Source organism: Platalea leucorodia (assembly GCF_965183815.1).
Source record: "Platalea leucorodia genome assembly, chromosome: 2".
In the NCBI taxonomy this organism is placed as follows: domain Eukaryota; kingdom Metazoa; phylum Chordata; class Aves; order Pelecaniformes; family Threskiornithidae; genus Platalea; species Platalea leucorodia.
Window position 1 is genome coordinate 1,651,718 of NC_138824.1, and position 68,270 is coordinate 1,719,987.

Here is a 68,270-nt window from a genome sequence, read left to right on the forward strand (position 1 = left end):
CTTCCCCACGGCCTGGAGAGCGGCGGTTTGCTAAGGAGCGTGCAGCCAGGAAGCCCTACGCCCTCCCCGGGGTGGTGGAGGGGGCACAGGGCTCCTTCGGGGCCAGGGCTCGCCCACAGGGAGCCCCTCTCCCGCCATGCAGCCCCCGACAGCGGGCCCGGGCTCTCAGAGGCAGCACAACGCACAGAGGCCTCACGGCTACTAAGGGAACCGAGAGGTGGCCCCTCCTTATATAGCCGAGCTCGTGAATATTCAATAAGTAGGCGTGGTCAACGAGGAGGCGTGGCCAACGAGGAGGCGGGGCTCGTGAAGCCTGACGCGCCGCCATGCTCATGAATATGAAGCGAGGGGGCGTGCCCCTTATGAATTATGCGGGATGGGCGGGGCCTCCCGCCCCAATGTTCTGTCCCTTCAAAGTGTGAGAAGATGGCGGCGGCGGCGGGCCCCGGCGGCCGGGCCGCGGTACCGGTGCGGCGGGGTCGGCGGCGGCGGGGTCGGGCCGGGGCGGCGGCGGAGGAGGACGAGGTGGTGCTGGCGGTGGCGGAGTGCCCGGTGTGCCGCCAGGCGCTGGCGGAGGCGGTGACGCCGCCCTGCCGCCACTCCTTTTGCCTCGCCTGCTTCCAGCGTTGCCTGCAGGGCCCGGGCCTCTGCTGCCCGCTCTGCCGCAGCCGTCTCTCCACCTGGGCCCGCCGCCAGCAGGCCCGCACCGAGCCCGCCGCGACGACGGCCGCCGGAGGAGGCGGGGAGCAGCGGCCGCCGGACCAAGGTGCGGCGGCGGCGGCGGCGGCGGCGGCGGCGGCGGGCCCCTGCCCCTCCCCCTCCCCCCGGTCCCAACCGGCGGCGGGGGGGCGGGGGGGGGGGGTTGGGCCCCGAGGGGGCGGGGCCGGCGAGCGGGAGGTGCGATGAGCCGGCGGGGGCTCAGCCCCGAGGGGGGCGGGGCCTGCCAGGAGGGTGAGCTGAGTTTGCGGGGGCTCAGCGCCGTCCTGCGGGGCTGAGCTGGGGAAAGGGGGTGGGGGGCGGCGGGGCTGAGCCCCCCCTCCTTTGCAGTGGAGGGAGATGGGCCTTGGCCGGGCAGCCCCGGGGACAGGGGGGACGTTTCCCCACCTCGCCATGCCCAGATCAAACACCTCCTCCGTGCACTGAGCGCAGCCGGGCTCAGCCGTCGGGCCGACAGCATCAGCGGTGGGGAACGGCGGGGGCAGCGGGATGGTGCCCCCCTCCCCAGAGCGCCGGGGAGGTGCCAAGGGGCAGCGGGCTGCCGGCAGCGTCTCGCCCCCTTCTCAACCCCACGCTCACCCATGGGTTTTCACAAAACAGGGGCAGTTCTGGCCTCTCCGAGCGCCTGCTTGAACCCCGAAATGGCAAACGGCCAATTATTTTTTATAATAACGTTGCCCAAAAAGCGAAGGGTTACGGCAGTGCTGCCCGTCGGAAGGGCTGGTAAAAGTCGGGCGGGTTTCTGCCGCGTCGGGAGAGGAAAGCTTTTGCGCCGTGGGAAGTCCCGCTCCCTTGTTGACATAAGAAAAAGTCCATCATTTTTGAGTTCATGGCTTTTTGTCACGAGTTTCCTCCCCGTCTCAAAAGCCGGCAGCCTTCCTCAACTCCTAGAAAACCGCTCCCTGCCTTTCATTTAAAATAAATCCTTGGTTGAGCCGGCGGCGTTGCTCTTTCCCGGTGGGAGCCGAGGCGCTGCGGAAGATGCCCACCTTGCTGCTGTCAAAACTGCCGGTGCGCCGGGGTCGCCGGCCGGCGCCGCGGTGCGTGTTGGTCGGAGAGGTGATGCGGCAGCGCTGGCAGCGATCGGTTGCCTACGCTGCACCTACACGAGCGCTTCACCGGTGTAGCAGCGCCGGTGGGAGCCCTGTGGAGCAGGGAAGGCTTTAAGCTACGGATAAATGTCCTCTTAGCCGTCCAGCTGTGCCCTGACCGTTTCTTTTTGAGCCTGTTACTGGTCTCCCGGTTCGTGCTTGTGTCAGCACCCTCTTAATTTGCTGCGGGAAAAATTGGCAGGATGAGCTTAAACAGCTTAAATTGGTGGTTTGAACTAACCCCGCTAACCTTTGCTGGAAGCGAACTGGGAAGCCTTGGCGCAGAAGGATTTGCTGAATCAATGAACAGACGGGCTGGTCCGGAGGGAGCCGAGCCAGGCGGCTGGGAGCGGTTCCTCCCTGGCCCAGCCGGAGGAGGGACAGCAGAAGCTCCCCGAGCCGATCTCCGCTCCAAGGCAGTGCTGTCGGTCATGCTTAAATATACTCGGCTTGGTCCGATCTAGCTTGAATGAGAATATCCAGCCACGCTGCAGGAATGCTTATGTGGTGCCTTGACTGTTGGTTTTGGTTTTTTTTTTAATTAATTTTAATTCTCTGCTTGTCTTGAATTGTCTAAGATGTATATATTTTGCAGCAAGGCACGCGGTCATCACGTTGGTTGTCATTTTCTGCCTGCCCGAATTTCCTAAAGCTCTGGAAGTGTCTTGGAGAGAATCATGGAGGGTCTTAGCACTGAGAAATGTGGGGTGTGCCCCCCAAACGCGGACGGACACCTGCACCTGAGCGTCACCTTGTACACCCGGAGTATGGCTTTGTCACGGGCACTCTAAATTGGGCCAGACTAACCCCTGCTCGCGCTGTACTCTGCGTTTCATAGCGTAGACCTCGCCACCGTAAAATTGCACTGAAAGCTGTAGAGCGGTTGAGTTAACAGCTGATGAGGTGAGCTAAAATGAGCTGTAATCTTGAACGGCATTACTGCTGCATTTCCAGCCTAGGCTCAAGCTTGTCCTTAAGCAGCGCCAGACGGCGGCGGCGGGCTAAAAGCTGTGAAGGTAATTGGCCTCTTATGTTGTAAGTTGGGATAATAGTGTGGAAATCAAAGGTAGTTGATCCATTACAAATGGTAACCTACTACATACACATACTGAACATGAGCCGGCAGTGTGCCCAGGTGGCCAAGAGGGCCACTGGCACCCTGGCTTGTGTCAGGACCGGTGTGGCCAGCAGGAGCAGGGCAGGGATGGTCCCCCTGCGCTGGGCACTGGTGAGGCCGCCCCTCGAATGCTGTGCTCAGCGCTGGGCCCCGCACCCCAAGGCGGCCATGGAGGGGCTGGAGCGTGGCCAGAGCAGGGCAGCGAGGCTGGGGCAGGGGCTGGAGCACAAGGCTGGGGAGGAGCGGCTGGGGGAGCTGGGGGGGCTCAGCCTGGAGAAGAGGAGGCTGAGGGGAGCCCTCCTCGCTCTCTGCAACGGCCTGAAAGGAGGCTGGAGCCGGGGGGGTCGGTCTCTGCTCCCCAGGAACAAGCGCTGGGACGAGAGGGAACGGCCTCAAGCTGCGCCAGGGCAGGGTTGGGTTGGGTATGGGGAAAAACTTCTTCCCCCAAAGGGCTGTCAGGGCCTGGCCCAGGCTGCCCAGGGCAGGGGCTGAGTCCCCATCCCTGGGGGGATTTAAAAGCCGGGGAGATGTGGTGCTTGGGGCCATGGTTTAGTGGTGGCCTTGGCAGTGCTGGGTTAACGGTTGGACTCGATGGTCTTAAGGGTCTTTTTCAACCTTAACGATTCTGTGATTCTATGATCCTACATGCAGAGAGAGAGAGCGAGCAGTGGATGTGGTTTATCTTGACATTAGTGAGGCTTCTCAGAGAATCACAGCATGGCTGAGGTTGGCAGGGACCTCTGAAGCCCCAACCCCTGCTCAAAGCAGGGTCACCAGCAGAAGATTGCAGGTTGCCCAGGAGTGTGTCTAGTTGGGTTTTGACCGTCTCCAAGGTTGGAGACTCTGCAGCTTCTCTGGGCAACCTGTGTCAGGGCTTGACCACCCTGACGGTAAAAAAGTGTTTTCCTATGTTAAATGGAATTTCTTGTATTTCAGTTTGTGCCCATTTCCTCTTGTCCTGTCTCTGGGCACCACTGAGAAGAGCCTGGCTCTGTCTTCTCTACTGTCTTCCACCAGGTATTTAAACACATTGGTAAGATCCCCCCGAGCCTTGTCTTCTCCAGGCTGAACAGTCCCAGCTCTCTCAGCCTCCTCTTGTACGTCAGATACTCCGATCGCTTGATGATCTTCATGGCCCTTGATTGGTCCAGATAAATAACATCCACGGCTCTCCACTCATCCACTGAGCCAGTCATCTCATCATGGAAGACCACTACTTTGGTTAAGCATGCTTTCCTTTTTTTAAATCCAAGCTGACTACCTCCCGAACACCTCCTTGTCCTTGTCTAGAAGTGGTTTCCAGGAATAGCTGCTCCATCACCTTCCCAGGGATCGAAGTGGGGCTGGTCCTGTCATTTCTCCTCCTTGCCATTTTTGAAGGGAGGAGTGGCATTTGCTTTCTTCCAGGCCTCACGAACTTCTCCCGATCACCATGGCCTTTCAAAGATAACCAAGAGTGGCCTCACAGTGACGTTGGCCGGCTCCCTCAGCACTCGTGGGTGCAACCCGTTAGGTCCCATGGACATGCATATGTCTAGTTTGTTTAAAAGTTCCCTAACCTGATCCTTCCTCCAAGGAGGGTGCGTCTTCCTTGCTCCAGACTTTCCCCCTGGTCTCATGGGCATGGGATTCCTGAAGCTGGTCTTAGAATCACAGAAGGGTTTGGGTTGGAAGGGACCTTCAAAGGTCATCGAGTCCAGCCCCCTGCCATGGGCAGGGACATCTTCCACTAGATCAGCCTCACCTTGAGCGCTTCCAATGATGGGGCATCCACAACCTCTCTGGGCAACCTGTGCCGGTGTCTCACTTCCCTCATCGTAAAACATCTCTTCCTTATATCTAGTCTGAAGACTAATCTCCCCTCTTTCAGTTTAAAACCATCACCCCTTGTCCTATCGCAGCAGGCCCTGCTAAAAAGCCTGTCCCCCCCTTTCTCACAAGCCCCCGTTAAGCACGGCAAGGCCGCAATCAGCTCTGCCCGCAGCCTCCTCCTCCCCAGGCTGAACCCCCCCAGCTCTCAGCCTGTCCCCACAGCAGAGCTGTGCCACCCTCGGACCATCGCTGTGGCCTCCTCTGGACCCGCTCTAGCCGTAAAGACTAAGGAAAGGAGGCATTGAACATCTCAGCCTTTTCCGTGTCCTTTAGCATCAGGTCCCCTGCCCCACCCAGCAGCAGACCCACATTTGCCTTTTGCTGCTGATGTGCTTGTAGAAGCCTTTCTTTTTGCCCATCGTGTCCATTTGCTTTTCGCCCTTTTGACTCTTCTCTCCCGTAAGATCCGCACTGATGCCGGTGGAGACCTGGGGAGACCTTATCAGTGTAAGGTCCTCAGATCCCTGAGAGGAGGCCGTAAAGGCAGCAGAGCCAGGCTCTTCTCAGTGGTTCCCAGTGACGGGACAGGAGGCCACAGGCACAAACTGAAACACAAAAGTAAGTTTCACTTGCCATGAGAAAAAAAACCCTTTTACTGTGAGGGTGGCCAAGCACTGGCACAGGTTGCCCAGGGAGGTTGTGGAGACTCCATCCTTGGAGGTAGTCAAAACCCAACTGGACATGGACCTGAGTGGGTTACCGAGCAGAGGGGTTTGGGCTCCAGAGCTCTTTGCCAACCTCAGCTATTCTGCGATTCTGTTGTCAAACACTGAATAAGCTGATGTATTTAATTAAATCACTTAAAATCTGCAAAATCTTAAAAACCACTTGGTATGACCTCTTGACGTACCTGGATTATTCCAGCTTAAATTGGCCAATTAATCGCGGTTTCAAGTCTCGATTTTTGTCATTCAGTTTGGGATTCGTACATAGCAGTGGACTTAAAGAGCTCACTCTCTCTGCTGCCTTCAGCCTGGCCTCCAGCTGCTGCTCCAGAAGGGTGCGGGTGGCCCATAGGTCCCACGTCCTCTCCGCCTGCTCTGTGGGCATCTCTTAAGTACCATAAAACACCTGGAAAGGCACCCTAGATGCTGGCGTAAAACCAAATTTTGAGCTAAAGATGCAGTACTGGCTGTAATACCTTGCTAAGTAAGGTTTCTTATATTAAAACAGTTGCCTGGTGAAAGTCTTGGAAGGCAGATAGGTGCAGCAGATGGGAGGCTTGGAGACTGCGGGTACGTGTTTGAGGATTCAGCTAGCCAAGAAGAAGAAAGAACATAACATGTTCACGGCGAGGTGCTCAGCCTGATTTGTGAGAAAATAAGTACGGTCACATTTCTCCCAAGGAAGAGGGAATACCCTGTGAATCCAGACAAAAGAAAAGGATCTTGTGAAAAAGGACAAGCAGATGAGATGGTGGCTGTATCTTCTCAGACAGCAGGCACGAGGCTCACCTTCGGTATCAGATACTCACCCCCATTGATAGATTTTTGCCTATCAATCCTGACATTACCGTCCCAGATTATAGATGACTTCAGGGAGCTTGGAAAATTGCTGAAGGACAAGTGTTCCCCCATGAACTGAGAAACAGAAATTCAGTTTTCCAAGGAAAGGCCTTGTTAAGCCGGTCAAGAGCTTTAAACTCCTAACGTGAAAGTGGTCTGAGAGGGAGAGAATAAATGGCTGCTTTTGGAAGGGACAGGGGAAGTCTGCTCCCCTACGCCGAGGTAGGATTGAGTGTACCTAAAGCATTCCTCGTAGACGTCCGAGTCGTCCGTTCGTACACAGATGGCCGAAGGGGATCCCACGGCCGCCTTTGTTTCAGCCTCTGAACGCTTGGAAAATTTTGCCTAATATCGAATCAAAATCTCCTTTGTTATAAACGCAGCTGATTTCTTTTGTTTCTCTTCTGCCCGGTAGCTATGCAGAAAAATTAATAACCGATGCTTTTATAAGAGGGGTGGGGTGTTTTTGCCAGACTTCTAACATGACTTCCCCCTCCTTCCTCCGAGTCTTTTTTTGGCTGTGGTTTCCCTCTTTCCCCGCCGGACCAGTCCAGTCTAGTTCTTGAGCATTTCCTGGTGATTCCTTAATTTCCTGTCATTTCTGCTCTTCTGTAGCCTGTCGCCAGTCTTTTTGTCTCAAGACCACAGTGCTAAGAGTTTAGAAACGATGAAGCCTTTCCCTGCTGCGTGAAAAGCGGTGATTTACTCCCCACGCCAACCTGATTAAAGTCGACACCACCTCTTTTCTCCTCCTTGTCGCAGCATTGGTGGTGTACGGCTGTTCGATGGGAAGGGTTAAATTTAAGATTGCCCAGGAAAAGAAATAAGGTAGGGGTGCGGTAACAACTGCGCCATGAGACTGTTGGAGTGCTCGCACCTCCGTCTCCTCCCTCGCTGTCCTCTCTCCGATCATCCACGATACTGAAATTATTTTTAATCTGCCATTCAAGCCATTAATGAAGAGAATGATTAGGACCAGACCCAGAGCTAGCCCCAGTGGCCAATGCGAGAGGCTGTCCTGGCATGGCAGTGGATCATTAATTCTTGGAAAATAATTTTTCAGCTAGTTGTGCATCTATCTGAATAGTGGTTATACCTCAACTAGCTTTTTTTTTTCTCACTGTGCTTCTAAGAATGTTTTTTTTTATGTGCTTCCAAATGAAAAAGACAAAATATTTTTGGCATACTGTTACTCAGGGTGCTGAGGACGCGGTTATCCTGCGAAACAGGGCTATATCCAGATAATACGGGAACTAGAGGGTGAGCTGGGAGTCGGCATGCAAGGAAACCTCATGGAATGAGCCTGCGTCTGCTGGAATTTCAGCTCCGCCTGGGGACCAGCCCTGCTGTACCCAACCTGGCAGCTCCGCGGGGCTGCATGTGCGTCTCCGGCAGCTCCCGGAGAGCACGCCAGCTTTCGTGTTTGTGCAGTGCCTGCGCCTGAGCTGAAACGGTCTCCATGAGCCCAAAGGGTCTCGGCACTAAACCCTGTCCAGCAAAATTTCTTAACCTGTTTTCATGAGGTGGAGAGCTATCGCTCCGTGCCCCACTCCCACTCCTGAAAGCTTCTCCATCTGGGACTCAGCTTCTTCCCTCCAGTGCTTTCATACCACACTCCTACCTCCCCAGCCGGCTCTTCTCCCTTCCCCACAGCCGCATAAGGGCAGGATTTTGAGTTCCTTTGCAGTGGCTCCTACTCTCGTATTTTCTTTCCTTATGCATTTCTGTCCAGAGCAAGTTTTGGACAGTGCAGGAGGACAGGTCCTGCATGGGCTGCTCAAAAATACGTGGGTGACCCCTAACCCAGCACATCCTGCTAGTCCTTAACTTTCTCTGTAAAGAAAAATTGTGGCTATCTTGGTCTCTACAGCAGGTAAAATACCCTCTCACCCCCAAGAGATGAACTCCTATTACTTGTTTCCCCCTCATCCCCTAATTATCCCATCAAAGAAGGAGATTGGATTGAATTAATGCGAGTTGTTCGTACAGAGTTGGTGTTAGTTTGTCGGCTGCCTGTTACCTTCTAGATACTTGCTAATGAACTGACGATCGGTAGTAGTACCCGTGCGCGTATTGAAACTAAGCCTGCTCTTTTACAGTTTTCAAGTAGCTGCTTCCCCTATCGTTCCCCTACTTCTCCATGACCTTAAAGAAAAGCCTTTTGCTCCAAGAAGCCTCAAAAGTAACCACAAACAGTTCAGAACTTACCGAGGGGGATTTCACCAGCTTCCTAAAGCCACCTCTTCTCTCTCTCCCTCTCGCATCCCCAGACAGCCTCTCCATCTTCCATCTTTATTCAAAGCCTCTTCCCGGGGGTTGCTACCAGCAGGAACACATCTTTTGGATTTATACCCAATATGGCTCGAACAACCCCCGTCTTCGCCGAGACTGGCTCTCCGCACACCATGCGGCGGCATCGACCAATTCTTGGCCACGTCCCTGGAGAGGTCTTTCCATTTGCAGTCTATTGTATTCTTGAACTGGGTACATTCCTTTTAGCTTTAATGGCCGTTCATCTATTTATGCCGCTGTATGACTCAGAAATTTTATAAATCCTATCATAAGACCTATTTACTGTACGTGCATCGGGTGAAACCAGCTGCCTTGCATTCACTGTTAGCTGTCCATAGAAACCAGGCAAGACAGACCCTTCGTATGGATGAGAAACAGTAGTCAGGAGAGTTCTTCCAAAATACCTTTCCTTTGCGCTTTTTGTGCCATCTTTATTCTTGTTTCTGCACTCCTGTTTCTTGAAGTACCTGATCACAGTTCATTTTTGGTAAGCACCAAAGCATCACTCGTCTGAACACTTAAGCTTTCACTGTGTCAAGTATTTCTCTGCCCTCTTCCCATTAACTGGTGGACTTTGTTGTTTTCTGTCTTGCTTTTAATGCATGCCTAGGTCCACTTTTTGGTGGCTTGGTGCACCTTTTCCCAGCTCCCCAAGCCAAGCTTTTGAAAATGAAGAAACGGAATGAGAGGTGCAGGGGAAAGCAATGCTTTCTGTGCCCCGGCATCAGTGCTGGGGGAGGCGGGTCGCTCTGTTTGGAACATAAATTAAGGAAAATTAGGTGATTCTGCCCCTCTGCCCCGCTCTGGGGAGACCCCCCTGGAGCCCCGCGTCCAGCTCGGGGGTCCTCAGCATGGGAAGGACATGGAGCTGTGGGAGCGGGGCCAGGGGAGGCCCCAGCGATGGTCCGAGGGTGGCCCAGCTCTGCTGTGAGGCCAGGCTGAGAGCTGGGGGGGTTCAGCCTGGGGAGGAGGGGGCTGCGGGCAGAGCTGATTGCGGCCTTTTTACCAAGACCTGTAGTGACACGGGGCAATGGCTTCAAACTGAAGGAGAGTGGGTTTAGATTGGACATAAGGAGGAAAGTCTTTACGCTGAGGGTGGTGAGGCACTGGCACAAGTTTCCCAGAGAAGTTGTGGATGCCCCATCCCTGGAAGTGATCAAGGTCAGGTTGGATGGGGCTCTGAGCAACCCGATCCAGTGGAAGGTCATAGAATCATGGAATCATTTAGGTTGGAAAAGACCTTTGAGATCATCAAGTCCAACCATAAACCTAACGCTGCCAAGTCCAACACTAAATGTCCCTGCCCATGGCAGGGGGGTTGGACTGGATGATCTTCAAAGGTCCTTCCGACCCAAACCATTCTGTGATTCTATGAAAATCTGTTGGGAAGGCTTGGGGTGATTGCTGAAATTATTGGTACTAGCCCATTTAGGATGTAGCAAATGATGGAGAAATGACAATATGTTAATAGCTATCAACCACATTAACGTTTTTCTAGTGTCATCTCCTGCTTCAGCTGGAACTCCAGGCTGAGAACGAGATTAGATCTTTTTTTGTCCCATTTGGCTGTGCGTGAGAACTGGTCTGGAGCCTGTTGTGGTACAGGAGCTGCTTTGGGGTGAAAAAACTTTTTTGGAGGGTTGCATTTTTTTTTTTTTTTAGCAGATTGGTCTTAGCTTGACTAAGGGTGGTGAGGCACTGGCACAGGTTGCCCAGAGGAGTTGTGGATGCCCCATCCCTGGAAGTGCTCAAGGTGAGGTTGGACGGGGCTTTGAGCACCCTGATCTGGTGGAAGGTGTCCCTGCCCGTGGCAGGGGGTTGGAACCAGGTGATCTATGATGTCCCTTCCAACCCAAACCCTTCTGTGATTCTATGATTCTATGACTCCGTTTCTGTCTCCGCTTTGCCGTGACAACGGATGCCCGTGGCAGGGCAGGAGAAGTGGGCTGGCGATGCCGCGCGTTGTCCCACCGGTATGTGACAGCCCTAAGTCCTACAGCCCCAACCTTACCGAGTCTTCCACTTACGAAAAAGTTGCAGATTTGTGGCCAAAATGTACCGAGTTTTAATTTCTTGTTTCCAAATATGTCCCGATCCACTGCTGTCGAAGTATATATGTGTATATATGAAGTACACCATTCGTATATCTTCACGTAATTTAGTTAACATCCTTTTAAAAGAACTAGAGTAACTATTCTTGTTGGAAAACTGTTTCCAAACCTCTCCGTAGTCAGAAAATTTCTAACTTCTTGTTTTGTGTTTTGAAAACATTAAGATCTCATCCTCATCTGCAAGTATAAACACTAACTGCTGGAAGTTAAAAGGAAAAACAGTGAAAACCTCAAGGTTTTGGTTATCCCTGCCAGGAATAAAGGGAAGCTACAAAGTCTGCTGAAAGTTTCCATGGAAGCTGGGGGTGAGAAGGCTTCGCTGCCACGGATGGCAGAGCTTTGACTTGCCGGATGGCATCGGTTTGGCAAAACCCAGAAGCCTCTGAACGACAGACAGGGAACCGAAGAGTTTCTGAATTGAGTTCAACTTATTTTTATTCAGCCCGTGTTGCTGAATTCACCAGATGGATGTTTCTAAATCGCCAGTAAATGTAAAATCTGCTGGTCAGGAGCGTGGATTAACGGCGACGGTGTGTAATGCGCACTTCTGTGTGCTAACGTTGGTAGGATGGAGTCATTCGAGGGGATTGCGGCTACAAGTCAGATGCCTCTTATGAAGAAAACCAGCGTTAAATAGTTTGAAAATCTTTTGTCCTCTCAAATAGTGCAGAAATCAATCGTTTTTTCCAAGATTGAGCACAATAGGATGAAACTCTTGTCTGCCAGCATGAAAGAGCCGGGTGCCGGGTTTGACCCTGCCGCTGCGACTGTTTCGGTGCTATCACCCTGCTTGGAAGGAGCATCCCAGTGCCAGCCTTCCCAACGGCCCTTCCAAGCCAGCTTCATTCAGAAACCATTTCTGTTGACCCCACAGCTCACTCGAGAGGAAGAGCAAGCAGGAGCTTTGCTGCAAAATCAAGCAAAAGGCCGTTTCTTCCATCATCTTACCCATTCGCGTCGTTCTCCTAGGCCATAGCACACATCGAAACAGCTGAGCAGCCTTGTCCTGGACCTGAACAGGCAGAATTAGCCCGCGGAGGCGGGCCGGAGGAATATGCATGATGCTCTGATCATCTTGCCTTCCTCCCCAGCTGCATCCCGGTGCGAGGACGGGTCTGGTTCGATTCGCAGCGGTTCTGCGCCGATGGGAGCAGCCTTGGCTGGGGGCAGCCACCGTGCAGCATCGCTCTCACCCAGAAACTGTAATCGGGTGTTGTAAATGTAGATACGCAGTTGTGCGTGCGTTTTTGTTTTCGTCTCTTCTACGCAGAGTTAGAGATTTGGGGTCTCTCGCTTTTGACCCATCTGTAAAATATACAAGTTGGTCCATAAAGATGCTATAGATAAAATTGCCTCCACCTGGTGCTGGACCACTTTAGCTAACCCGGCACAACTTTATAGATAAATGTCGTTCCATTATTTAAAATCTCTTCTGGCTTGCTGAACCCCTGTAAGCAACAAAACAGTTTATGTGGCTTGCAGCGTGTTTCCCTTGGGTTAGCTCGTACGCTTTTATTGCCCCGGAGGGAAAAAATACACCTTTTTAGCTATGAAGATAAGGTCTGAGACAAGCCTTAAACATTCAGAAGTAATTGAAGGTTGCTGCGGGCGCGTTAGAGATTGCTGCTGCTCTTGGGACTGTCTCCGTGGAAGTTCAGCTTGATAAAATTCACAAAGAACTGGAACTGCTCAAGGACACAATTGAAAAAACATTTTGAGAAGCCAGTGGAAGGTTTCCAGCGCGGCCGATTGCAGGCGCAGAAGCAGGAGCGAGGAATGCAGCCCGGCCTCCCCAGCATCGCCACCGCTCGGGATTTTTATCACACATGTTGGGACATTTTGGATGTTTTCCTTTAAAAACAAGCCCAGCTCGCGCAGGCGTGTGAGTAAGAGGGAATAGCAGCTCTTTTTTTTTAAAAATAATCTGTATGCTTGATTACAAGAGGGTTTTTTCCCCCCTTTTAACGCAAACATTAAAGAAATACTTTGTGATTTGCTCAGCTCTGGCGTTGGCGGCGTTCCCTCTCCGGAGCTCCTCGAGCGGGAAGCTCCGGAGTTTGCCGGTGGGGACGGACCGAAGTTACGGGGCTTTCCTCTAAGAACTTGAAAAGCAAACTGGTGGAAGGCAGGACAGGTGAAAACAGGATTTAGTCGGTCTTTCAGCGGCATGTTTCGGCACCAGGGCTGTGACCTGCCCCAGGGAGGAGGCAAATGCGGCTGTGAACCGGAGGACGCCTGCCGGGGCCGTCGGCCGCCGGGTGTTTGATTTACCTGCCCCACCATCGACTTTTCATTTCGGGCCAATGCGTTTGAGGAATAAAAAAGCTTCCTAAACAAAACACGCAGTGGAGCTGCTGGTTTATATACCTTAATTTTAGCGAGCTGGGAAAGGGAAATACCACTGATGGTTCCTCCTTGCTCGTACCCGTTTCATCCCGAGCATAGCACGTCGGGATGATGAGCTGTGCTGCACCCTGCCTGGAGTACTGATACGAGCTGAGCCAGGACGGTTGTTCAGGGGTTGTTGTTTTATTCCGGTTGTTCCCTTTTCCATCCAAGCTCCTCCGACTGCAGTGCAACTTGCCCAGACTTGTGTTGTACAGACGCAGGAGGGAGCTTTGAGGCCGACATAAAGGGAGTCATTTGGGGAGTAACAGGCTCCAGGGACGGAGGTTAAACTATAACCCCGTGCCAATATGCTTTTGGTTTCTGAATTCCCGAGGGGGAAGGGAGGAAGCGGGAGCAGGATGGGGAATTCCTGCCGGACGGAGCAGCCCGACCGCCCAGCTTTGAAATATTGACCTCAGGGAGCACATTGCAAGCGGAATAAAAGCCGTGCTTGCTCCGGACTGGCGGGACCGCAAACGGCTGCGAAGGTGAAGGGGACGTGGAGGAGTAAAAACACCGTTTATGTAGAAAACAGAGAAATAGAGAGCGTTCTCAGTGTGTTTCGTTGAAATGGCCGAAGGGCACGGGTGTGAATTCGGGGCGTTGCGCTGCTGCTGTCAGCCTGTGTTTCTTGGGCGTCTGGCTGGAGCAGACGCTTAAAGCCTGGTTTTATTTCTAGGACTCAGATTCCCTGTGACATCTCAGGGCTGGTATTTAACCTCTGTGTTTACGTCCTCCTAATACTCGCCCGACAGCTTAACTGCTTGTCAAGAACTCTTGAGAATCTCAAAAGAAACTATAGAAGTGCAAAACGGCATTGCTTGGCCATCCTCCTCTGAGTTTCTGTCTGTTAAACAGAGCTTTGATAGCGGCGTTGTAATATAAACATACGTGCTTGAAAAACTGCTGCAGAGCCTCTTGTGCAGTCCCCGGAGAGCTTACCCTTTTTGGGAAATAATGGACAACCCCAATCATCGTACACTAAAAAGTGTTTCCTTTTTTCTCTTTCTCTTTCCAGACTTTATATTCAGAGCACCCATTAAATTAAGCAAACCAGGGGAACTCCGAGAAGAATATGAAAGCCAGCTAAGGAAGGTACGGTATTCCGTGTAATTGTGGTTTTCCTTCGAGAATAACCGGGATTTCCTGCAGGAATGCCATCCTACCTATAAGGCAACTTGAAGGGCTTTTTATTCCTGCTCTGTAACAAAGGTCAGTTATTCCCTTTATGTTCGGCCAGTTCAGGAAAACGTTGGCAGTGACTGAGCATGTAGAAGCCAGATTTTGCTGTCTTAGGCTGCCTGCCAGAACATGGAAATGCACCTTGGTGGACCTCGAGCGACTGGTCGGTGGTGCAGGGTTTATCAGCGCATCGGTATTTGTGGATGTAATTCCATAAAGGCTTTTGCAGCATGAGGCATCTCCTGCAGTAACATCCTCCTCAGAAGCAATCTATTCCAAACGAGTCCTTTCTGCCTGGTTTTAGGCAAGAAAAAAATGTCATTTAAAGACAAAAAACTGAGAAGGGAAGAAAAGCTTTTCAGCTGTTTTGGAGTTAAAGTCTGGGAAAATATTTTCTACGTTTAAAAAGGGATTTTTTTTTTTTTAATCTGAATCATTGAAACTTCTCCCGTGGCTGGTGATTTGTGGAAATTGGCTGCTTTTTAAGCGAGAAATATTACAGTGAAAGCAATGACTGCTGTAGCCGAGCGGATAAGGATTTTCATTGCAACCCCTCTCGTGAGAGTTGCCCGTAACGTGCTGAAACATTCGCGCTGCCGCTCATGGCTGCTGCGGCTGGCGGCCCTCCCTCCGCCCGGACCGGCGCGCCGGCCGGCCGAGACGGCGCGGACTCTGCCCCGCCGCTGGTGTCCCTGTCAATAGATTTAATCTCTGTCCTGGGGCCTTGATCTCTGTGGTGGTGTTCTGCTTTGAGATGGGTCCAGCCTCTCGTTGCTTAGTTTACCTGCTGGGGAAAAGGAGCAGGGGTTTAGAAGAATTTTCTTTGGGTTTTCCCTTCTTTGGGTTTTCCCTTGAAGATCTCAACAACCGTAGAAGTGGCTGGGAAGCTGACGTTTAGTTAGAAAAATTGCCTTATCCGCTAGGTGATGGTAGGGAAATAGTGCTTAGATGATATTTAAGGTAAATAACTCGTCTGGGAAATGCCTATATGTGAGGAGACAATTAAAAATGCAGAAGGATCTTCTCTCCTGCTTCTGCGTGTGTGGAATTAGCAGCGACGCTGATGGGCAGCGGCAGTACAGGTTATTCGGATAACTTTGGCCGTCTCTGACCGTTCGTTAAGTGATCTTCAGAAATGCAGACTTCTCTGGTGCGGGCGACTTTTGCTGGGTAGGCAAGCGTGCTTCGTGCCTAAAGTCTTGTGGCATTTTTAGCCATGGTGAGATACTTCGTTGAGAAGCAGTTGGTTTGGGCAGCAGCATTAAGACTTAAGTGCACAGAAATCGTATTCATATAAAAATCTAGTTTATTAATCAACTTAAATGCGCGTCACTGGCAATTTAATTTTTTTTCACGGTAACCTTCAGGATGAGCATACTCAGGCTATCTTTGGCTTAAAGAAGAAATAAAGCTTGATGCATATCTGGATCTTCTGGAAGGATTAAACCATCTTCTCTCCCGTGGTCCGTAAAACTTTTATAGGAGCATTGCATCCGTGCAGCACAAAGCGGGTACTTTGTCACTGCTTGTTGATCTTGATCACTCCATTACCGACTTTAAATATTATATATAAAGTTATATCTAAAGGACGCACATTTGAAGCGTAGTCGGACTGCAGCTGGAGAGGTTTTTGCATCTACCGCTTGACTTCAGCAAAAAGATACCACGTGCAGCCCAGTGCCAACACTTTTCACTTCCCCACCAGTCACAAGGAAATACTTTTAACATGTTTCTGGCATTTTGGGCATGTTCTCGTCTCGTTCCTGTTCAGCCTGCTGGCTTCCCCTTTTTGCTCACTGGCGGATGGGAGAGAGGTTTCTTTCCCCTGCCGACTTCAACTCACTTTTTATGAACCTCGTCTGAAAGAGCCTGGTGTGTGGGGGAGATGCTCTGAATCATCATCTAGGAGGAAAGGGCAATGTAATTTTGCTGACAAAATGGCAACCGATGATGCATTCGCGCTTTTTCCTTTTTCCGGGCAAAATTGTGACTGTTGCCACTTAGCGAGAGTTTCTTGGGGTCTCCGACCTTCTGAATTAGGCAGGAGGAGACGAGAACACAGGTTTGGGAATCGAACCTTGTGGAGGACTGGGCTTCCCTCTGTGTCTCGAGGCAAGAGATTTCATCTCGGCCTCCCTGCCCGTGCAACGGGGATAACCCGTGCAACGGGGATAACCCGGGCTGCCTTTCCTCCCGAGGAAGGGAGAGGAGCACTCAGAAGCTTTTACATCTCCCAGATGTGAGTTGTTTTATAAATCCTAGCTCTCGACCTGCTTCCCAGCCTTTTGCAGTTGAAAACAACGTAGTTACCATAATTACGTACTGAAGAATTTTTATTTGAAGTGGGTAATCTCGTCGTGTAATTTTCTCAGCTGACTTTCAGAATGGGATGAAATGTTTGCTGTCTGTGCAGGACAGCGAGATTTTTTTTTCCTCTTTCACACAGCGCACTTGGTGCTCTCGTATTTTATATTTTGCCAAAGGAGGATATCGTTTCTGTATACTAAAAACCTAACTCATCCTGTTAAGCTGTCTTTCTATCACAAGCAGTCTTGCTTGTAATCGCACGCAATCAGGAGGGAAACTCCTACCTGAGGCATGTGCTGACATGCAGCTTTCCAGCGGCATGGGTAGACGGAGCAGGCTCGGGGAGCGAGCAAGCAAACCCGGACAGTTTATGGAGTGAAGAGAAGATGTCAAACGTGAGTTTACCAAACTTTTGGAAATTAACGTTAGCATCAAGAACGATGTTCCTGAAATTCTCATTTCTCGAGCAGTTCTGGAGCAAAAAATTAGCGATTGCTTGTACGCTATTTTTTCCTGCAGTTTCAAACGGGATATCCAAAAGGGCTGCAGACAGGTTAAAATGCATTTTTTGATAATCGTACTGCTAATAGCCGTATTTCAAAGATGCTACTCGCATAACATCACACATTCTCCCTGGGTAGATGTTCCCCACCAGCTCGTTTCAGTTTCTACTCCTCACGTCCCAGCACGGTATTGCCACGTTTGTAAGTAAATTCTCTGGGAGATAACTTACGTTAGGCTACTTAAAATGATTTTTTTTAATTAGTACAGGTCTTATCGTTGGAGTTTGCTTTTGTTTGCAACCTGAATTCTGGACTGAAATTCCTTTTTGTATCCCATTAATTAGGATTAGGATCCTGTTGTTGCTTTTTTTCACTGTTCAGTGTCAGCAGAGCTTGTGCTTGCACCTCCCATTAACTGTGCCATGGGTTGGCCTAAAATCCGTAAATATCCCTGGGTGTTGTTACATATGCTTGTGGCTTTAGATCTGGGAATTAAGTATAATTTTATAAGTTAGACAAAAAAAATAAAGATTTCCATGTAGCTTTCTTCCATGTGAGAAGTACAGAAGGGACACAAGTGTTGGGTAGTGTTTCAGCTGGCCAAAAAGAGTCATCTTTCTGATAAATCTTGATGCAAACTTGTTTTTCAGATACTGAAAAAAGGCTCCTTAAAGTGCAGAAACGCTGTTCCTGAAATGCACAGCAGACTATTCATCATGTCTGCAGCATGTGACCGCAATCTATATTAGTCAGACACTGTGTTGTAGTTATTGCTTGAGATTATTAATAGATCAGGAATTTAAAGATACATCTTAAAACAACTCTAAACAAGAAGTCAAACCAGGCTTTGAAAACATTTGCTGAACACCCACCATCAGCCAAACAGCGGGGGGGGGGGGTCCCGTTTTCTACCTTCTCTCCTCCTACCTCTCTCTTCCTCCTCCCTGGGGGTTCGGATTCAGGAGGATTTGGGTCCTTCCCAGTCTGAAAATCATGCTCTCCTTTTCGTGTAATGCATGGTGAACTCTTTCTTTGTCATCCGCATGTCCAGGCTTTTTTTCCCCCCGCCCTGCGGCAGGGAAGAAAAAGACTAAATATTTTGGGAAGACCGAGGAGTTGTTGCGACGTCGCCCACTGCCTTTACGTGCGGTGCTGCAGGATCAGCGCTCGAGCTGCCCGGGGATGCCTTGAGCGTTACCGGAGGGCACCAGGTCCCACAGCACTGCTCTCCCGGGAGGCGAGGGGGGAATTGCAGCGGTGAAGATAGGAGGGAACGTAACAGGGCAGCTTCTTAACCATCTGAGATGTCTACGTTCACATGTGAGGAATAAACAGAAGTATTTCATTTCCTAATACTTAGCCATAGCTGTGATTCATCAGCATGATGGAGACCTGTCAGTCAAAGGCCAGGCTTGTTGTCCCAGGCGAGGATAACTTATGCACAGAGGTTGGCCAGCAGGGTGCCCAGGTGGCCAAGAGGGCCAGTGGCACCCTGGCTTGTATCGGGACTGGTGTGGCCAGCCGGAGCAGGGCAGGGATGGTGCCCCTGTGCTGGGCACTGGTGAGGCCGCCCCTCGAATGCTGTGCTCAGCGCGGGGCCCCGCACCCCAAGGCGGCCATGGAGGGGCTGGAGCGTGGCCAGAGCAGGGCAGCGAGGCTGGGGCAGGGGCTGGAGCACAAGGCTGGGGAGGAGCGGCTGGGGGAGCTGGGGGGGCTCAGCCTGGAGAAGAGGAGGCTGAGGGGAGCCCTCATCGCTCTCTGCAACGGCCTGAAAGGAGGCTGGAGCCGGGGGGGTCGGTCTCTGCTCCCCAGGAACAAGCGATGGGACGAGAGGGAACGGCCTCAAGCTGCGCCAGGGCAGGGTTGGGTTGGGTATGGGGAAAAACTTCTTCCCCCAAAGGGCTGTCAGGGCCTGGCCCAGGCTGCCCAGGGCAGGGGCTGAGTCCCCATCCCTGGGGGGATTTAAAAGCCGGGGAGATGTGGTGCTTGGGGACATGGTTTAGTGGTGGCCTTGGCAGCGCTGGGTTAACGGTTGGACTCGATGGTCTTAAGGGTCTTTTCCAACCTAAACGATTCTGTGATTCTGTGATTCTATGAACTAACCAGTTTTAATTTAGGTGATGCTGTCTACGTGTCTGCCAAATTCTCTGTACTGTGTTGCAGTCCATTTGAAGACTAAAACTGAAATGTAGCTTGCATGAAACTAGTTTTGCACATTTTTATTTGTAGTATGATTATCTACAAATAGACAAAAGCTTTTGTCTCTCTGTTTTAGAAAACGGTGTGGCAGAGAAGTCTTTGTCAAACCCTGGACCTAACAGTGCCCTTGCTGTTTCGCAAAGAAGAAAATATCCGTGGTATTTGTGCAGAGTGCATGAACGCGAGAGCATTGTAGAAACAAACCGATCTTCACATTATTGCTAATGTGAAGGTAATAGGGAGGCAGTGGCTCCGCTCTAGATTAGAGAAATGAAGACAGAAAATTAAATTATGTGGCCAGACTCTTGGAAAATCACTTGTTGGCAACCAGCTGTAGAACTTAAGACATTTCAAATATGCTGTCTCTTTTGTCATTATCTCCAGCTGAGAGAAGAAAAACTACAAGAAGAAAAAGCTTCTGAGGATCTGATTCACAAGTTCATTCTAGATGACATGGATGTAGGAAAAAGAAAAATGGAAGAACAGCAGAAAAAAGAGGAATCTTTAGTGCTTAAAGTGAACCAGGAGTGTGTAAGTAAGCTTGTGCTTCTCTTTCCTATCCACATCATAGCCACTGACTGCAGGTAAAATGCTGCTAAGGCTCAGTCCTGGAACAAGAACGAGTTTTTTTAAGACCTTGACTAGTTGAGCGTCTCCTGTTCCTGCCCACTGAAACTGGGAGCTTTCATCCTTTGACATAGGGAGCTTTCCAGGATTACTCGATTGACTTCTTTATAGCCCTTGAAGGCTATGAGCTAACAGGTTATAAAGATCCGTGTTAATGACAACTGTCTTCTAAGGTTTGTTATGACTACAGATGTTCTAGAGGTTTCTGTCCCCCCTTTTACCCCCTTTACTCATGACTGAGGTGCAGCTCTTCCAAACGTATCAGGTAAATCTGTAGTAGAGGTATCCGCTCTGCTTTGTGTGTCCTTGGTCTTCAGGCATGTACGCATTTCCATGAACATTTCTCCATGAATCTTCTGCAGTGTAGGTGTAAAATACTGTAGTCCAACAGATTCTGCATGCCAAGTTTTGCCTGTTTCTCATTTCAGTTGTGAGACTCCGCAGGAAACGCTCTTAAGATTTAAAGACTGATAGGCTGATATGTGGGTACTGAATAACATCCCACAGTACCTTTCTTGTAGGATTTTCTCACATTTCCTGATCAATAAATTAACTTCCTTCAGTGACTGACAGCTATACATAGGAGCTATGTGTTTATTTTTGCGTTATTTATGCTTTTGGGGCCAGCCTCTGAGCTGTTAAAGCTCCAGCGAAGACAGCCGCACGAGCACGCCTGTCTGCTGGCAGGTTGCGTTCGCGGTTCATGTCCTCGAGGTGTAATCAGAACGGGGGCTTTTGGTATCTCTAATATCTTTGCAAGAAAGAGCTTTATTTTCCAAGTGATTCTTTTTGTTGTACGTGTCAGCTAACTCTTCCTTGATTGACTTCAGTTTCCCGAACGTCTCTCGGATTCAGAGAATGAAGAACCATTCCAGGGCAAGCAACCGCATCGGTCGGCTTTTGTTTCCAAGACCAGTGCCTACTCCTTTGCTTTCCTTTCGGGGTAAGATGCTGAGACTTGATTCAAGCTGATGAATGTTCATTGGAGATGTAAATCTCACGTTCTTTTGACTGTTCTAAACATACCCGAGATGCTTTAAATTTAATTTAAATGGCTGTTCCAGTCCAAAAGAAGTAATCATTTCTTCTGCAATATTAGAACAGACTAATTGGTAGAATACAGCGTCTGTCTGATTACCTCCTACCTGTTATAAAATCCTGGAAGTTAGTGTTGATCCCATGAAGCAGAAGAATCATCGCCCGTAGATGTAAATGACAGAAATCGTTAAAGTACCAAATTCTGCGTGATAAACTCGGGAGTGCTGGATCCTTCTCCAGCACAGACATCACGAGATAGCGTCAGCCCCAGGCAGCTTATCAGCGAAAGCTGTTGCAGGAGGCAGTGGAAGCGGCTGAGTAACGAAGTGTGTTTTCACATGAGGAGCACAGAGGTTTCCATAGCGTCATCGTTAGCTCTGACCTCAATTAGCTACAAGCCGTAGGTGGAGGTGGCAGCGTGGTTAGCGTGGAGCCCTTGAACGCAGACCAGGGCCCTGCGGCAGATCCCAAGATTGCCGGATCCCTTTATCCCAAGGGCGTAGGAGGCATCTCTTCCAGCGGGGAGCTGCCAAGGCCGATGCCTCCCCCAGAGCGCGGCTGTCGGGCTGGTTGTTCCTAAGGTCACGAACAATCTCCCGTTTTCACACATCTGCTTTTCAGGAACCTAACCGCCAAGGTGGAAAGGAGTCGGAGCTGCAACGACACCATTCAGGAGAGATCAAAGAGCAGGCAGAGATCAGCCCCAGCCAACAAAACAAAGGTACCGGCTGCGTCTGGAAACACAGGGTTTCTATGTGTAAACGTTCTTATCTGAGGTTACACAGCACCAGTCATCTGGAGATAGAAAATACGGTGTTTGTGGCGCTGCTGGTGCTGTGTTATCGCCATGGGGCCAATCGCTTCCTTGCAGCTCTCAATAAAAACCTGCTAGGTTAGAAATTACTAAGCAGAAAAGTAGACAGCTTACAGAGTTGTTTGTTAGCGTTGGAGGATAATTGGAAGTTGGAAGGGTACTCATCATGCTTTTGTTTCGTAATTAATTTTCGTTTCAAGGCTGAATTCCCAGCCGATTAAAGAAAAATCTTTTAGAAGCTTAGGAAAAAAATCCTCTCTTCCTCCCCCTTTCTCTCCTGTTCTTTCCAAAGCTGTTTAAACAGAGAAAACTCATCACTCTCCTTATGTTAGGATACTTTCTTTTGCACTTCCATGCTATGGGAAGAGGCAGCCCGGTCTTGCTTCCCCTCGCATCCAGCAGACCGAGTGAATTAACCGTATCTGTTACCCTGTGCAACAGGCCTGACTTTTCAGTGCGCCGCAGTGCTTCAAAATGAGCGGCGATCACGAAGCACTGCTGAAAATCCGAGCCGGAGGTTTTTCAGGCTCTTCCAGCAGTAATCGCTGGGTACCTTCCACTCACTGGAGATGCCCTTGACGAACGCCTTTCCTTGCGCCGTGGATAGCAGCACCGCTGACCCCTCTCCGGCCTTGCCAGCAGGTGCAAATTTTGCATGCTCGCGCTCGTACTGATCTGTCTGAGGCCGTACCCTGCCTCCTTTCCGATGCTCCCCTCTGGCCCGTGGGATGCTGGTGGCTGGCAGCAGCAGCTTAATCATAGTCATACAATCATAGAATCGTTTAGGTTGGAAAAGACCCTTAAGATCATCGAGTCCAACCGTTAACCCAGCGCTGCCAAGGCCACCACTAAACCATGTCCCCAAGCACCACATCTCCCCGGCTTTTAAATCCCCCCAGGGATGGGGACTCAGCCCCTGCCCTGGGCAGCCTGGGCCAGGCCCTGACAGCCCTTTGGGGGAAGAAGTTTTTCCCCATACCCAACCCAACCCTGCCCTGGCGCAGCTTGAGGCCGTTCCCTCTCGTCCCAGCGCTTGTTCCTGGGGAGCAGAGACCGACCCCCCCGGCTCCAGCCTCCTTTCAGGCCGTTGCAGAGAGCGATGAGGGCTCCCCTCAGCCTCCTCTTCTCCAGGCTGAGCCCCCCCAGCTCCCCCAGCCGCTCCTCCCCAGCCTTGTGCTCCAGCCCCTGCCCCAGCCTCGCTGCCCTGCTCTGGCCACGCTCCAGCCCCTCAGTGTCCTTGAGGAAGAAAAAATCTCTTAAATCATGAGAGCTGTGAGTTCTCAGCCTGGAACAGCTCCAACGCTGCTCCGCAGGGGCCGCTTGCTAGGACGTTCCACCTCCTCATGCTGACACCCCTCCTTCTTGGGCTCAGTTTTATCCCAGATGGAGAAGGGGAGGGTTCCATAAGGAACAAAAACCTCTGCAATCCTTTGGAAGGTCACTTTGGTTGGTGCATATTGCTTGGAAAATGGTAAAATCCCCGCTGGGCACACTAAGGTGACCCCAGTGATCACCTAGCGACACATCTCTGAGGTTATGGGCATGGCCCGTGGTCCGAGAGTCTGTATTTAAAAACCTGGTCCAGTTCTCGTCTAAGCTGATAGGAGCTGGACTGAGCTCAAAGCAAGGGTCCATAACCGAGCTGCCTCCTCAGGACGCTGGGTTTTTTTCAGTAGCTGGTTTATGGACCTGGCCAATTCCGAGTTGCACTACCAGGGTGTTCCACAAACTTACTTTGACCTCAAAATAAGCCAGTAGAAACACCTCTCTTTCGGGCTAAGGAGGGCAAGGCTATCGTTGCTCAAACTAGCTGCTGGATAAAATCATTTCATCTTAGAGAAGAATAATACCATTTGCAGTTGTGTATGTGCAGCTTTTCTTTCGGGTTTATCTGTGGCTGGATTCTCTCACGTTCCAAATGCAGCAGCATTAAGGGGTGGTTTTGGAGATGACAAGATGATGAGAAATGCTGCTCTTAAGCTCTGCTAGAGGCTGTCTCAGGCAGCGTCTGCTGCGCTGGCCGCGGCGTGGCCTGGGACCACACATCAAGGTTGTTCCACCAGTCTGCCTCAGGCACATACCCGCCTTTTCTCATGACGTTTTGCGGCACGGCGTGTTAAACCTGGGCCGAGTATTTATTCTTTCCCTCCTACGGCTTGGTAGGGAGCAAAAAACCCTTTGGAAATGATTTCCCTTGAAGAACATGGCTTCCTTCAGCCAGGGTGGTGCAGTGCTTCTCCGTTTCTCCATGTCTTGCCTTGTTTCGAGCTTTTTGCCTTCAGAGCGGTTGCCACTCGCCCTATCCCAGCAGCAAGAACAGCTCTTAGACTGAAATAAATTTGAGACCCAGATCGTGCTGAACTCCGGTGTCCACTGCTTATGTTGTAGATCGGCCGTGAAAGGTGCCGCGACCAGCGGAGGCTGCCGCGGCTGGTCCAGAGAGCTCTCCGGCCGGTCTGCTGCGGGAGCTGAGCGTGGTAGCCTCACGTTCGCCTCTTCTCCTCTCGCATGCTTGTCCGTATTCTTCTCAATGACAATCGTTTTGAGCTGTGGTGCCTTGCCTTGCAGGTGCCACCCGTCACCAGCCCGTCGACGCCGCTGGTTGGAGTTTTGTCGTCCACCCAAAACAACCGCTGCCTCTCCGCCCCGGACCTGACGGCAGAGAAACGCCTGGTTCTCAACCCCGTTTCGTCCCTCTCGGCCCTGCACAAGCCAGAGCGATCCATCAGCCCCGAGAGCAACGACAGCATCTCGGAAGAGCTCAACCACTTTAAGCCTATCGTCTGCTCCCCGTGTACTCCTCCAAAGAGGCTTCCTGACGGCAGAGTCCTGAGCCCTCTCATTATCAAGTCCACCCCGAGAAACCTCAACCGGAGCCTGCAGAAGCCGACGACCTACGAGGCCAGCCCTAGGATACTGAAAAAATGGGAGCAGATATTTCAGGAGCGTCAGATCAAAAAGACTCTCTCTAAGGCGACCCTTACGTCCTTGGCTTCGGAGCCCGGGGAAGACGTTATAGTTCCTGACATCACCAACTCCAGCACTTGCGCTAAAGAGCAGCCGCAAGTGCCGGACGATCACCTTCCATCTGGCACGACAGGAGAGCCTCGCCCCGAGCTGGATTTCTTTCCTTCCATCAGTGAAACGAAGCTGGGAAGAGGGAGTGAGAAGAACAGAGCTTCGCAAGCCTTAACAACAGACGACAGCGCCGCCGAACCAGATGTGAGATCAAATGTCACCTCCCTGAACACACGAGTCTCCGAAGTCCCTGACCTAAAAGTGAACACGTTCATGGACAAATCCTGTCTTAGTCTTGGCCCGAAAATGCTGAGCAGAAGACTGATGGGCGTCAGCGCGTCGCTGCCTGACAACAGCACGCTAGGAGTCCCCGTCAAGACGTCGGGAAAAAAGCAGCTGAAATACCTGAACAACAGCGAATTGATCAACGTGCAGAACAGCACCTGCAACTCTGTTGAGAACATCATCGGGGAGCAGCCCCCGTCGCTGAGACGGGGTCGGAAGAGACGCTGCAAAACGAAGCACTTGGAGCACAACGGCTCCGTCAAAAGACTGAGGCACGCGGCGGGGGAGGTGGGCTTGCCGCCGGAGGATCGCTTGGTACGGGAGATGGAGCAGAAGCTCCAGCAAGAGGAGGAGGACAGGAGGTTGGCCCTGCATCTGCAGCGGATTTTCGACAGCGAGAATAGGACAGTGGATAGGCGGAAAGTCAGAGTCGATCGGTATCTGCTGCGGTCGAAGAGCACTCTGGGTGCTAAGTAGCACTGGCGGACGATGTTGCCTTTCTAGAGGACGATGAGGTTTATCAGATTATCTTATAGGAAAACTATTTTTTGTCATACTTCCACCCACAACAATTGTTTTTTTGTTTTGGTGGTAAGACATTTGTAGGTCCAGTTCGGAGAGAAGCCAGAGTCCTTTCAGATTAACACAAAAAAAAAAAAAAAGAGAGAGAGAAAAAAATCCTCCAGCTTTCTGGTCCATTGGTCTGAAAGAAGTGTCCGTCGTCCCCGTGAATACACTGCAACGCCTCTACACGCAGTCGGTGCCGTTTGGGTTCCCCAGCTGGGAGGGTTGTGTGAGGAGCACGCGGGGCACGGGACAAGGACCTCGTCCGTTCCTTGCCTTGCCGCTTCAATACGCCACAAGAAATCAGAGCTCTGCTCGTGGAAAGTAGGCTTTCTCTGTCCTAGGAAGTCTTCTCCTCTCTACCTGCCCCGTTTGCTTCCTTACGCTGCAGCTGGCTGCGGCGGTCGGACTGTTACCGACGCCAGCGTTCGAATGACCTGACTTGGGGGCTGTCGGGGAGGGAGGCTGATCCCCATTTCTGCTAGGAAGCACCAAATAGATCCACCCGTAGCGCTTACAAATGAATGTACCTCACTGTCTGCACAGCAGCACAGATCAGAGGTTACTTTCTTTATGTAGAAAGCCAAATGCAGTGAAGAAAGACACAAAATAAGGATTTTACTGAAAAGCCTTATAGGAACTTGTGCATTCGTGTTAGTGACGCAGCAGAGAGCTCGGGTAGAGCCGCTGGGAGCCGGGCGCTGGGCGCTGGGACCCAGGGAGCAAACGCAGCTTCTCTTCCGAGGCAAGAGGGTTTCACGTTCTTCCCGCTGACATTGAAATCTAGAAAGGGAAACGCGGGCCGGCTGATTTCGGGAAGGACGTTCTCCCTGCTGACACGTACCCTGCAGGTTCTTGCTCAGTTAAGAGAGCTCTCAGCACACCTAAGACCTGTCCTTACGTGTCCAAGAGCGGCCCGAGGAGGCATCCCGAGGCATCTGACGCATCGCCGTCCGCTCCCAGGCGCCCGATGGGTTGGCGGTAGAGTTGGGACAGGAGCCCGGCCCTCCCGGCCGGCGGGTGCTCAGGGTGATGCAAGCCTGCCCTGCCCCTGCTCCGAGCAAGCTCTCTTCAGGTTCAAACCACTAAAAAAGCTCAGGTGAGCGATGCACTAAAAAATTTCCACTTTGAGGCATGAATTCGGGTACGGCGGCCTGGACCTGAGCTCGCTCGGAGCCTGGGCTTGGTGGAGCACTGCTCTGCCCGGAGATGGCCCGCCCTCTGGGCTCTTCGTGTTTCTAACGCTCTTCCCCATCACCCACTAACAGCACAATAATTTTGTTGATTATTTCCAGTAATGGAGCTCAAAACCCATCAGCTCGGCTTGATACGTGAAGGCTGCCTTGCAGGGTATTCACTGGGGAGCCTCGGTGCCCGCAGGGGCCTTCGGCCAGGGCGGAGGCTGCGGCGTTGCCGATCTCGCTGACCCCTGTGCCAGACGACGAGCGGTGTTTTCGGGATGTAACTGAAGGACGTTGCCGGGGCAAACTCCCCGTGGCGTGAGGGGAGGACAGCCAGTGCATGTGAACAGCTGGATCTGATCTAAGAGAACGGTCGTTGCCCGATTTCCTCTATCTCAAAAATGGTTGAATTTCTCCCTCCATCTTAAACAGTTAAAAAAAACGGGAACTGGTTTTCTTTTTCTCTCCTGGCATACTTGCGGAACTGCAAGGACCCTGGCGCCTTTTTCCTAATTGAACTGGATTTTTTTTTTTAAAAAGAAATCTTATATTTTAATGGATAAAATTTATATATTTTAAATACTATATTTCAACAGATTGACACTTTTGTTTTGAGAAATCCTATAGCAATGATTCCGTAATATATATCTCTCTCTCTGTATCTCCTTAACACACAAACTACTGGATGTTTAAAGTCGTACCTGGGGCCGGCTAGACCTGGCCCGCTCCGGCTACCCGCCGCGCCTGGCGGGCCACGGCTCTCCGTGCCCTCTCGCGCGCCGCAGCCTCGTTAGGTGCTGACGGAAGCGGGCGCTTTTGCCCCAAAGCGAATCCTGCTCCTGGACCCGGCTGGGAACGGGAAGGAAATTAAGTAACGAGAGCCTTGACCGGACCTAGAAGAGCAGCACGGAGAGCAGTGGCGACGGCCTGGATCTGCCCTTTGCGGTGAAGTGAGCTCGGGAGGGAAACCCACAGCTTTTACTCAGAATTCACGCCGTTTTTTCCCAACGTTTGGAGCTAAAGCATGCACTTCTCAAGTGCATCTAGGTTTATAATTCTTTTTACAGGCCCCCTTCTCCCTGCCCCTTCCCCATGGTTAATCCCTTGAGCCCGGATCAAACTTCCCTAAACGGTTTCCTTCATTCTCGCGGCGCTTGTGTGGGTTTCATCCAGGCTCGAGCTGCCGGGCGCTCTCTGAGCAAGCCTACACCACAAAAAACTAGATTTACACGCTGAATGTATCCTTTCTTTCCCCTCTTAAAATAGATTTTGCAGTCCAACGCACCAGGCCAGTGTCTTAAAATATCTTCTTTTTAAAAGATTACATAAATATTTAGTTTTTTGTGTGTTAATTTCCTCTTTCTAAATCCGAGCTGGGCGGAAGCGCGGGAGGCAACGCCTGAGCTGGAGCTTGTCCCCAGCCAAAAAAAAAAGCTTAATGGGACCCCTCACGTCCCCGGCTTCCCAAACCTCGCCTTCACCGGGCGGCCGGCTCCCCCCGAAAGAGAGAGCCCGCGTCCCGGCAGCGCTGCTCGGCTCCCCAAGCATCACACACGGTCCCATCGCATCCCCATCGAAGGAGACCTTCGGACGTGGCGTCGCAGTTGCGTGGTGGAAGGGTTGCGGCCGCAGCAGCAGGGTGGGATCGATCTTTTTCCCCACGAGGTTGTGTGCCCACGGGTTTTTAGTCCGATGAAGCTGCTGGCTGCGTTTCTACCTTCGCTTCTCCATCTCGTTGCTTAAGGACCGGGGAAAACACGGGTCGTTGTGCAGCCGGCTCGCCTGGACCCTCTGCCTTCCCCCCGAGAGCGCCACTGCCCTCGGCTGCAATCCACCCGAGCCGGTGTCGGCTTCGAGACTTGAGGCGACGCGAAGCTAGGATGAATGTTTGATTAATTTAACACTCTGTAAGTTTGTGTAAGCTTGCACAAAAAAAAAAAAAATTGTATATAATTACGCTTAAAAGAGCAGGAATTCCCAGCCTCCACCCTTTAGAGGTCAGGTATGATGCTACCTTTGCCACAACTAATGCCAGCCGAGAAGTAAAATACCTCTTGCTGAACGGTGGACGCAGCACAACATCTGCAGAGGCTCTAAGACGAAACCAAGTATTTATTTACATTTATACGAAAGTCATCTCTAACCCTCCTCCTTTCCGCAGCCACCTTCTCTCCGGGACGAAGGCAGTCCTTGCCGGCCGTGGGACAGCGCGGGCGTGCGAGCGTCCTCCCCAAACGTGAAGCGGTCTTCTCTTGCGAGGAAAAAAAAAAAAACCCCACACAGGTCAAGAGATTGCACTGCCGGTAGCGCTGGAGGGGCTGGGGTTGGTTTGACGACAGAAGGACCGTGTCTGCCAAAGATGCCACCGACTCCGGAAAGTTGCTTTCTGACCCTCCGGAGCTCTCTGCCCGGGAAAAAAACCGTACGGAAAGGTCCGTGTTTGGAGTCAGTGAGATCAGATAAATGAAGGAAAAGTGCCAAAAGAAGGGATCATGCCAGATGATTGTATAATGTTGTTCTATATTGTCAGTATTTTTCTTCAAATGCTATTGTACATGCAGTGCACAGTAGTCACGAAGTGTAGCTTGAACAAGCGCTTCTTTGTATTTTCTCAATGAAAGCAAAGGGGGAGGTTGAAGCCTTAAAGACTATCACTGGTTTGAAAAACAAGCCTTTAGCCACGCTCCGAGGACAGACCCCCGGCCTCCGCCCGGACCCTCCAACAGCCCCGCGCCGCCTCCCGGTTGTCCGGCAAAAGGTTGACGAGGAGCTTGTCCCCGTGCACGGCGGGGAAGCCACTGTAAAAACCCGGCCGCTCTCGTCCCTCGGGGGACCCGAGACGAAAACTCAACGACTGTCGGACGCCGCAGTCCGGCGCGGCACCGCGATGGAGAGCCGTGGCCCCGCGGACGGCAGCTGGGACGTGGCGCCGGTCTGAACGACAAGCGGGGAAGCTGGGATGATCCCCACGCGTCGCAGGCCCCAAACCTTTCTCTTCCCCGTGTCTGTAAACCACCGCGAGGCATCAGCTCTAGAATTAGCTCTTCACTATGCAAACAGAAGAACCTGCAGCTGGTTACAAAGGGGCTTTCTGTATGCCTGGTTTCCTTGGTGTTTACTGTCAAACTGTTTAAAACAAATCTCGATGTTGCTACACTTTTTTTTTCCCGATAATGCTTTAAATCGTTGTGCTTTCGTGTTCTCCTCAGCTCGCCAGCGGAGCACCGGGGTGGTAAAAGACTTAGGGTCGTTTTGGGTCTCAGCTGAACCGCCGTGGCTTCACCCGAGCGTTTTAAAAAAGCGATGGAAGTTACTGAAGGACTGTTGACTTGCATGTGTAAAATGTGTGGGTAAAGCGACATGCAGGCGTCTGTCATGTTGTGGCTTCTGTGATTTGGAACAGAGTAAATCCTGCTTGTGAAAAAATTGTCACAAACCAGAAATATGCCAACTGTGTACAAATAACGTGTGCGTTTTAACAGCAACGAGGACTTTAACTGCAGGACAAAGGCCGAGGTTAAAACAGAATAAAACCAGGTTCTGACAGTGAACTAACCTGTTTCTGCTGAAGTTGCTGCGCCTGGAAACAAGCAGGATCCTACTGCTGCCTGTCGCGAGCGGGTTACGGTTGCCCCTGGCTGAATGAGGTTGTTGATTCATGTTTTGCAGGGAAAAAAAAAGGCCGAAGGTGAGTATAATGACATATTTTTCACGGAGGTGAGCAGCCAGTGGGGAGCGAGCGTCCTCCATCGCGCCCCACCGCTTGTCCCAACCCCTCCGGTTGCACCGACGCAGCTGGTTTTAGGGGTGCCACCCCGGGATTTGGGTGTTTAATAACCACTTTGCGCCCAGCTCGGCTCCCTGCGCAGGCTCGGGTCCGGCTGGTCGGGCACGGAGCTGCGGCGGGACGGGGCTCCGTGCTCGGGGCTGCCACGAGCAGCGCCGGCAGCGCCGCCCTGGCGTGAGGTGGGTTTTCCCCAGCACTTGGCTGCGGGACAGACGGGTGCTGGGACGGCGGGCAAGAGCCGAGAGAACCGGGGAGCTCGTGTTAGCTTGCCGCTCCGTTCGCGGCAGCGGTGGTGCTGCTCGCCCACGAGCCCTCCTCCTACGACCCCTCGGTCAGCGCGGGCCGATGGGTTCTCGCGGGCGGTCGCAGCGCGCTCTGCCCTGTTCATTGCTGCCGAAACCCCCCTGCAGTGCCCAGAGGGTGCAGCAGTTTTTCTTCCGAGGTGGTTTTTGCACAGGGATGGGTGAGCACACACCTTATTTTCCAGGAATTGCAGAGCACAACAGCGAGCAGACATGGTTTTCGTGTGCTGTCACGGCAGCGTTGTGGCTCTATCGGTGCTTTCAGGCTGGGTGTCGCTGCCTGAAAGCCTGAGATGAATCTTGTCACCGCACTCAATTTTCCAAACTCGGGAGGGGAAAAAAGACTCCAGACAAGTTACAAGACAACGTACATTTTATCCAAGAGGACCCAGGTGTGGGATGCTTTATTCAACCCCTGGCTATACTGCGGACTAAATTTTGGGCAGCTTCTTGGCCTCTCTCTTTCCCAGCAGCCGTAGCTGTTTGGGGCTCCCCTGCTTGGGTGTTGCCTGTGCGAGAAGGGCTTTTCCCACCTGCGCCTCATCCGATGTCTCGGCCGTTTCCTCGCCGACGGCGGCAGGGGGGATCTCAAACACCTCCCGGAATTCCTCCATCAGCCTCCGTGCCTCCCGGTACACCTCAGGGCTGGATTTCTTCTTTTGCAAAACAGAGGCTGGAAAAGGCCGGGAGGGCGAGCAGAGCGATGGGACGGCTCCTTGGCTGCAGTATTTCATCTTCCCTCCCACGCCTCCGCCTGCCAGCGGCCCCAGCCCTCCCGTCCCCGCAGCACGGGCACGTCACGGGCAGCTGCTGGGATCCAGCTCTGTCCTGGTGCCCACACGAAACACGGGAGCCCCAAAAGCAAAGGCACCAGTGGTCTTCAGTGACTCAGGAGTGAAGACATGCTCTGGGTTCAAGCCTGGGCAGTGGCTCTTACTGTAGGCAGTAGAAAGTGCCTTAATTCCTTGCCTCTCTTCCCCTGCTCTTCCCTGGTCAGCGCAGGGGAAAGAAGCAGCACCGGGGAGTCCTGCTTGCACCAGGATTGTACCACCGTCAGGGCTGCGTGGAGGTAAAACACGGCCGGTGCTCGGAGCCCCGAGTCCTGCTTCATCTCGGGGACAAAACCACTTTTACCGCAAGGCCGTTCTCCCGCCGGCTGGGCCTGGGGTAAGGTTAACCCAGCCGTGGATCCAAGGGACCCCGGCAGCGTCTGTGTTGCGTTTACCCCCCGCTAACCAGTAGGCAGAGCACCGGGGTCCAACCTCGTGGTGGGCTGAGGGCGTTCAGCAGGCGAAGCCCCTGTCCTCCCCGCAGGGACGTGGTGGGAGGCTGCTGCAACGGGGGGGACCCTCCGTTCCCAGCTCAGCCGCGCCCCAGCACCCCGCCAGCTCAGGGACACCTTGGTGTTCACATCCTGCCCCTGCCTCTGCGGTGCTGTCGACAGGAGAGACCGGGAACGCAGGAACATACCCAAGGGGACTTCAGTGACGGTCGAGGTGTTCCTCATGGCCATCAGGATTCCTTCCAGGACCTCTGCTCTTGTCTTGCGGGCAGGAGGGCCCGGCATCCTCCCATGCTGCAAGGAAGAGCAGGAGGCTGCAGCCTGCCGCCCCTCCGCCCTCCAGGCTGATCACAGTCACAGAATCGTTAAGGTTGGAAAAGACCCTTAAGACCATCGAGTCCAACCGTTAACCCAGCGCTGCCAAGGCCACCACTAACCCATGGCCCCAAGCCCCACATCTCCCCGGCTTTTAAATCCCCCCAGGGATGGGGACTCAGCCCCTGCCCTGGGCAGCCTGGGCCAGGCCCTGACAGCCCTTGGGGGGAAGAAGTTTTTCCCCATACCCAACCCAACCCTGCCCTGGCGCAGCTTGAGGCCGTTCCCTCTCGTCCTAAACTAACACGGGCCGTGCTTCTGCGCGAAGGAGGTGAGACGGTCTCTGGTTTTTTTTTTGGACGAAGCTAGTCCAGTTTAGACACCAACTTAAGATTAGTGAGCAACGCTGGATCCGCTTTCCACAACCCCAGAGCAGCGCAGTGGATTCAGGGACTGTAATTCCATTACAACCCCCGCCGCAGCCCCAGCTCGGAGGCCGTTTCCTCCACCTCCCGCGAGGGAGAGAGAACAGCGAGGCACCGGGATCGGGAACTGGGACCGGGAACTGGGACCAAGCCCACGCTCGGGCTCTCAGCATCCACCCAGTTGGACTGATCCAGATACAGACGTAACCATTCTCCCTTCAGAGCTTTGGCTCTTTACCTTTATCCGAGGCAGGTAGGGCTTCTGTACGCTGTCCAGTCGCGGCTTTGTGTCCCGGTAAACCAGGGGGTGTTTCAGGATGTAGTACAGCGCCTGCACGTTCTTCTGTATCCCTGTGAAGCAGAGGGAAAATGGAACAACAAAAGCCTTTGCTGCTTCTTTCTTGGTCAGAGTGGACCACACCGATCATCAACCTGCCAAGGCTTTTCTGAGCAAAAGCCTTCTGCTGTCCTCGCTCACCGACTGGCTCGATAAAATCTGGGTCCGTGTCTCCACCGAGCAGCTCCTCGTAGCCTTCGTATCGCTCTGGAACCGCCTGGGAGCTTCCTTCCCCGCTCTGCTCGCTCTTCTCCACCCTGCCCTCTGCCACGGATCTCGGCAGGGACACATCCTCCACCTCAAAGCAGCAAAATAAAGGAATTCACAGTGGCCCTTTCTTACCAGTCAAGCTGATGGAGTCAGCCAGAGCAGCTCCTGCTGTGGCCAGAGGTCTCTCCCGGTGGCACCGAGCCACGCAGCCACCACCTCATGCCGTCTGCTCAGCGGGACCGGGCACAGAGCAGAGAGGGGACATCCCCATCCCAGCGCAGACTTTTTTCCCTCTGATAATCCCAAGATTTTCAGGGAAATCAAGTAAAAAAGCTGCTCCGGTGAGCTGTAGGAGGGAGTTTTCCAGCAGACGCTGCAGGGGCGATGCTGGCCTGATGAGCTCCTGCAGTTGGGGCTACCCACCAAGCCAGCACAGCCCCGTGCCACCCTGCAAAACAGGCCACCAATTCTTGTTCTTGGTCACAGCGTTGCATTTATGCTTCTTTCTAGTGCTTCCTTCCTTAAATCCCTTGCAATCGGAGGAGGGTTCTGACCACTGGTACCCACAGCACGCGCATGTGGTTCATTCACTTCGGAAATGAAGATCGTTTCTGGACAAGTCCTGAACACTTAGAGCCCGGCCTCACCTGCGTCATGAAGAAGGATGCAACGTCCTCCTCGGCTGAGCCAGGAGGAGGCCTGGGGTCACCTTCCCCTTCCCCCAGCGCCGTCCGCCGGTCGCTGGCTGGGGTCACGGAGCTGACGGGGGGCAGCGGCTGGGCCGGACTGGGAGGTGCAGCGTCTCTCGCAGCCTCCGCCGCAGCTGGGAGCTGTTTCCACGGAAAGGTCTTGACAGTAGCGTTCAGCATCAGCGGCCGCTTCGTCACTTTGGGGAGATGCGACGTGACCTGGGGGGACACAACAGACATCCACGCACGCTGCCATGAGTGTCAGCGTGGGGTCGGGCTGGAGGCTGGTCCTTATGGGACAGGGAGTGCCCGGCTCCAGGGACACCCCGGCAGCAGCTCCATTCCCGCAGGATCCCTCAGCCAAGGGATGATGGGCAGGGCTGAACCCAAAAACCCAGTGACAAACCCTGCCTGGGGCAGCAAGAAGGGGGTGGTTGGACTCCCCAGCCTCACCCTGAGCAAAATACCTCCAATCCTTCCCACCCTTCCTTCCGTCCTTCCAACCCCGCTGGGATCCGTGTGTCCCACCAGCTCTTCCCGTGCTCCCCAGCGAGTCGGTTCCTGGGCAATCCCACCCCAAGTATTGCAGCAAGGGTTTCATCCCTGCCTTAAGCGGGAAAAACACCGTGCTCCCGAGGCACATCCCTCCTTACCTTGCGGCTGGCTTCGAGAGGGATGGAGAAGTGCCACCTCTCCGTGGCTAGGCTCTTCCGTCGGACAAGTTTGATCCCCAGGTTGTGCTGGAGGAGCCGGGTCAGCAGAGGCGGCTGCCCTGGAGGAGCAGAGGTCCAGCTGGGGGAGAGCCCCGGCCCTGCTCCTTCACCGGCCGCGCACTGTGCCAACCAACCCCAGGCTCAGCTCAGGGTCCAGAGCAGAAACCACCCAGTTTCGTAGGGAGGTGTTAGCCCTAAGGACACATGCCAGACTGGGCTACGTGCCACCAAGGTCAGAGGAGCAGTCCTGACCTGTTTTATTTACTAATCTACATGTATAGAATCATAGAATCACAAAAGCGGGAAGGTTGGAAAGGACCTCCGAGATCATCGAGTCCAACCGTTAACCCAGCGCTGCCAAGGCCACCACTAAACCATGGCCCCAAGCCCCACATCTCCCCGGCTTTTAAATCCCCCCAGGGATGGGGACTCAGCCCCTGCCCTGGGCAGCCTGGGCCAGGCCCTGACAGCCCTTTGGGGGAAGAAGTTTTTCCCCATACCCAACCCAACCCTGCCCTTGCGCAGCTTGAGGCCGTTCCCTCTCGTCCCAGCGCTTGTTCCTGGGGAGCAGAGACCGACCCCCCCGGCTCCAGCCTCCTTTCAGGCCGTTGCAGAGAGCGATGAGGGCTCCCCTCAGCCTCCTCTTCTCCAGGCTGAGCCCCCCCAGCTCCCCCAGCCGCTCCTCCCCAGCCTTGGGCTCCAGCCCCTGCCCCAGCCTCACTGCCCGGCTCTGGCCACGCTCGCGCAGTAGCTCGTGCAGGGAGCAGCACCATTGCAACGTCTGATCAGCGTCCTTCTGGCTACCTTCAAACGTTGCCTATCGAGGCCACGGGCACGTTTGGGGCTTATCCCCCCCGCTCAGAAAGCTGCTGCAGGAGGAAACCTGAGCCAGGTTCAGACAAGCCCTTTGTGGGATAAACACCATTTGGGGAGCAAAATTTAGCCTGAGACTGCACTGCTGCACTCACGGATGGGCTGTTAGCGACTTCGATGGGGCCAGAAGCAGCAGCAGGGCATTAACAGCGTTTGCAAGAGCAGTGCTCATCTGTGTTGCTCTTTAGAGGGCAGCAATGATTAAAGGACCTCCCTGGGGGCCCCGGCCAGGGCCAGCGTGGCAGGAGTGTCCGAACACCAAAAGGCACCGCGGTCCCTGTCCCAGAGAGCTGACTGCGAAGGAGGGACAAAGCAGGAGTTGCCCCACGGAGCGGGGTTCATACTGTACCGCTCCGGGTGGTGGTGAGAGGGTTGTTGTGAAACGTCAGCTCCTTCAGGCACGGGAAGAAAGCCACGGGTAAGAGAGCTGTCTCATCCACAATCTGCAAGATAAAATAGTTTACTCTTTGCTCGAAGCACTGAGTCACACCGGAGGCTGTAGAGTTTCATCCCAACCCTCCCACCAAAGCGCGTCCCTCCAGTGCGCGGGGACCCTGGCCCTGGGCAGGTACGTGCAGCGGGGAGGAGGAGGAGGAGATGGCATCCCTTAACCAGTGATGCCTAGCAGCTCTGCTGCAGCAAGAGGACTGGTGCCTCAGAAGGGCTGGAAAGTAGACAGCCCCAGCTGCAGCTCTTCTGAGCAGGAAAAAAGTCCTGCCTCTCCACCCTGCCGTCCAAACCACAGCCTGGCCAGGACACGGCAGCCAGAAATCAGCTCACCGACAAGGCAGCGACCAAAAACAGGGTGATGACATGCGGGGAACGGCAGCAGAGCTCACTGTGCAAGCAAGCGGAGCCGCACCATCACGTCCCAGGGTGCCAAAAGCAGCAGGAAGAGGAGCTTAAATGTTTTTGCGTGTTACTCATCCATTGGGACACACTGAGAACCCGGTGTGGCTCAGCAGACAGGTATGACCTGGCACTAAACCACTAAAACCACTAAACCACTGAGTCCTCGGTTAGACATCACCATCCATCAGGCAGCTCCCTCAGAGGATCAGCCCAGGGGGAGGGCAATCCTTCATATATTCTCTGATGAAATCCCCGAATTTGCAGGGGTTTAGCCAAGCTGGGTGCAATGCTGCTGCCTAAATAGGTGTCCTGTCCCACCCGAGAGATCCTGGGTATCTGACACATCCCCGTGGGCTGGCGGATGGACACAGGAGCTGGGGAGAGCTGTGCCCTTCTGCAGCGGCAGCTAAAGGGTGTCTCTCAGGGAACTAAGGCCGGGCTCAAGCAGCTGAATCATTATTATTTACACTATCCAGAGCCACGGGACCCAAATCACCTTGTTGAAGGCCAGGCTGAGATGCTTCAGTGCAGGAAAGGGAGCACGAACGTCCCTGCGCATGGAGGGAGCCAGCAGAGTCTTCGAGGCAGATGGTTCTCCCTCCCTGGGCACAACCTTAAAGAGAGGAGGAAGAGTGTGAGCAGAGACACCGCTCCAGAGGCTCCGGTGGCAGGAGACACCTCCAGTGGCAGGATACCACCCTCCTGAGCCCAAACACAGCTATCATTTGAAGAGCTTTTGGTTCAGACCCATTTCAGTTGTCTCAGGGCAGCTTGCCGTGGCCTCTGGAGTCACGTCAAATGCACCAAACTCCATCAGCCAGCACTGAAAACGTGCACAGGCCCGGGGGAAAGCAGCTGTGCTCTCGGGGAGTGCGCATGTGCCTTACGCTAGAACATGCGGCGAGTGCTCAGCACCTCTGAAGCTCAGCCCCTTACTCAAGTTCTAATCAAAATGTTTGGCCTCAAATATCTGATTCTGAAGAGCATCGCGTAAATAAATGTGGGGGGAGAAGAGATTACAGTGCTAAAAATGAATGAACTCCCAGCTCCTGAGCTTCAGTCCCCACCTGAGCCGCAGGACACCCTTCCCCACACAGTCACGAGCAAACGGTGACCCAGCTTTCATCTGAAAGTGATAGAAGTTGAAGCTCCAGTGTCCCTTGGTTATGGGCAAATTTGCTCCTGATCTCCCTGATGAGAGACGATACTCACTGCAAGACGTGCAGGCACCCGGAGTCCCGGCTGTACCCACGGGCTGATGGAAATTCAGCTGAGAGGCTTGGGGAAGGGAAGTTTTGGAGCTCACACCCCAAATCACAGATCAGTCAACGGTTCTTACCAGCGCTGGGTGTTCCTGAGAGCCAGAATTAAAAACGACCTCTGCAATGAAACACAAGCAAAGCGAGGGTTTCTACGTGAATCCGAGTGCTGGGTCAGCATCCCTTAAACACAGCGGAAACCCTGCTACCGGCCCCAGGGCAGCCAGGAGCTCCCCACAGGGAGATTTTTGTTTGGCGTCTCACCCATGAGCACAAGGCCAGCATCAGAAGTTGCACCGTTGCCTGCTCCACAAACACCTAACACCAGGGACTGCTGCAGCAAGCCAGGGGACAGGAGAAGTGCTTGGAGGAGCCCCGCCGGCAGCCTCCGTCCCAGCCCGATCCACGCAGGTGACACCAGGCAGCCTCTGGATCCACCCCATGGCGTGGCCCAGCATGGTGTGTGCATCACCCTTCCGTAAGGACGTCCACAGGGAGAGCTGACCCACCCCAGGAATGCAGACCTGTGCATGGGCTACCTACTCACACAACCTTCCTGCCCTCTGCCTGTCCAGGATCCACAGTAATCCACTTCCCAACCTGAGTTTTTACCCTATCTTTGCCAGTTTTCCTCCCAGCCAGCAGGCAGTGTCTCCTTTGGAGCAAGCTACCCTGGAGGAGTCCAGGAGAAAGGGGCACTTCTGTCTGAACCATGGGAGATGTCTGCTTTAGGGTGATTCATGTCCAGTAAGCTCCCGGTAATCATAGAGGGACTGTACAGGTTTGCTGAGATGTCTAAAATGGTCCCACGTATCCCTGCCCCGCTGTTTTAATTTTGTCAGTTGGTGAAGGGTCTGGAGCCCAAGGCTGGGGAGGAGCGGCTGGGGGAGCTGGGGGGGCTCAGCCTGGAGAAGAGGAGGCTGAGGGGAGCCCTCATCGCTCTCTGCAACGGCCTGAAAGGAGGCTGGAGCCGGGGGGGTCGGTCTCTGCTCCCCAGGAACAAGCGCTGGGACGAGAGGGAACGGCCTCAAGCTGCGCCAGGGCAGGGTTGGGTTGGGTTGGGTATGGGGAAAAACTTCTTCCCCCAAAGGGCTGTCAGGGCCTGGCCCAGGCTGCCCAGGGCAGGGGCTGAGTCCCCATCCCTGGGGGGATTTAAAAGCCGGGGAGATGTGGTGCTTGGGGCCATGGTTTAGTGGTGGCCTTGGCAGCGCTGGGTTAACAGTTGGACTCGATGATCTTAAGGGTCTTTCCCAACCTTAACGATTCTATGATTCTATGATTCTAAACATCCAGCAGATCCTCACCCTGACACAACTGAGCCCTCTCCCACTGAAACACCCCGCGGTTTCAGCACGGGCACGGAGATGCAGGCGCTGCTCACCCGTCCTGCCTGGATCCCCGTTGTTCTGTAACACGACATATTCAAGCTGTCCTTTCTTCGCTTCCAGCTCTGCTGGCACCTCCGTGTCCTCCTGCTGCGGCAGCCGGGGCCGCTGCCAGAGGCTGCTCAGGGACTTGTACCACTCTGCCCTGAAGCTGTCGCCGTCCAGCGCGGGGTGGAGGGAGAGCTGCCTGCTCTCTGCTTGGTGCAGGTAGGGGACAGCCGAAATCCCGTTCCTGTCCAGATTCAGCTCCCTCAGGCTATTGGAAGAGAAAATGCATGAGAAACTCCACGATTGCTATCGGTGTATGCAGCCGGCCATCTGTTCGCCCCGGCGCCCGCAGGGCAGGGGGCTGGCCCTCGACCTGCCTCCTCGCTGAGCTCCCCAGCAGCAGGGCGGAGGCATCCGTGACACCCGCATCTCACTGCCCGTTCCCCCTCCTCTCCGAACCCCAACCACAGGCTCAGTTCTTGGCACAGCCCGGCGTTGCCCCTGAAGCCCGTAACTTCGGTCCCCCACACCAGCCCGAGGGTCACCTAGCTCCAAGTTCACCTCTTGATGAGAATTTAACAGACAAGGAGACGTCCTGGCAGTTCATTAAATCACCCAGGCCGCTAACGAGCTGTGGTCCTACTGGGATTCCCTAACAATGTTCCACCTTCCCGTGGAAGTACAACATCAGCCATGCACTTGCCCAAGGCCACAAGACAGCTTAGGGAAGAGCAGAAACCCAAACCTCCGCGCTCCAGCCCTGCAGTTTCTTGCCTAAACCTCGCCCGCTCCCCCTCCTCTCTCACGAACAGTGCGGACAAGGTGCAGTTTCCTCGGGGAATGTCTTGGCAGAGCCAGGGCAACCAGCCAGTCCCAGTTCCCACCTCCAGTTCGCAGCACTGGAAGCACCAGGGGAGCATCAGAAGGTCTCTGCGCTGTCCCCAGACCCAGCCCGGCCCAGCTCAGGTGCATGTGAGCTGTCCCCCTTCCTAGTGACTCCTCTCTAGCTGAATCATGAAAGCCCACATTAAACAGAGGGAGCTGATCCGCAGCCTTTCCTAGTGCTGCTGCTCTGAAATAACAATGAATCTGGGGCGAAGAAGGGAAAATGGAGAAAGCAACTGCCATGTCTCAAATCGGACCTGGAGATCGGCAAACGCCCAGGGCAGGAGCTGAATTACCAGCCACCTGCTGGGTTTGGCCAGCTCGTGCTTTGCAGCAGGCTGTTTGCTTCCGTTCAGTCCCATCTGCAACACCAGAGAGACTGAACAGGGAAGTACCCGAGTGAATCACAAAGATTTTGGTTTTCATTTTAAGCCCGCTACCGTGCAACAGCTGACGGAGGCAGCTGCCAGCCCCCAAAAGCCAGAGCTGTCTGCTGCCAGGTGCTTCCGTACCTGCAGAGATGAGACAGGCTCGCAAAGACGCTCGGGTCTGACAGACGATTGTCATCCAGCGCCAGGACCTCCAGAGACGGAAACCTTAAATGAGCAGAGCTGCAGATACAAAGAGTCTCATTAATAACACGCTCAAGCAAAGACAGGTGAAAAACACATCATTTGCTGTCACTGCGGGAAGATGTATCCGCCGGGAGACCGGACTGGGGCTGTTTTCGTTCTTTTAATAGAAAACTGATATCCAACCTCAAAGCAGCTAAATTGAATCAGTCCCAACGTCCATCTAGCTCAGCGTCTTTTCTCCAACAATGGCAAACCGTGGATACCTCGGCATGGCCACTGCGGCTCAGCTATACGTGAAGGGTCTAATTAACGACGCATAAATAACATCCTGCTCACGTGGCTCGGCCACCCAACAGGGCTGCTGAATCACTGTCCAGAGGTTCCTCTCTAGCTGCTGATGACAGCAGACACCCTGGGTGATCTGCGGCTGAGCTGGGATAACACTTCCCTGCCACCCAGCACCGACCATTAGCTTATTTGATCCTCCAGTTTGCAAGGGAAGAGCTCTGTTGCCTGGTCTGATAAACCCCAGGCCGCCCGCCCTCGCTGCCCACCGCTGCCTTGCCAGCCCCGCCGCTCCATCACCCTGCCTCCCTGCCCGGCGCGGCCCGCCGGGATGCCAGCAGCGCCCCACCAAACCGAAGCATCGCTTGCTGTGCGCGCTTACTCCCACGAGCCTGCCAGGTCCGGAGGCAGAGACCGAAGCCCGTTGGCCGTCAAGCGAAGGACTTGGAGCTGGGACAAATCTCCCAATGTCCAAATGTCTTGGGGGGACAAGTTATTGTAGGAGAGATCCAGCTCCTGAAGGACACAGAAGAAACAATCCCCTGGAGCAAAGAACAATCTCTGTTGGCTTTCCCCAGGTAAATATTAAATATTTACAGGAGGCTTTCAGTCATGCTACCACCCGCCCTAGGGCATCTCTGACTTGCAGGGACTTCACTTGCAGCGGTGGGACTCTGCACCTTGGCAGAAGTGCTCAGGGCTGGTTCCGCACTCACACGTGTGACTCACGGGACAACAGCCAGGAGAAAGCCAGGGAGCAGACCCTGCTGGGAGCGAGGACGAGGGTTTCTAGGACACGTGAACAGGAATAGCTTTGCTGGGGCATTACAATAGGCTGCATTTCCCCAGGAGGAGCTCAAAGCACTTTCTAAATCAATTTAATATGAATTTCCAATCAGCCTTCCCAGGGCTGATTTCTCCAGGCTGTCAGCAAAGAAGATTCCGGACGCTGGTCATGGATGAAGCTGGGATCCAGGGGGGCATGGCAGGAAGGGGAGTTTAGGTGAGCCCCATCCCCACCTTTTGTAGCTGATGCCAGTGACAGGGCTGCTCACACAGAGGCACACAGGGATGGACAGGATCAACCCTGGCCTCGTGAGCCTTGGAAATTTGATTCCCCATCGCCTGGGGACCTCTGGTCACCTGGTGAAGCCCTGGGTGGGTTAGGAACAGTGAAACATGGGAGAGCTTCATGGATCCGGGGACCTTCCAAAGCCCGCAGGCAGGAGGGAGGCCAGGATCTGAGCGTACGGAGCTGACAGCTGAGCCACCAACAATTCTTTGAGTGAGACGAGAAGAAAGAAGCCTTTGAAGACAAAACTTTATATCCAGCAGCAATCAGAAACCGTGTGTACAGTGAGAGAGAGAAATCCAGGCAAGGACAGCTGCTCAAAGAGAGCAAGCCTAGATAAGGTCAGTCCAGCTAAGCCAGAGCCTGAGCTCTCTGTAGCAGAGACCCGCTCCAGGCTGGAAGGAGAGGATGACTAGAGCCATCATCCCAGGAACAGCTGCTTGTTCTTAGGATCCACTTTGTCTCTTTTTTAAATTAAAAAACAAACTGACCCCTTCGCTGTGTTAGAAAGGCAGCCCATAAGTTGGGGAGACTGCAGACACCTATCTGGAGAGGAGGAGGAGAGCAGGACGAGAGAACGACCCTGCAGTTTCAGAGGACTCACACTGCAGGGACACACGTCAATGCTACATGTAGGCTTCAGAGTGACGGTTGGGAGGAGACAAATAAGGTCCCAGATCCCCCTCATCTTACTTCCAAATGCAGGAAGTCTCCAGCGGTGATCTTCAGATCTCTTAGTCCGTTCAAGGAAAGTTCCAGTTCCCGCAGTCCTGGAAACTTCCGAAACGGCTCTGCAAGGGTGGAAAAGGAGATGCTTCAGCGAATGAGGAACAGTAGTAACAGAGCAAGCCGTGGGTCACCCAGCTCTGGAATGGACCAAAACCAGCAAGAACGAGAGCACCGGTGTTCTCAGTGGGCACGTTTGGAAGAAAATGCCGGCTCGGTCCGATGGTTGTCCGTCCGTGATGCCCCACCAGCCTGCTCCTTAGACATCTGGTTTGCTTTCATGCATTTGCTCCCACCTCAAATCGGATTATTGCCTGAAGCCACTGATGGCACGTTTAGCTTATATGTTTTACTAGTTCTAAAGGGATTTCCTTTTTTCTTCTTCAGATTAACTGAGCCCATGACACTGGATTTGGATTCACCTCCCAGCTCTACCATTAACCTCCTGAGCCTTTGGGACAAGTCGTTTCATTATTCCACGCTTCTATATATTAAATGAGGATTTTCTTTGTAAAGAGCTTTGTTTTCTAATAATGAAAAGGATACCATAGCGGCACACAATTCTCGTTACAATAAAGGGAATTAGCGCAAGGATTTCGGTTCAGTAACAGGAAGGAAGCAATTCTGCAAAGTGCTGCATGTGTACCTTAAACCTCTTTGTAAAGCTCTAGACCTGTGTTCAGACAAGCGTAAGCTTCCCTGGGTTGAAAAGCAGCACCTATTTTTTGGTAATGCAATCCCTTACCTAGTGTCAGCAGGTTCTCAGCAGCATTTATAAAAGCAACGCAATCAAATTTCTCAAAATCATCTTCTTTAGCCTGAAGAATACAGGGGGGAAAAAAAAAAAATCATTCCACTCCAGCCCTAAACCGATCTGAAACAACTGGATCTCTCCTTTTCTCAGAATGCCTAAATCATAGCATTTCCCATAATTAGGTCGTCATTTGTTGTTCCGACTATGGAGAGCACCCCTCGGAGTACGCGTTCAATGCACGGCCGCCTCAGTGACCATCATCCACAAGACCTGGATTAGTTGAGCCCCAGAGCAAAGCCCCCTCTGCGTCCTCACCGCTGACCTTGCTCCCCCGCCTGCGTCGCAGGGCTCCTGGGCCATGTCTCGTACCTACGTGTGACCCAGCAAACGTAGCCCTACGACTTCGTACATCCGTCCTTCACAGCGCCGGGGGGGAACCCTAAAAAGACACTAAAAACCTATCAGCACCTCAGCTCTTTTTCTCTTTGCGTTGCAAGCTAGTCACGAACCCAAATAAAAGCCACGTCTCTCCCCAGGGCTCAGTGCTGGGGCCGGTCCTGTTTAATATCTTCATCGCTGATCGGGACGAGGGGATGGGGGGCACCCTCAGCCAGTTTGCAGGGGACACCCAGTCGGGCGGGAGCGTTGATCTGCTGGGGGGCAGGAGGCTCTGCAGAGGGCCCTGGCCAGGCCGGGGCGATGGGCCCAGGCCCCGGGGTGAGGGGCAGCAAGGCTCAGGGCCGGGTCCTGCCCTGGGGGCACAGCAACCCCAGGCACCGCTGCAGGCGTGGGGAGGAGCGGCTGGGAGCTGCCCGGCGGGAAAGGGCCTGGGGGTGCTGGTCGACAGCCGCTGGACATGAGCCAGCAGGGTGCCCAGGTGGCCAAGAGGGCCAGTGGCACCCTGGCTTGTGTCAGGACCGGTGTGGCCAGCAGGAGCAGGGCAGGGATGGTCCCCCTGTGCTGGGCACTGGTGAGGCCGCCCCTCGAATGCTGTGCTCAGCGCTGGGCCCCGCACCCCAAGGCGGCCATGGAGGGGCTGGAGCGTGGCCAGAGCAGGGCAGCGAGGCTGGGGCAGGGGCTGGAGCACAAGGCTGGGGAGGAGCGGCTGGGGGAGCTGGGGGGGCTCAGCCTGGAGAAGAGGAGGCTGAGGGGAGCCCTCCTCGCTCTCTGCAACGGCCTGAAAGGAGGCTGGAGCCGGGGGGGTCGGTCTCTGCTCCCCAGGAACAAGCGCTGGGACGAGAGGGAACGGCCTCAAGCTGCGCCAGGGCAGGGTTGGGTTGGGTATGGGAAAAACTTCTTCCCCCAAAGGGCTGCCAGGCCCTGGCCCAGGCTGCCCAGGGACGTGGTGCAATCACAGTCTCTGGAAGTGTTCAAAACACGTGTGGATGTGGTGCTTAGGGACAGGGTTTAGAGGTGGACTTGGCAGTGCTGGGTTAACGGTTGGACTCGATGATCTCGGAGGTCCTTTCCAACCTTAGCGATTCTGTGATTCTATGATTCTATAAACATCCCTAAAGCTAAAGAACAGCATTTTGCGAGGGGATGTAAGTGGGGAAGGGTCTACAACTGATGAATTTGGTTATGAAGACATGATCCAAAAGTTTGTAGGACAAATCCTCCAAGCCTGTTCCCAGCTGGCTGGCTCACCTTCCTGTGCAGGAAATATGCCTGCTTCTAACATGTGTCTTCCCTGATCTCTGGACACTCCTGTGCTAATGTGGTAAAGTTTTCAACTTTTAAGGCAGTTCCCTAATATTTCTTGAGTCTCTGATACTCACAGAGACCAGATTTTGGCTGCTTATGTTCACAGAGCACAGGTCAGAGGGGTTCTTCAAACAGTGGTGCTTCATCTGGAAATAAAAAACCCCACAAATGGTTAGTTCTACAGCAATCCTGTATGTCGTGTCCTGGGACCCGAGCCCCAAAACCAGTCCTCAGCTGCCCCGGATCGTGGGAAGGGGGGAGAAGATGGGATGGAGACGGGGAGGGAGAGGCAGCTACAGAGTCCATCCACCAGCAGGATCTCCCCAGCTCCACAAAGCGCTATCAGAAAGTTTAGGAATAGCAGAGAAAATCTGCGCTCACCAGAAATGGCTCATCTAGGACATTGTCTTCGTTATTTTCTTCCATGGAGGCAGACTCTGGGGGCTTTCTCCTCTGCTGTGGTGCCTTCCCGGTGGTCCCCTTCTCAGTCCAAGCCCTCAGGGTAGCTCTGCGCCCCAGCACCCAGCGCCCAGACCCTGGCACGACGGTGGACCAAGGCAGAGGAGACGGCAAGGTGAGCACACAACCCTCCAAACGTGCCCTTCTCAGAGTAGCTGCACTCTGCCTGGTGTTTCAGCCCGACACTGAAATCCATCACTTTAAAATCCCCTGTATGGGGAAATACTGAAGTATAAAATGTTCAGTGACCATGAATTTAAGATAGGAACATTAAAGCTACAGCCAGAACCATGGAAGAGGAGAAACATGCTACTTTATAGATGCTAATGGAGCCATAGGTTGCAAGCACGGAGACGTGGGCTGGAAGAGCCTTCTGGAGATCTCCAATCCAACCTCCCGCCCAAAGCAGGACCATCAGCAACGTTCGATCAGTCAGTCGTGGCTTTGTCTAGCGATTCCACCACCTCCCAGGGTAACCTGGCCCAGAGCTGCACCTCCTCCCCGCAAAAAAGTTCCTCCTAACGTCCAACCTAAACCTCCCAAGGTGAAATTTTTGGCTTAGTTATGCCATCTGCCACTGTTTGTGGCTGTCCTTCAGGCAGCTGTAAGCCACCGTCTCCCCCTAAAAAACAAGCTCAGCACCCTCAGCCTCTCCTAGAAGGTCCTGTGCTCCAGACCCCTGACCAGCCTAGTAGACCTCTCCACCGCTTCTCAAATATTAGAAGACATTTCTGCCGTTTCTAAGCATTTCACAGATGTGACTCTGAAAGCCCAGAGCAAAAGGAGAAGCTCTAGCTCCAAACAGCTGCTGGAGAACCACACTGTGCTATCCACGTGCCTGCCTGACGCTTCCCTCCCGCCGTCATGCAGAGACGCCCGCTGGAGCCCTCGTTTAATGGGTGCCCTAGACATCCAGCCTTCTTCATTTCAATGAAGTTTTAAACGATTTTAAGACCTTCTGGGCACTGTTTTAAGTTCTGTTATCAACTGTTATCAGCTGTGATGCTGATACAGGAAACCACCGCTGAATGTACCCTCTATCTGGCCCAACAACAGGGTGGATGCTGGACCTGCCCCTACGGACACGACGTTATTCTGCAGGGAGACTTCGCCAGCAACACTCAAAGCAGTGTCACCTTCTTTACTTGCACGTAAAATGTTCCTGGCAGGGAAGCAGTTAGTTGCATAGTTGCTTCCATCACCCATTTTATACAGTCCTGTTGTAGCCATCTTGACTGCAACGTTCCTGGGGAGAGTGGGAAACAAATAAATGGGTTAAAATTTTCATTGGCTCTAACGTTATTTTGCTTTAAACAGCTCTTCCCAAGGGCAGCCACAAACGAAGCGTCAGCGTGTAGGCAGAGGAACGCTGTCAAGGACACATGAGGAGCATCACCTGAAACAGAGAAGTAAACGAGGTGCCAGGAGTACGCGCGTTATTTTCCAGCTCGAGACAGCAAAACACAGACACGGGGGGGTGTGTGAGTCGGACTGTGTGACGGCGACGCAGGGGATTTCTGCTTTACCCCTTATTCCTCCTTCCCCCGTCTCCTTTCCCTCCTCACTTGTGGAGGCTCCGGGAGAAGAACCACACTGGTCACCGCTCCCCAAACCTCGGAAATAAACTTCAAAGGCACTGCATCGCTCTCCTCCCGTGCGCCTGTAGCAGGAGACGGTCTCCCAGTGCCATCTGATGGTCTCTCCACACTCGGACACAGTTCTGGCATACTATGGCACAGTTGGACTACAGTGCCAGTATTTGGGGTAGCTCTCCCCTGCAACAGGCGCACGCTGTGTGTTCATGCACCGATAGAAGCGGGAGGGCAACTGTGTGTTGGCACCGGCACCGGCCGGGTGAGATGCTGCTTCACCACCACGCAGTGACGCTCAGCGCGAGGTGGATGCTGGCACTGCCGGTACACCGAGATGGCAGCAGGACGGGGTACCGCAGGACACCGGTCAGGTTACACACCTGCACGTGCTGGTACACACGCAGAGCCCAACACGCAGAGCCCAACATCTACACCTGTCCGTACAACCCCTACACACACGCTCCCTGCACATACCCACCCCACTCACACGCACACCCCATCGTGAACACGCACCACCCTCATTCCTGACACCCCCCACACACCTGTTCCCCTACACCGACACATACACCCTCACACGAACGCCTCTACACACAGCACTCGCACACAGCCCCACAGGTACTGGATACACCCCCCCGCATGAGCCCACACACCCACACATCCAACACATACTCCTGTAACTACACCCCCCCAACAGGCACCCATACACCCCAGCTACCCACGAACACCCTCACGCACCCCGCTCCCCCACGCACCCCCGCTCATCCCATCATATAACACCCACAAACACTTGACACACACCCTCCTGACATGCACCCCTACACGCACACCCACACCGTCACCCCAACAGCCGACACACTGCCACACCCCCCCCAAAAACACCCACGAACACCCTCACACACCCCGTTCACACGCACATATACACCCTGTGCACACCCAACACATAAACACCCCCCCACACTCCTCGCTACACCCCAGCACGCGCACAGCCCGCGTCCTTAACACCCCAACACACCGGCACCCGCGCGCACCCCACGCGAACACCCACGCACCCCCTCACGCACCCCACGTACACCGACACACACGCTCCCCACACTAGCAGACACCCGCACCCACGCACCCCCACACGAACACCCTCCCACACCCCCCCCCCACCCACCCCACGCCCTCCCACACCCCACGGACGCTCACCCCTCGCATACACCCCACGCAGACACCCGTGGACACCCTCCCACACCCCCTCGCACACACATACACCCCCGCACACCCACCCACGACACCACAGACCCCCCCACACCCCATCACCGACGACCATAGAGTCGACGGTCCTCCACGGCCCAGAGGGGCCCCGCACCCGTCTCCCCCTCACCCTCCCCGGGCCCCACAGCCCGGCCGGGCGGCGCTGCCCGTCCCTCACCCCGCGGGCCGGGAGCCGCCCCAGCCACTCTCCCGTCCCCGCTCCCGGAGCGGGCCCCGCACCGCGACGGCGACCGCCTCCGCCTCCCCTCCGCGCCTCCCCGCCGCCATAGCAACGGGGAACGCGGGCGGGACGGACTACACTTCCCAGCGTGCAACGCGGCGGAGGGGCGGAGGCTTTTCCGCCCGCCCGCTCCCGTCGGCCCCCGCGCGGGGCCAATCAGGATCGAACAGGTGGTGCGGCGAGGGCGGGGGCGGAGGGCGGCGAGAAGATGGCGGCCAAAGGCGGCAGGAACGGGCTGCTCGACAAGGTACCGTGCTGCCCGGGCCCCGGGGCTCCCCTTCCCGGTGGTGCCGCCGCCTCCCGCCTCAGCGGTGTCCCGAGAGCCGGCCCGGCGCTGGGCCGAGCCGCAGCCGCCCCCATCTCGGCCCTCAGTGCCCTCCCCCCCCGCCTTTGCTGAGGGGCATCCCCCGCCTCAGCCTCGGGCCCCCGGTCATGGCCACCCGCTCCTTGTCGGAGCCGGGCGGTAAATGGTAGAAGAGGCCCTGGAGGGGAGCGGGGAGGGAGGAGACGTCCCACGGGCCGGCCGTGCCAGGGCACCGGGCGAGCACGGCCGGCTGCGAAAGCAGCAGCAGCCGCCTGAGAGACAGCTTCTTTTTTTAAATTATTTACTTATTTATTTTCCCCTGGTTTTAGCCCAGCCATCCTGACAAAATCCCGGCTAACGGTACAGCTGCGCTCCTCCCGGTGGGTGTTGTGCCAGGAAAGTAACGCTGGAAGATGGCAGAGATGTCAGGCGGAGCAGAGCGTGCCGTAAAAGTCTGCTGATAAGCCCAGTCTTGTCTCAGTACTTTAAAGGAACTTGTTTGTAGAGTGGCTTTGATCTCGGCTGGGTTTTAAGCGGTCAGGTATTTGTGTCAGAGCTCTTTGCGGTATTTGGCAGTCTGGTAGCGGAAACTAAAGACCTGGAGGCGTTTTTTTTTTTCGCGAGGAGATGGAAACAGTTGTGGCCGTATCTCTGGGTGCATCTTCAGCGTGATGTATTTGGCATCTTTCATTGAACTTCCAAATACAGATGACAGCAATTGAAAACACTTTGATTTTCGTTGATATATGTATATTCATAATCCCTAAAGAGCGTAGTTTTCTTGCATCTGTTTGAGATGACGTCACCCGCGCCATCCCTAAGAATTCGTTGGTTTTTCTTTAGAACACTAGATTAAGTTGTTGAGTGAATGTTTTCAGGGGAAGGCGTGCTAATGAAATATTTCTGCATATCTTCTGCAAATGCGCTCAGCTTTCGGTTTTGAAATGACGGCGCTTTGTGGTTAAACTTCAAGAATTCTGCAAAGTATCATGCTCTGGAGGCGTTCCCATTCCTCCTGCCGCGTTCTGTGGATGCCGAGGTGCAGTTATTTCAGAAGGAAAAGGAGTTGTTGGTAAGGGAAATACATTGTTAGTGTGGGAGCTGAATCCTTTAGTGAGACACCATTGAGTAGTTTTAGCCCGGCTTCTACCTGAAGTAGGTACACACACTTGATAATGTTGTATCTCCTTTTGTCTACCTCCCCCGTCCTGATCTGCGTACTCTTATTTCCTTCCCCTGGATGACTTAAATGCAATCTGGTCATTTTTGCGAACCGGTGTATGTATTGCTGAGGTGTCATCTGGAGAATTGTGGTCTTAGGTCCATAATTTGCTCAAATATTTCTCAAACAGGAAAATAATGGGTTATCACCGAGGCTTTAAAGTCTTAGGAGAGGTTGCGCGTTTAGCGTATCTTTTCGTACTTTGCTAGTAAGCTAGATCAGGGTGATTTTAGGGAGATTTGCCTGTTAACTATCCCATTTTTTTTGTCCTTCTCATGTTCTTTCAGTGTTTGTGAAAATCAGGTAGCTCCTGCTGACCTCCCCCCACTTAACCAGGACCACCTAAGACTGCACACTCACTGGCTTCAAAATGGCGTGCAGCAGCGGCTGCAGTCTTCTCAAACACCTAGAGATTTCACCCATTTAGCACAAAATGAAGTTATTAACCACACTCTGGCCCTACTAGAGCAAAACCTTCTAAGGTTTTGCAAGCTTCAGGACTAAAACCGCTTCCTGAATACCAACCGCCGCGATTGCCTTCCGCTGCTGGGCCCCAGAAGGAGCTCTCTGGTACCAGGGGACGTTGACTCGGAGTACAGTCGGGCAGCACTGGTATTTTGGGGAGAGTGGGGTCCAGAATTCCTTCCTCCAAGGCAGAGGTGGAGCTAGTCGGAGCTGAGAATGGCCATGCTGACTCCCTGGAGCTGGCTACAACTCTTCCTTCAAGAGGAAGAGGAGGGAACTGATGTGCAGCGAGGTGTCCCTGGCCTCTGCCACTTGCAAATCCTGCTTCTGCCAGGCTCGTGGTGTGCAATGTCACCGTTATTTTAGAATTTACGTTGGGGGGTGGGGACCTGTGGTCTGGGACTCGCTGCTCTGTCAGCTGCAGCCCTGCGTACAGGAAAAGGCTGTCAGCTGCGGCGTCGGCTGCGTGCCTTGAGGGAGTTGATGTGCATCGCCTGCTGAGGCTCTTCCAGCCTCCCTTGGCGTGTCCCGGTTTGAAGAGTTTCTGATTTTAGCGTTTAGGAAGGGGAGGTTACTTTCTTTTCATCCTTGTAATAGAAAACACAGATTAGATGCAGAAACATTATTCCCCTTGAAGAGTTTATATAGTCTACACTGGTGCTCCTCTGGCCGTAGCAACAAATCTTTTTTACTGGATGACTTCATTATTTATGTTTGTAATACCCAAAGTGCGCCATAAACTTCAGAGCAATATTTGAAGAGACAAGCGAGCTACCCAAAAGATGTTGCAGGCTAAAATTGGATGTGATATAAATGAGGCTGATGGTAGCGGCAGAAGGAATAAGGCGGGGGGGAAAAAAGTTAAGTTTGTGCCGTGTCTTTCTTCTGAGAAGTGAACATCTTGAAATTTCTCCTGTAGGATTTTTCCGTGCCTCCTGCTTATGAGGGAGTTTTGTGAAGGGATTTAAACGAAGGTAGGTGATAGCTTGACAAACGAGCCTCGCGAGCGCTCGGATCCTGCGGTGTCTGCTGTGAAAGCAAGCACTTGTTTTGCTGTCCCATTTGGTTTTTTTGGAGCTAACAGCAGCGTGGTCCCCCGCTGCTGTGCTGCCATCCGGCTGCAGGCAGCATCTTGACTTGGGTGTGAACAGCTGGGGCCTTTGTGTGCTTCTGGTGTCAGACTGGTGGTGCAGCTTTCTGAAATTGCATTTCTGATTTTATTCTTGGTTTTTAAGCAAGGTAACCGCTGGCTATGTTTCAGCCTTTGCTCTGAAGCCTTGTTCTTACACGGGTACGCTTTCAGGTACCAGATCCACGTCCTAGCTGCGCCTGGCTGTAGGACACTGTATTTGCTTCCCGTTCACAGCTGGGATGTGTTCAGGACAAGTTTGTTAACCTTCCACTTGGTTTTTAAAACAAAGAAGCCAAATCACACCCAAACTAAAAATTGTTTTGAACTGATTGGGTTTATCTTTTGCTCTGTCAGTCTGGAACCAAACCTGAGCTTTACTTTTGAAGCCTTTGGAGCTCGCACCCGAAGTGCTCAAAATGAGCAGCTGGTTGAAAAATACCATCCACTGGCTGGAGGAGCAGACGTGCCTGCATCTGCCAGGCTCCGCAGGACATCGGTGCAGCTTCACCTTCCCTCCCCAACCTGTGCAGCCCAGGCAGGGCTGTTCTGCAGACCCCAGAGGCAGAGCCTTCCCCCCTGTTTGAGGGTGAGCACTTGGTGGCAGGAGCCAAATCTCTGGCTCTCTTCCAAGCTGAACGTGGGGATGGCCATCAGTCGAAGGTTTTGCCCAGGGTTGCGCTGGTGCATAGACGTCAGTGTACAGATGTGCATACGTTTCTGTGCACATCTGGACACGGGGGTAGCGTGGATGTTGATGGTTTCCTTTGAGCACCTCCTTCTGCTCCTCTTTCACAGCACTGGCACTCCGGGTGCCGGCGCAGCGTCCCAGCCTCTCCCTAGGTCTTTGGTCCCGCAGATCAGCCTGGAAGAATTAAGAGAAGCAGCAGCAGCACTGCGGTGCTGTACCGTGTTAGGAGAAGTAACCTCGTGGGAACACCAAGACCAAGGTAAAGGGAGGGCCAAAGCTTCTCCCTGGCTGGAGTCCCAAACCGCAGATGCGTCCCCGTTACCAGGTCCCTTCTGACATGAACCACGCTGGCATTATCAAGCTGTTACTGTCTTGAAGCAGAACAGCCTCAGTCGCAGCGAAGCCTGAACAAGAACTGCTGGTTCAGCTCGTTGCTTTAGACAATCTAAGATTAGATTTCCCCCACCCCCCCACCAGTAACAGCTTTATTTCAAAAAACCGTGTCATGTGGGCTTTACATCTGCCCCTCAAAGTGCTGGTTCTCTGTCAGAGATCGGTATGGGTTAAATATCACTGATGTTATCTGGCAGTTCCAGTGTCAGGTGGTTCGGGACAGAGAGCAAATCCAGTTCTCCCTCTGTCACGAGCTTCCTGGATATATGTTATTATGGCAGTGCCTCGACTCGTTTTACATACAGATATTCTGCTCTGTGCAAATCCCTTCTGCAAAGGAAGCGTTAGCAGTCCTGGGCCTCCAGGGTGCCTATAAAATAGCTTTAAAATCTTGAGATTTGAAAAAATAGCCTTGGGCTTTATTTGAATTTATTTCTTGATTCCTGAGCTTTTATCATTGGTGTTTTCCAGCTATTCTGTCTTCAAGTATATCTAGAGAGCTGTTGGTTTTATTTGGGAGGAGAAGAGAAGAAATTTTAGCATAAGCCTTGATTCCATCCTCACGGGCTTTAGGAAGAAAAACCAGACATAATAAGATTGATTAAAAACTTGAGCGTTGATGATGGGATAGATGCATTGTGCTTTAATACCAGGTAAGCCATGCTGTTGCCAAAAGCAAAGATTCCGGTATTAAATATTTAATCGTAAAACATATCGCAAAAATATCGCTTGAGTGATACCTGCTCAAGTATCTCGGGATTCTTGCCCTCGCTTAGGAACAAGCTGGAGAACGCTGTCATATTTTATCCGAAGGATTGTCTTGGTTTAGCCCTAGAAATGTGGAAAACTGTTATTCAGAATATATGCTCAGATATATTTTTTACTTCAAAATAATTCCTTTAATGGCCTTTGGGGGGAAAAAAAAAAAATCACAACTGTACTTAAAGGCAGATCTGGCCTGAAGGAAGGCTTCCAGTGGCCTGCTGAGGTTCCTTGTGGTGTTAAACCCTTCTCATTTGCTTTGTTCTTTATTATTTGTAAAAAGCAGCAGGGGGAAGGGTTGACCAGCTGTAAAGACCGAACCTTTTCAGGGAGTTTTATCAATAACAAAAATAAACTCTGGAGGCTGAATGATGCCGTCCCTCCTGGGTGAGGCCTCACGCGAGCTGTACGAGTGCCGTAAAGGACAGCGTATCTCCCCACAGTCCCATCGGGTTCAGCGTTCGGTGACTGGTGGATCCAGTAGCGAGTCCAGCTGTGTGCTGCGTCTTGCACGTGTCTTACTAGTCAATATTTTTGTCTTTAAAATGACAGGACTTTTCTGCACCCTACGAGAATAATTCTGCAGCAGAAGTAGCTGGTGCTCTTTCAGGAAAGTACTCTGGTTTAGGGTTTTGCTAGGCAGAGTACATTTCCACATCGACGGGCTTGTTGGCTTTCCTTCCTCTCCCTCGCCAGAACTGGAGCGGTGAGGCCAAGTCCGAATGGGTTTCGCCAAAGCTTTTTTGATTTATCTGTGGGATAAGGAAAGAGGGATTGGGTGTTGGTGTTATTGCTTCGAGACTTCTGACTTCAATTCACTAATTAGGAAAAAAAAGATGATTTTAGCTAGTCTAGCTCTTGATACTTTAATCTTTGGGAATCCCAAAGGGCAAGAAATGAAACTGTTGTAGATGTTTTCATAAGGAAAAATAAATAGTTGAAAGAATTCTTCTGTATTCTTTCATGGCAAAGGGTTTGGCCTTCAATTGTCGTGTGCGCTAATTAACCTTAGCAAAAACTGGTGGCTACAAAAAAGTAGCCACCTAAAATATTTGGTAACTTACAGTGGTGTGAGAGCTCTTTCCCAGTTATCCGTGGCGTTTAGACGCTTCTGGCTGTTTCTTTTGTCCCTCATAAACCAGCTACGGCACGGTGACGTTAACCGGGCACCTAATAACTCGTACCTGCAGCGCCTGAAGGAGAATCGGGCTTCTCCCTGTGCGATGGCAGGGGAAGTAGGTCAGGTTTTACATCTTATTTTAAAACGGTTTCATTCCTGCTAGGGAAGGGAAATGAGCTCTTCTGACGGGTAGTTAATAAATCCAACGCGTGAGCTTCAGGAGCGGGACATAACACGAGCGAGGTTGAGAATTGCTTCTAATGGCAGCTAAAGTTTGAGCTCAAGTCGCTCAACTGTTTGAAATCGTTGATGGCTTAAAATACACAGGGCTCAAACTCATGTGTCCGACTGGCGGAAAGGAATAGCGTCACCAAAAAATAACATCATTCAGAGGAAAATTAACGCTTTTGAAAAGCTGAGCCCTTGTACCTGAGGTCCGTTATTGATGAAGGAACGGATTATGAGGGAAATCTGAATATACAGGAGCGAGAGAGTCTTTTGGTGTCGTTCTGGAGGATGGTCTGACCGAAACCCCATTTCTTGTTCGTGCCTTTATATTCGTCCCCTCGTACCCAGACTGTTAAGGGCACCTTGATATTTTCCTCCTCTCATCAGCCCCCAAAGGCTCCGTTTCTAACAGCCTGGCTGAAAAGCGTGAACGCCTTCAAAGGCAAGAATTAACTCATAACTGACGCTTTCTGTGGATGGCGGCGGGCGCAGCAAACACAGCGTCAAAATGAGAATAAAACCGATATAAAAAGTCGCTTCACCAAATATCGTCAGTACCCGTGACAAGATGCATAAGCTTAAATCTGCGAGGGTAGCGGGTCCCTCGGTGCGGAGGGGACTTCTGGTGCGATCCCGCTGTGGAACAGCCCCCGGATTCCCCCCGTCTCCGGTCAGGTTTTCCCAAACACGTAGGTGTTTTCTGCCCTGCCTCCGATCTTTGTGCTCACGGCAGGAACAAGCGTATTAAAATGAAAGGCCAACCCCTGCCCAATTCCCTGAACTCCGTGTGGTTTGCGTTGCAGTGGAAGATCGACGACAAGCCGGTAAAAATTGACAAATGGGACGGTTCAGCTGTGAAAAATTCTTTGGACGATTCTGCCAAAAAGGTACGTTCTGCGACTGCCGGTTTCTCCCTCTTGGGAAACACTCTATTTTCTTAGGTTTCTATATTTAGTTTAAAAACTGTAAGCTGTTTTGGTTTGATCGTGAAGTGCCCGTATCCGCGCTGGTTCTGTAGCATCCCGTGTGATTCCCGTGGCTGAAGCAGTGTTTGTGCTTGGAGTATCAGGAATTATTACGGTGTCTGACGCAGACATTAATTCTGTATAAAGTTTCTGTTCAGTTTACCCATATAATCGAGGCGGTTTTATCTAAATCCTTTCCAGAAGCAGTCTAAAATGTACGAAAAGCCCCAAATAAACTCGGCTGCGTGTTTCTCCCGCAGGTTCTCCTGGAGAAGTACAAGTACGTCGAAAATTTCCGTTTGATCGACGGCCGCCTCATCATCTGCACAATCTCTTGTCTCTTCGCGATCGTAGCTTTGATTTGGGATTACCTGCACCCCTTTCCTGAATCCAAACCTGTTCTTGCCTTTTGTGTCGTATCATATCCTTTACAGATGTTGTGTCGTTTATACCAAAAGGATTTTATTTTCCCCATGAAGCACAAAAAAACTCCTTTTCTCCATTCCTATTTTCAGCCTTGTGGGGAATTTTACTTCCCGTGGTGTGGAGATCAGCTGATAATCCAATAGTTTTCATGTGATGGTAAAATTCCTGCCCGGCTGGGTGTGACGCAGCTAAACCGGGGGGGATCTGGGGGTCCGGCCTTCCCCCGCAGCGGCCCCGAAGCCCGGACAACCACGCAGCTCAGGCTCCCGCCTGCCTCGAGGCCATTTCCCAGATCTCGGACACCGATCGCGCAGAGACTCCTCCGCTCTGGCCTCTTCATCTCAAGCTGGAGGCCAGGCCTTGAAAGCGTTGGGGGTTTGGTTTGTGTTTTCGTTAGGTTTTTAGTTCTACCTAGAGCCCGGTACAGGTAGAATTAAAGGCAAGGCATTAATTAAGATACCTACAGCCTCTTTTCCTAACGTGACGGATCAGGTCCCGAGAGCGAAGAGCAGAACGGAGGTAATCCTTGCCAGCACCTCCGCTGAAGAGGAGCAGATTAATTCTGCGGCTCGTTTGGGCTCGCGTTTCCCCGCTATCTCCCAATAGATGTTGCTCCAAAAATTTAGCAAAGTAATCGAAAACAGTGTTTCATCGTGATTGCCGCTTTACTTCGTGGTTTCGTGAGCGAAGCATTTAATGCGGCTGGAGAAATCCCGTTCAGGAAAGCGCGTTGGGGAGTTGCGGCTTCCCCCGCCGCTGCCCGGCGTCGATGACTGCTCTGGTGCAGCGACAAAGGTTTAAGAAAATGTCCCAATTCTTATTTAATTTCTCGTGCTAACGAGGCGTCACCCAAGCATCCCGCTCGGAATGATAACGTGGTTAAACGACGGTGTCTGAGGGGATCCACGCGATTTCCCTGCCTAATTTCAACTTCTTACTTTCCTTAACTTTGGGCTTTTTGCACGTATTTTGTGATGATGGGGATCCTGACCATCTATACCTCGTACAAAGAAAAGAGTATTTTCCTGGTAGCTCACAGAAAAGACCCCGCGGGGATGGACCCCGACGACGTTTGGCAGCTCTCCTCCAGCCTCAAACGGTACCGTTTGCTGCGGCGGTGCCGTACCGGCGCCGCTTCCCTCCGCCTGTTCTGCCTCCGCCTGTAGCTACCGCGGGGCGGAAAAGCTGCGTTTCGGGTACCTGTTGGGATAAATATCGGGGTCTCTGCAGTATCGGGGCCTCGGCACCGGCGCCGTGAGCTTTCCGCCGAGGATCTGTGATCTTTGCGGCTTCCCAGGCAACTCAGTATTAAATAACTTCCCAGTTATTTAAATATTAAATATATTAATATCAATATTAAATAACAAATAAAATCTATTACTATCAATATTAAATTGATTATTATATATAAATATATAGTGATTATATATTTTATTATATATTATTATATATCATATTATCATCAATAGATATTGATTATATATTATATAAATATATTGATTATTAAATATATATAATCAATTATTAAATATATTAATATCGATAGTAAATAACAAAATCTATTACTATCAATATTAAATTGATTATTAAATATATATAAAAATATATTGATTATATTATTATATATTATCAGTATATTGATTATATATTATAAATATATTGATTATTAAATATATAAAAATCTATTATTAAATATATTAATATCAATATTAAATAACAAGATCTATTACTATCAATATTAAATTGATTATTAAATGTATAAATATATATTGATTGTATATTTTATTGTTTTATATTATTATATATTATATTATCATTCATATATATTGGTTATAATCAATATATTTATATATAATATATTAAATCTATATAAAATCAATTATTAAATATATTAATATCAATATTAAATAACAAAATCTATTACTATCAATATTAAATTATTAAATATAAATATATATTGATTATATATTATATATTATTATATATTATCATCAATATATATTGTTTATATATTATAAATATATATTGATATATATTATAAATATATATTGATTCTTAAATATATTTAAAATCAATTATTAAATATATTAATCTCCATGTTAAATATATTCATATCAATATGGGGGCTCCCCGCTAAAGCCGGGGGTCGCTCGTCGCCTTTTCCTTGGCGCTCTCAGCTAAGCCAGGCTTAACAAGCCCTGCCCTGAACTCTCCCTGCCCTTCCCGCAGGTTTGACGACAAGTACACCCTGAAGCTGACCTTCATCAGCGGGAAAACCCAGCAGCAGCGGGAAGCCGAGTTCACCAAATCCATCGCCAAGTTCTTCGATGCCAACGGGACGCTGGTGATGGAGGCCTACGAGCCGGAGGTGTCCAGGCTGCACGACAGCCTGGCCCTGGAGAGGAAAACAAAGTGATTTTGCCGCCGCCTGCCTCCGGGAACGCGCTAAATTAACGCCAATAAAGTACAATCGCAACGAAAGTCAACGACGGCCTCTGTTTTTGTCCTGAAATCCTATTCCGTTTGGAAGAAGCGGGATGGTTTTTTTTAATCTTGGATCCTAAATTTTAATCGAACGATACGATTGAATCCTGCCCCCTCCGGGGCGGACCTTGGCGGGGGGGCTTTCCCCCGGCCCCCGCTTGTGCCCGGGGTCCCTCGGCGCCGGGGGCTGCGCCCCGCACCCCGCACCAGGAATTCAGGACAAAACCCTGCTGTAAAACACCTCTCCGCTCGCCAACGAGTGCTCTTTATTTTTCTATTTATCGAACCGGGGGGGGTAGGGGATGGTTTTATATAAAACCTGCTCTGCGTCGGGGAGGGCGGGAGGCGGGGGGCCCTGCCCGCTCCCCCCAAACCGGCATCTTTTGAAAACCGAGATTTGGGGGTTTTTTTCCAATAAAAGGGCAGAACAGACGTCAGGCGCCTCCCGCAGCGTTTTTGGGGCGTTCCGGGGGGGGGGGGGGTCCCTTTAAACGGCTTCGCTCCGGCCCAGGAAGGGGCGGGCGGGGGCGGGGCGGCGGCGGCGGCCGGCGGAAGCGGGGGGATCCGGTACGGGGGGATCGGGGACCGGGAGGGATCGGGTACGGGGGGATCGGGGACCGCGTACGGGGGTACCGGGGGCGGGGGGATCGGGGTATGGGGGGGGATCGGGTACGGTGAGGGGATCGGGTGCGGGGGGGGATCGGGTACGGGGGGATCGGGGACCGGGTACGGGGGGATCGGGGATCGAGTACAGGGGGACCGGGTACGGGGGGGGGATCGGGTGCGGGGGGGATCGGGTGCGGGGGGGATCGGGGTATGGGGGGGGATCCGGGTACGGGGGGGGATCGGGTGCGGGGGGGATCGGGGTACGGGGGGGGATCGGGTACGGGGTACGGGGGGGGGATCAGGTACCGGGGGATCGAGTGCGGGGGGGATCGGGGTACGGGGGGGATCAGGTGCGGGGGGGATCGGGGTGCGGGGGGGATCAGGTGCGGGGGGGTGGGAAGGGGATGGGGTACGGGGGGGTCGGAGCATGCGGGGGTGGGAGAGGGGGTGCAGGGGGGGTGGGGGGGGCGGTGCGGGGGGGGTGCCCGGGGGGGTTACGGGCATTGGGGGTGCAGGGAGGGTGCGGGGGGATTTATCCGGGGTCCGGGCATGGGGGGGCATGGGGGGCAGTGCATGCAGGGGCGTAGGGGACTCGGGCTATGGGGGTGCAGGGGGATTTATGGGGGGTCCGGGCATGGGGGGTGCAAGGGGGACTCGGTGCATGCAGGGGGTCGGGCTATAGGGGTGCAAGGGGGTGCACACGGGGGGGGGTCGGGCCATTGGGGGTGGATGGGGGGGTGGGTGCGTGCAGGGGTGGGGGGGACAGGACATGAGGGGGGCAGGGGGACGCACGGGGCAGGGGGTCGGCGCGTGCAGGGGTGTAGGGGATTCGGGCTGCGGGGGTGCAGGGCCGTGGGGGGGCGGGGGGGATCCAGGCGGGAGAGGATGCCTGGGGGATTGGGGGTGCGTGGGGAATGGGGGGGCATCGGGGCCTGGGGCGGGCGTGGGCACGGGGAGTCTGGGCTGGGGGCAGCGGGGGTGCGAAAGGGGATGGGGGGGGCACTGGGGGGCACACAGGGTCATGGGCAGTGCGGCAGGACGGAGGGACGCGGGGACACCGCGGCCGGGCAGGACAGCGGGGTGCGACCCCGCCGGGGGCTGCGCTCTCACCCCCCGCCCTTCCACCCCGCTCAGGCCCCAGCGGGGCCCCCGGGGAGGCCACCATGTCCCAGGCCATCCCCTGCCTCAAGGTGAGTCCTTGTCCCTGTCCCCCATCCTGGGGGACACGAGGGCCACCCCCCCTTTTGCAACCATTTAACCCTTTACCGCCTGACCTTCCCACCCTGCCAGCGGCCGGAGGGCGGCAGGGAGAGCCCCCTCCTGCCACCCACGCCGCCGGGATCCCCGGGCGTCTTCCTGCGGGAAACGCTGTTCCGGCAGGCGAGCGGGGTCACCTACCGCATCCCGGCTCTGCTCTACGTCCCCCCCGCCACCACCTTCCTGGCCTTCGCCGAGAAGCGCTCCTCGGCCAGGGACGAGGACGCCAAGTACCTGGTGCTGCGGCGGGGCCGCCAGCACGGCTCCTCGGTCGAGGTAAAAACCAGCCTGGGCTGTAGGAACACGCTGCGACCTCCCCGGGAGTGATGCCAGGCGGTTTCGGGGTGCAGCGAGACCACAGCTGAGCCCCGTTTTCCTCCTCGCCGGCAGTGGGGTCCGGTGGAGGAGCTGTCGGCATTGGTGCTGCCCGGCCATCGCACCATGAACCCCTGTCCCCTCTACGATGCGACGAGCGGCACCGTCTTCCTCTTCTGCATCTGCGTCGAGCAGGGAAAGACGGAGCGATGCCAGATCTGGAGGGGCTGCAGCGCCGCTCGCCTCTGCTACGCCACCAGCGCCGACGGCGGCCGGGGCTGGACCCCGCTGCGGGACGTGACGGACGAAGCCGTCGGTGCCGACCTGTCCCGTTGGGCCACCTTCGCCGTGGGGCCGGGCCACGGGGTACAGCTGGATTCGGGGCGCCTGGTCGTGCCGGCGTACGCCTACTATGTGCACGGGTGCTTGTGCGGGCTTGTGCCGCTGCCTTGCTGCACCCGGCAGCACGCCCTCGTCTTCTACAGTGACGACGGCGGGCGCAGCTGGCATAAGGGTGCCATGGTCGACGGCGGGCAGACGGGCGAGTGCCAGGTAGCCGAAATCGGTGGGAGCGGTGCCCAGCAGTCCTTGCTCTACTGCAACGCCCGAGCGCCGTGGGGTTGCCGGGCCGTGACATTCAGCGCCGACCGCGGGCTGCAGTTCGAGCGCTCGGCGCGGTGCAAGGCGCTGGGCGAACCGCCGCGGGGATGCCAGGGCAGCGTGGTGAGCTTCGCCGCGCCGACCGGCACCGGCGACGCACCCACTTGGTTACTCTACTCCCACCCCACCGACCGGCACCACCGGCGCGATTTGGGCATCTATCTCAACCCCTCGCCGCTGGATGGAGCGGGTTGGCGGCACCCATGGGTGCTGCACCCGGGGCCGTCCGGTTATTCCGACCTGGCCGTCTGCCCCGGCGGTGTTTTCAGCTGCTTGTTTGAGTGCGGCACAACCAGCGCCTGCGAGGAAATCGTCTTCTGCGTCTTCACCCTGGACACCTCCGACTGCAGCAAGCAGGACCCCAAAGCTTTTTAAAATGGACCCATTTTAGGGGGGGGGAATCACTCCTGACCACGGCGGCCGGAGCCGGCGAGCACGGCAACGCTGGGACCTCACTGGGGACATTTCGGATGCGCAGGAGGCTCAGCATCACGTAGCTTTTATTTAATTATAGCTTGGCTTTTTAATCACCCGTCAGACAGATGATGTTGCCAACCTGGGAGGGGTGGAGGAGCTGCTGCGGCTTGGCCGGGGCAGGGGATGCCGGCACAGCACCCAAGATGCCGCTGCTTCACCAAAAATCAGCATTTTTCACCTGCAAAAAAGCAGAGGGTGCCACCGAGAGAAGCCGGTCTCCTGGGGAAAAATAGCCAAAAGTGGTGGTTTAGTTAAAAATGCCAGCGATTTCTGCCTCCCCCCATGTGGCAGAGAGAGAGAATTCCCCTTTTTTACCATTTTTTTATCCCGTTGTCTTCACTTTCCTGGTTCAGGCTGAGTTTCGCCCTGTATTCCCATGGGAAGGAGCACTCAGATCTCGGGGAGCGTTTTATTCTGCTCCATAGGGACACAGGTTGCGGCATCCCGACAGTGACAGCAACCTCACATCCCCGTGCTGCTGCCAAATAAAATCCTCCCAAAACGGGTGAAATCCAGCCAATATTGGGAGAATCCCGAGGGAGATGACCCTGCCGGGGAAGGACACGGGATGGCCCTGAGCAGCGTCACCTCCCGGTCCAGCCCGCTGCTACATTTTGGGCACGCAGCACCTGGAAGAGAGACACCCCCCCCCCCAAGGTTACGGGGTTATTGGGGTTTTTGGGGGGGGGGGGGGTGGTCCCGGCATCCCCGTCTTACCGGTAGCGCCGAGGACAACCGAAATGTCCCCACTGGGTCTCGTGGGCGAAGCAGACGCGGCGGCAGCGGCCGGTGCGCTGGGCACAAGGACGGGCGCTGGCGGGGACGGCATCGCCGGCGGTGGGGTGCCGGGGGCCGGTGGCCAGGAGCAGGGCCAGGAGCAGGGCCAGGCGCGGGACCGGCATGGTGTGGGGACGCCGGTGTCACCTGGGGTTGTATTTATGGGGTTCGGCAGCGGGGAGGTGGGGTTTGGCGGCGGAGGGTTGCTGCTGGATGGGGTTTAGCGACGGGCGACGGCTTGGCCAGCTCTGGCGGCTGCCGGCGGGGACCCAGGGGACCCAGGGGACAGGGAAGGGACCCAGGGGACAGGGAGGGGACCCAGGGGACAGGGAGGGGCCCCGTGTGAAGGGGGGGGGGGGGGTTGTCCGGCTTCTTGGGGTGACTGGCGGGGGGAAAGAATGTGGGGAGGGATGATGCAGGGATGTGTGATATGGCTGAGTGATGGGGACGTGGGACATCGAGTGATGGGGACATGGGGCATGGAGTGATGGGGACGTGGGACACGGCTGAGCAATGGACGTGGGCCACGGCTGAGTGATGGGGACATGGGACATGGGTGAGTGATGGGGACAAGTGACAAAGAGTGATGGGGAAATGGGACCCAGCAGAGTGATGGGGACATGCAACGTGTAATGATGGGGATGTGGGATGGCTGAGTGATGGGGACATGGGACACGGCTGAGCGATGGGGATGTGGGACACGGCTGAGCAATGGGGACGTGGGACATTGAGTGATTGGGACATGGGACACGGCTGAGTGACGGGGACGTGGGACATTGAGTGATTGGGACATGGCTGAGCGATGGGGACGTGCAGCATGGTGGAGTGATGGGGACATGGGACACGGCTGAGCGATGGGATGTTGTGTGACGGACAAGCTCTGCACCATCGTGCTCCTCCGTGACAGGAGTTCAGCCGGTTCTGGCCCGTTTTCCCTGGGAGGCTCCGGGGGGCCGGGGGCACTTGGGGGGGTGGGGGTATTCTGGGGTGCCACCGCGGTGCTGTCCCCGCAGACGGGGCACCTGAGCACCCGCTCCGATGAGGTTTTCTGCAAAAAAAGGGGGGTTTCCAGGGTGAGAAAGTGTCCACGGTGTTGGTGGGAACCCAGCGGGACGTCCCCAACCCACCGCCCTCACCCGCTGGGATGGGATGGGATGGGGACAGGCGGGTTGGGGACAGGCGGGATGGGGACAGGACGGGATGGGGACAGGTGGGTTGGGGACAGGTGAGTTGGGGACAGGCGGGATGGGGACAGGACGGGATGGGGACAGGCGGGATGGGGACAGGCGGGATGGGGACAGGACGGGATGGGGACAGGCGGGTTGGGGACAGGCGGGATGGGGACAGGCAGGTTGGGGACAGGACGGGATGGGGACAGGATGGGATGGGGACAGGCGGGATGGGGACAGGACGGGATGGGGACAGGCAGGTTGGGGACAGGCGGGATGGGGACAGGCAGGTTGGGGACAGGATGGGATGGGGACAGGCAGGTTGGGGACAGGCGGGATGGGGACAGGACGGGATGGGGACAGGCAGGTTGGGGACAGGCGGGATGGGGACAGGACGGGATGGGGACAGGCAGGTTGGGGACAGGCGGGATGGGGACAGGCAGGTTGGGGACAGGCAGGTTGGGGACAGGTGAGCTGGGGACAGGCGGGATGGGGACAGGATGGGATGGGGACAGGCAGGTTGGGGACAGGCAGGATGGGGACAGGATGGGATTATTACAGGACAGAGTGAGGACAGGCAGCAGGGGACACACAGGATGGGGACAGGGCAGGATGGGGACAGACAAGAAGGGGACAGGCAGGATGGGGACAGGACAAGACAGGGCAGGGACGAGCAGGATGAGGCCAAGGCAGGATGGGGCCAGAGAAGAGGGGGACAGGATGGGGACAGGGGACAGAATGGGGACAGACAGGAGGGGGACCGGCAGGATGGGGACCAGCACCAACCCCCCCCAGCCAGCGTGGCGGATCCGGGGCACCCCCCACCCCCCCCCAAACCCTCCCCCACCCCCACCCAAGGCGGGGCCTCCCCGCCCCTCCCCCCCCCCCCCCCCCCCCCCGCCCCGGGCCGCTCCCGGCGGCGGCTGGGGCTGGATGCGGGGCTGGATGCGGGGCTGGATGCGGGGGCTGGGGGCGCTGGGGCTGGGGGCGCTGCTGGCGCTGCTGCCCCCCCCCGCCCCGGCCGAGACCTACACGGCCATGCTGAGCGTCCGGAGGGCTCTGGGCTCCGAGGCCCGGCTGCTCCGCCGCCTCCGCGCCTACCTGCGGGAGGAGAGCGCCCGCCTGCGCCGCCTCGCCAGGTACCGGACCCGCGCGTCCCGGCGCGGCCACGCCGCGGGGCTCCCAGGCAGCGCTGGGAGCATCCCCCCTCCCCAGGCACCCACATCCTCCCCCCCCGGCACCCAGATCCCCCCCCCCGGCACCCACATCCCCCCCCCCGGCACCCACATCCCCCCCCCCAGGCACCCACATCCCACCCCCCGGCACCCAGATTCCCCCCCCCAGGCACCCACATCCTCCACCCCCCGGCACCCAGATCCCACCCCCCGGCACCCACATCCCCCCCCCCCAGGCACCCACATCCCCCCCCAGGCACCCACATCCTCCACCCCCCGGCACCCAGATCCCACCCCCCGGCACCCACATCCCCCCCCCCCAGGCACCCACATCCCACCCCCCGGCACCCAGATCCCCCCCCCGGCACCCACATCCCCCCCCCCGGCACCCAGATTCCCCCCCCAGGCACCCAGATCCTCCCACCCCCCGGCACCCAGATCCCCCCCCCGGCACCCACATCCCCCCCCCCCCGGCACCCAGATTCCCCCCCCAGGCACCCACATCCCACCCCCCGGCACCCAGATTCCCCCCTCCAGGCACCCAGATCCTCCTCCCCCCCGGCATCCACATCCCACCCCAGGCACCCACATCCCCCCCCCCAGGCACCCACATCCCACCCCCCGGCACCCAGATTCCCCCCCCAGGCACCCAGATCCTCCTCCCCCCCGGCACCCACATCCCACCCCAGGCACCCAGATCCTCCCCCCCCGGCACCCAGATCCCACCCCCCGGCACCCACATCCCCCCCCCCCAGGCACCCACATCCCACCCCCCGGCACCCACATCCCACCCCAGGCACCCAGATCCTCCCCCCCAGGCACCCACATCCCACCCCCCGGCACCCACATCCCGCCCCAGGCACCCAGATCCTCCCCCCCAGGCACCCACATCCCACCCCCCTGCACCCACATCCCACCCCAGGCACCCAGATCCTCCACTCCCCGGCACCCCTATCCCCGCCCCCAGGCACCTATATCCCCCCTCAGGAACCCATACTCCTCCTCAGGCACCCATATCTCCCCCCTAGCACTCATATCACCCGCCCAGGCACCCCTACCCCACCCTCAGGCACCCATATTCCCCCCTTGGCACCCAGATCCCCCCCAGGCACCCAGATCCCCCGTCAAGGCACCCAGATTCCCCCGCCAGTGCAGCCATATCCCCCCCCAGGCACCCATATCTCCCCCCCTAGGCACCCATATGCCCTCTAGGCACCCATATCCCCTCCCTCAGGCACCCATATTCCCCCTCAGGCACCCATATTCCCCCCTTGGCACCCATATCCCCCTCCAAGCAGCCAGATATCCCCCCAGGCACTCAGATTCTCCCCCAAGGCACCCATATCTCCCCCCAGGCACCCATATACCCCCTCAAGCACCCATATCCCCCCCCTTAGGCACCCATATCCCCCCCGCCCCAAGGGTGGGTGCTGCCTCGGTAAGGAGAGGGGCTTAACCCAGCCCACTCGATTTTTTGGGGTGCCCCTAAATAGGAGCTTGGGGCGTCGCGGGTGGATCGGGAGCACAGCCCAAACACTGCTCACACCCTCAACCATGTCCCAGGATGGGGACGTTTTCCCCCCAACCCTGGGTTGGGGACTGGGGCCGTGGGTCACAGCATCCCCGAGGCACGGGCCATCCCCACGTACCCACCAGGGATGGGGTTCTACCAACCTTGGTGGCATTTCCGCACCTCTGGCTTGGCCAAAAAGTGGACACTGGGGCAAAACTGCCCAACTATGGGGCGGCTCAGACCCCCAGACCCCAGCTCAGGGGTGTCACCACCCAGGAACATCACCCAAAGTGTCACCCAGTGGGTGCCTTGTAGGTTTTATGAGAAGGTCCAGGCACTGCACCAAGACCCCAAGGCCTCGGTGGACAACCCCTTGCTGGCCTTCAGCCTCATCAAGCGTCTCCACTCTGACTGGCCCAACGTCATCTACAGCGACGAGGCCACCGAGAACATCCAGGGTACGGGGGGATGCTCGGCTCCGTGTCCTCTGTGTCAGCTGGGGAGAGCTGGGAGGTGACGGGGACCGGGTGGAGGAGCAGGGAAATGGGTGGAGAAGCAGGAGAATGGGTGGTGGAGCAGGGGAATGGGTGGAGGAGCAGGGGAACGGGTGGTGGAGCAGGGGAATGGGAGGTGGAGCAGGGGAATGGGTGGTGGAGCAGGGGAATGGGTGGTGGAGCAGGGGAATGGGTGGAGGAGCAGGGGATGGGTGGTGGAGCAGGGGAATGGGTGGAGGAGCAGGGGAATGGATGGAGGAGCAGGGGAATGGGTGGAGGAGCAGGGGAATGGATGGAGGAGCAGGGGATGGGTGGTGGAGCAGGGGATGGGTGGTGGAGCAGGGGAATGGGTGGAGGAGCAGAGGAATGGATGGAGGAGCAGGGGAATGGGAGGTGGAGCAGGGGAATGGGTGGTGGAGCAGGGGAATGGGTGGAGGAGCAGGGGAATGGGTGGAGGAGCAGAGGAATGGGCGGAGGAGCAGGGGAATGGGTGGAGGAGCAGAGGAACGGGTGGTGGAGCAGGGGAATGGATGGAGGAGCAGAGGAACGGGTGGTGGAGCAGGGGAATGGGTGGTGGAGCAGGGGAATGGGCGGAGGAGCAGGGGAATGGGAGGTGGAGCAGGGGAATGGATGGAGAAGCAGGGGAATGGATGGAGAAGCAGGGGAATGGGTGGAGGAGCAGGGGAATGGGCGGAGGAGCAGGGGAATGGGTGGAGGAGCAGAGGAATGGATGGAGGAGCAGGGGAATGGATGGAGGAGCAGGGGAACGGGTGGTGGAGCAGGGGAATGGGTGGTGGAGCAGGGGAATGGGTGGTGGAGCAGGGGAATGGGCGGAGGAGCAGGGGAATGGGAGGTGGAGCAGGGGAATGGGTGGTGGAGCA

At 54.5% G+C, this 68,270-nt stretch overlaps 5 protein-coding genes across 6 annotated transcripts in view; 4 read left to right on the forward strand and 1 right to left on the reverse strand.

Annotated features, from left to right (window-relative positions):
• Positions 1-426: 426 nt before the first annotated feature.
• RNF169 (ring finger protein 169) lies at positions 427-31,256 on the forward strand (the record flags this gene model as incomplete). Its single annotated transcript, XM_082304961.1, has 7 exons — positions 427-766; positions 14,112-14,188; positions 19,669-19,815; positions 20,742-20,854; positions 21,571-21,670; positions 24,332-30,499; positions 31,086-31,256. The coding sequence occupies 6 exons, from the start codon at positions 427-429 to the stop codon at positions 25,541-25,543; spliced, it is 1,989 nt and encodes a 662-aa protein (XP_082161087.1). The 3' UTR covers positions 25,544-30,499; positions 31,086-31,256.
• Positions 31,248-45,655, reverse strand: XRRA1 (X-ray radiation resistance associated 1; the record flags this gene model as incomplete). The annotated part of the gene is made up of 16 exons (XM_082304962.1): positions 31,248-31,573; positions 32,371-32,476; positions 33,161-33,273; positions 33,401-33,557; positions 34,117-34,377; positions 34,773-34,925; positions 36,089-36,187; positions 37,093-37,209; positions 37,936-37,976; positions 39,237-39,496; positions 40,626-40,724; positions 41,356-41,489; positions 42,739-42,836; positions 43,517-43,589; positions 45,304-45,375; positions 45,611-45,655. The coding sequence occupies 16 exons, from the start codon at positions 45,653-45,655 to the stop codon at positions 31,332-31,334; spliced, it is 2,070 nt and encodes a 689-aa protein (XP_082161088.1). The 3' UTR covers positions 31,248-31,331.
• A 3,294-nt stretch (positions 45,656-48,949) lies between these two features.
• On the forward strand, positions 48,950-59,200 carry SPCS2 (signal peptidase complex subunit 2). The gene is made up of 5 exons (XM_082304468.1): positions 48,950-49,004; positions 55,875-55,958; positions 56,297-56,456; positions 57,426-57,561; positions 58,692-59,200. Exons 1-5 carry the CDS (start codon positions 48,966-48,968, stop codon positions 58,876-58,878), a joined length of 606 nt encoding a protein of 201 aa, XP_082160594.1. The 5' UTR covers positions 48,950-48,965; the 3' UTR covers positions 58,879-59,200.
• A 285-nt stretch (positions 59,201-59,485) lies between these two features.
• On the forward strand, positions 59,486-62,275 carry NEU3 (neuraminidase 3). 2 transcript variants are annotated; one of them, XM_082305161.1, is made up of 4 exons: positions 59,486-59,513; positions 60,687-60,742; positions 60,843-61,085; positions 61,200-62,275. In XM_082305161.1, the coding sequence occupies exons 2-4, from the start codon at positions 60,716-60,718 to the stop codon at positions 62,157-62,159; spliced, it is 1,230 nt and encodes a 409-aa protein (XP_082161287.1). In that variant the 5' UTR covers positions 59,486-59,513; positions 60,687-60,715; the 3' UTR covers positions 62,160-62,275. The 2 variants fall into 2 exon arrangements, with proteins under 2 accessions (XP_082161287.1, XP_082161288.1); XM_082305162.1 differs by lacking the exon at positions 59,486-59,513 and adding an exon at positions 59,532-59,545.
• A 2,889-nt stretch (positions 62,276-65,164) lies between these two features.
• The window catches only part of P4HA3 (prolyl 4-hydroxylase subunit alpha 3), a gene marked incomplete at its 5' end in the record, with an annotated part of 9,054 nt that continues 5,948 nt past the window's right edge, over positions 65,165-68,270 (forward strand). The window contains 2 exons of the mRNA XM_082337966.1: positions 65,165-65,346; positions 67,211-67,353. Of these exons, the coding sequence (XP_082194092.1) occupies positions 65,165-65,346; positions 67,211-67,353 (325 nt within the window). The remainder of the gene's footprint in view (positions 65,347-67,210; positions 67,354-68,270) is intronic.

Coding starts and splice junctions, on each gene's coding strand:
- SPCS2 (XM_082304468.1), top strand. CDS start 48,966: ATGGCGGCCAAAGGCGGCAGGAACGGGCTGCTCGACAAG. Junction 55,959..56,296: donor TGGACGATTCTGCCAAAAAG/GTACGTTCTGCG, acceptor TTTCTCCCGCAG/GTTCTCCTGGAGAAGTACAA. Junction 56,457..57,425: donor TCTTGCCTTTTGTGTCGTAT/CATATCCTTTAC, acceptor GGGCTTTTTGCA/CGTATTTTGTGATGATGGGG.
- NEU3 (XM_082305161.1), top strand. CDS start 60,716: ATGTCCCAGGCCATCCCCTGCCTCAAG. Junction 60,743..60,842: donor AGGCCATCCCCTGCCTCAAG/GTGAGTCCTTGT, acceptor CCACCCTGCCAG/CGGCCGGAGGGCGGCAGGGA. Junction 61,086..61,199: donor AGCACGGCTCCTCGGTCGAG/GTAAAAACCAGC, acceptor CCTCGCCGGCAG/TGGGGTCCGGTGGAGGAGCT.